Source organism: Squalius cephalus (genome assembly GCF_949319135.1).
Source record: "Squalius cephalus genome assembly, chromosome: 1".
NCBI classification, from domain to species: Eukaryota; Metazoa; Chordata; class Actinopteri; order Cypriniformes; family Leuciscidae; genus Squalius; species Squalius cephalus.
The window spans coordinates 16,840,422-16,912,510 of record NC_137122.1 but is presented as its reverse complement, the minus strand read 5'-3'; the positions used below and the strand labels follow the sequence as shown (position 1 = coordinate 16,912,510).

At 39.4% G+C, this 72,089-nt stretch overlaps 3 protein-coding genes across 6 annotated transcripts; 1 reads left to right on the top strand and 2 right to left on the bottom strand.

Annotated features, from left to right (window-relative positions):
* Positions 1-15,654: 15,654 nt before the first annotated feature.
* Positions 15,655-57,445, bottom strand: LOC307162562 (uncharacterized protein). The gene is made up of 4 exons (XM_079877971.1): positions 57,344-57,445; positions 36,335-36,623; positions 35,312-35,622; positions 15,655-17,459 (listed from the first exon to the last, which is right to left on the bottom strand). The coding sequence occupies exons 2-4, from the start codon at positions 36,450-36,452 to the stop codon at positions 16,131-16,133; spliced, it is 1,758 nt and encodes a 585-aa protein (XP_079734097.1). The 5' UTR covers positions 36,453-36,623; positions 57,344-57,445; the 3' UTR covers positions 15,655-16,130.
* LOC307162161 (uncharacterized protein) lies at positions 40,916-57,551 on the bottom strand. 4 transcript variants are annotated; one of them, XM_079877263.1, is made up of 12 exons: positions 57,339-57,518; positions 55,546-56,096; positions 55,272-55,404; positions 51,708-51,939; positions 51,301-51,580; positions 49,684-49,938; positions 49,365-49,551; positions 49,023-49,265; positions 48,754-48,925; positions 45,325-45,473; positions 44,827-45,089; positions 40,916-43,034 (listed from the first exon to the last, which is right to left on the bottom strand). In XM_079877263.1, exons 2-11 carry the CDS (start codon positions 55,888-55,890, stop codon positions 44,872-44,874), a joined length of 2,214 nt encoding a protein of 737 aa, XP_079733389.1. In that variant the 5' UTR covers positions 55,891-56,096; positions 57,339-57,518; the 3' UTR covers positions 40,916-43,034; positions 44,827-44,871. The 4 variants fall into 4 exon arrangements, with proteins under 4 accessions (XP_079733389.1, XP_079733390.1, XP_079733391.1 ...); XM_079877264.1 differs by having other exon boundaries at positions 55,272-55,401; positions 57,339-57,500; XM_079877265.1 differs by lacking the exon at positions 55,546-56,096 and having other exon boundaries at positions 57,339-57,528.
* Positions 56,900-69,894, top strand: LOC307163113 (uncharacterized protein). The gene is made up of 3 exons (XM_079878995.1): positions 56,900-56,960; positions 57,885-58,082; positions 67,447-69,894. Exon 3 carries the CDS (start codon positions 67,452-67,454, stop codon positions 68,739-68,741), a length of 1,290 nt encoding a protein of 429 aa, XP_079735121.1. The 5' UTR covers positions 56,900-56,960; positions 57,885-58,082; positions 67,447-67,451; the 3' UTR covers positions 68,742-69,894.
* The last annotated feature ends 2,195 nt before the right edge of the window (positions 69,895-72,089 follow it).

The window sequence follows — 72,089 nt, the reverse complement described above, 5'->3', positions numbered from 1 at the left end:
GAGTAACAACAAAGTCCTGTTTCATTGAATTAGCATGCTTTAGCACTTAGCTAAGTATTGCTAGCATGTTTTAATATGTTTCTAGCATGTTTAGAACTCAATGGCATTTTTAACATGTTGCTAGAACGGCATCAACGTGTTAAACATGTCACTTCCTGTTGCCAGTAGGTGGCGCTATTACTATAACTGAATTTGAGCATAGGCATGCGTTCAGGCCATGATTCTTATCAAACATGTGAAGTTTGGGGCAGATTGGACGTTCCATGCCTGAGTTACAGCAAATTCCTATTTAATTGCAGTAATAGCATTCTTTATCACTTAGCTAAGTGTTTGCTAGCATGTTTCTAGTATGTTGCTAACCTGTTTAGCACTTGCTGGCTCTTTTATATATGTTATTAGGAGACCACAACAGTGTTAAACATGTCACTTCCTGTTGACAGCAGGTGGCGCTATTACTATAACTGAATATTCTCATGTAGATGTGTTCAGGCCATGACTCTTATCAAACGTGTGAAGTTTGGGGCAGATTGGACATTCCATGCCTGTGTTACAGCAAATTCCTATTTAATTGCAGCAATAGCATGCTTTAGCACTTAGCTAAGTGTTTGCTAGCATGTTTTAGCATGTTTCTAGTATGTTGTTAGCATGTTTAGCACTTGCTGGCACTTTTTTTATATGTTTTTATATGTCCACAACAGTGTTTAACATGTCACTTCCTGTTGCCAGCAGGTGGCACTATGACTGTAACTGAATATGAGCATGGTCATGTGTTCAGGACAGAACGTTTATTAAAAGTGTGAAGTTTGGCGCATATTGGACATTGCCTTCTTGAGTAACAACAACATCCTGTTTCATTGAATTAGCATGCTTTAGCACTTAGCTAAGTATTGCTAGCATGTTTTAACATGTTTCTAGCATGTTTAGACCTCAATGGCATTTTTAACATGTTGCTAGAATGGCATCAACGTGTTAAACATGACACTTCCTGTTGCCAGTAGGTGGCGCTATTACTATAACTGAATATTATCATGTAGATGTGTTCAGGACAGAACGCTTATCAAAAGTGTGAAGTTTGGGGCAGATTGGACATTCCATGCCTGAGTTACAGCAAATTCCTATTTAATTGCAATAATAGCATGCTTTAGCACTTAGCTAAGAGTTTGCTAGCATGTTTTAGCATGCTTCTAGTATGTTGTTAGCATGTTTCGCACTTGCTGGCACTTTTTTATATGTTATTAGGAGTCCATAACAGTGTTAAACATGTCACTTCCTGTTGCCAGCAGGTGGCGCTATGACTATAACTGAATATGAGCATGGCCATGTGTTCAGGACAGAACTCTTATCAAACGTGTGAAGTTTGGGGGAGATTGGACATTCCATGCCTGAGTTACAGCAACTTCCTGTTTCATGGCGAAACATCGAAATTTGTAAGGCCGCCGAGGACCCGCCCTTCGACGAAAACTCAAGATCTTCGCAATTTAACGTCGCAAAGGCCTTAAGATTACACTCACCAAATTTGAAGATGATCAGATTAAAACTGTAGGAGGAGTTCGTTAAAGTACGAGGCCTGAAAATGGCAAAAACTGCACAAAAATCTGAGAGGAAGTTCAAAATGGCTGACTTCCTGTTGTGTTTAGGGCTATGCTCCAAGAGACTTTTTTGTAGGTATTAGGTCATTACACGTATGTACCGAATTTCGTGCACGTACGTGGAACGTTGCAGGAGGCGCACTCCGTTGAACTTTTATAGGTGGCGCTATCGAGCCATTTTGCCCCGTCCAATTCTGAAACCTATATCAGATGTAAATTTTCGCCAGTTCTGACGCGTGTGCAAAGTTTCGTGAGTTTTCGCGCATGTTTAGGCCCTCAAAAATGCAATTCAATGCGGAGAAGAATAATAATAATAATAATAAACAGAGCAATTCCAAGAGGGTCCTCACACCATCGGTGCTCGGGCCCTAAAAATAGAGAAACACAAGAACTACAACTGACTTCCAGACATTACACATTATTACACTTATTATTAACCAGTATGACTTTATTTCTGTCATATATCTACAGAAGTTGTTATTAAGATGTTTAATTGAAAATGTTTGGTTTGAAGTTACCATTATAGAGATCAGTGCTTGCTTTAGTTGGGTTGCTGATGCTATAACATTAGTGTTTCTTTTGCTGCTTGAGCTGTTTTTGTGCAAGTCACACTTGTGCACACACACAGTTTATGAATGATGGTGGTTATGTTGATTATGGTGATAAAATCATCATATAGCCTGTTCATTCACTAAGGAAATTCATTCTCACTCGTTCAGAGTTTAATCCTCAATCAAAAGTGTTTCATTAGCACCACTGTGAAACCACAGCAATACATTACAATGACTCTTTTTTTAACACATCATGCATAAACCAGAAAAAAAAAAAAAAAAAAAAACAGAGCTACTGTCTTAAAGAAACACAGAGATATCACAATTTAGTACATGAATCTCAACAGTGGTTGCAATATATATATATTTTTTTTTTATTCATGCAGCAGTGCATGCTGGGAGTTTATATTATCCTGGAACCCAGCATGCACTGCGACATGATACTTTTGATTGTCACCATTGTTGAGATTCATATGATGATTGTTGATGTCTGTGTGTGTCCAGGATAAGCAGGAGTTTAAAATGTTTTAGAGCACTATATGATTTTGATATTCTTCAGAAGACCTGATTACAGAAATATTTATTTCATGTTGTAGATTCACAGATATATGCTAATTATGAAATACCCATAAACTCAAATAATATATGCAGGAAAGATCAGAGAATCAGACATGTACGGAATAATTGTGACATCATCACAAAATCTAAAAACACCTGATCATCTTCTCTTGGCTCTTTCTTGCCATAACAAATGTGTTTTATAAACTCACTGTTACAGCAGCCAGAGAGAGATGAATGGTAAGAAGTCAAGGGACAAGAGACCAACTAAAGCAAATACTGATCTCCATCATGGTGACAACTATTTATTATTAACTAAATCTCTGTTAATTCTCAACAAGAACTTTTGTACATGTATGAAAGAAATAATCATAAACTGGTTTGTAAACTGGTTTCACACTCAGTGTTGCTGGAAGGCAGTTGTAGTTTCTGTGTTTCTCTTTTTTTCTGTTCTTGTTTCTCTGTCCTTCAGTGATTCTGCTTATCAGTGTTCATCAGTTTCTCAATTCACTCTCTTCTTTTCATTCAAGTGGACTATTAGTGAACTATTAGGGAAAAGTGAATGAGGGTATAGGGTGTGATTGGGAAAACAGCCTCTGAGTGTCGATTTTGAGCACTGTTAATTCACAGTATATTCCTGTAGGCTAGTTTTGTTTCCTACGCTATATTACTGTTTTAATGGAAAATGGTATGATATTGTCAGAATTTGGCCTTTTTTTACAGCAAGGGCTAACAGTGTATATCACAAAATTTCACAATTGTGTGCTGATTTCTATAAAAAGTTGAATAGTTGATTACGGAAAAGCTACAGGTTTATTCAATTCACTACCTTTGTAAAATTAATGGGGCAGACAGAAGCATGTGTGACCTACCACTTGGTTTGGAGGAAGTCACTGAAGCCATTCATTGTCTTAAACTTAATAAATCTCCAGGAGTGGATGGCTTGTCTTCAGAATTCTACAAATTATTTGCAAAACAATTAGCTCCTTTTCTTTTGCAAGTTTTCAGAGAAAGCATTTTAAAAGGCACTCTTACTCAGTACTTCCAAAACCCCCCAAAATATGTTCTTTTGCTTGATAATTGGCACCAAATATGTATTCTTAATAATGATTATACAATTATAGCCTTCATTTTTTTGCTAATGAAAAAGAAAGAAAGATAACAGTCAGATATTTTTTTTTTTATTTACTCAATCTAATTTTGTTTCTAGCCAAATATTTTTTACACAAGTATAAATATTATAAGTGTAAGCCTTTCTTTAACCTTTTTCTTGAAGTAGGGCCGTTTGAAGGAATTTGGGGGCCCCAAGCAAAATGGACATGGAGGCCCCCAATTACTTTTATGATAATAATAATAAAAAAATAAAATAAAAATAGACACCCCGCAGCCAATGAGGGCCACGCAGATTTGTCTATTACTAATAGCCTTCAATTATTATTTTAGAACTGAAGTGACTCCAGTTACTAAATGTAAAAGGAACTTTTTCAAGTGAAGCACAAAATAGGCAGAATAAGCAGAGGAGGATCACCTCCATCCACTCTGAAAAGTGTTTTCGCCTGTAAAGTCCGGCGCAGGATATTTTTTAACGTCCTAAGACAAAATGGTAATGCCATGTTGGTAGATATGCACCTGTAGAATTTCCTTTTGTTGAAACCCCAGATAAAAGTAAAAAGCTACTATTATGTTTAGATCCATGTCCGAGGCAGTTTGGACAGAAAAAAAAAAAACCTTCTATGGAAGACTGTATTCTTGTAATTTTCACTTTATTCTACTAAAAGCTACTAATTAAATCTTCAACAGTGTAATTAGATTACTGTGCTAACTCTTTAAGAGTAATTCCTTATTTTACTTTTTGAATAAAGTAATTAAATTACAGTAATTAATTTAGTTAGTATTGCATTACACCCAACACTGATTATGCAAGTATGCGGATAGAGCACATCCTGTATTTTATTGTATTTTAATGACTATTGAAACAACTGAGACAATCAGACACATAACTATTTGTTACATTTAACAACTAAGCTTCAAAGCCCACTCTTAGGAATGAAACATCCCCCCAAAAGAGACAAGAGAGCAGAAAGGTTTCAGTCGCCATGGCGACGATCAGATAAGATATCTTTATTGCTGTGAAAAATCATAGATTTTTCCCTAAACCTAGCAATCTGGGTTGTCTCCATTCAACATTCCCTTTCTATTCTACTGGGTTGTCTCCAATCGAAATTCCCTATATAGCTACCTAACTAACTTGTTCCCCTAACTAGCTTTCTTCCTGCGCAGGAATAATCGACAAACAGACTTTAGCAAATGTCATTTAAATGCTTTAATCAAGGCTGGAGGATCTCTCGAGCAGTTCTCAGAGAATCTCCCCCAAGAAGCAAGGCCGGAGGATCTCTGACAAATTCCATTGAGAATCCCACGATCAGCTAATACGAATATGTCACAGGTCGGGATGGGCCAAGCCGGACTGCGCCCACCCCTGAACCAGGACCACCCTGAGGAACGTGTCAGAGACGAGACGGAAACAGAATTAAAGGGAATAACAGTTCTTTTTATTAAAGTTAAAAGTAATTTGAATAACCCAAGCTAAAATCTTCCTTTCCTCTTCTTCCCCGGAATCGAGGCAATGCAGCAGTCTCCGGGGCCCACTCCCACGCCGGTACAAGGTTCGCAATGGCCTGTGATGGATCGATGGATTTCCACAGATGAGTATGCGGTCGGGGCTGTCCCTCTTCCCACCCTGATGCAGGGTCCGCAGGGACCTACGACGGACAGGTGAGTTTCCACAGGGGAGTAGACAGTCGGGGCTGTTCCTCTTCCCACACTGATGCAGGGTCCACAGGGGCCGACGACAGACAGGTGAGTTTCCACAGGTGAGTAGACAGTCGGGGCCCTTCCTCTTCCCACGCCGCTGTAGGGTTCACAATGGGATGCGGTAGGCAGGTGAGTTTCCACCAGTGAGTAGATGGTCAGGGCTCTTCCTCTTCTCACACCGAGGCAGAGTTCACAGGGACCAACGACGGACAGGTGAGTTTCCACAGGTGAGTATACAGTCAGGGCTGGTCCTCTTCTCACACTGATGCAGGGTTCACAATGGGATGCGATGGGCAGGTGAGTTTCCACCAGTGAGTAGATGGTCAGGGCTCTGGGGCTGCAGCAGACTCGAGTCGACAGGCTAAACGGAGCTTCTCTAGGACAGACAGTTAGGACAGAAAGAGTCAGCTTCAACAGCAGTACATAGGCCTCACGTGTGTTGCCGGGGACAGGTGACTTCACCCCATGCAGATGGGCCGGGGGCTATAGCAGACTCAAAGGCGCAGGCCGAGCGGAGCTTCTCCTGGACAAACAGAATCAACTTCAACAGCAATATACAACTCACGTGTGTTGCAGGGGACAGCTAACTTCACACCATGCAGATGGACTTGGGGTTGTAGCAGACTCAAAGTCGCAGCTGAGCAGAGCTGCTCTAAGACAGACAAAATCCACTTCACCACAGTATACAGTTCTTACATGTGTTGCAGGGGACAGATAACTTCACACCATGCAGATGGGCCTGGGGCTATAGCAGATTCAAGTCGCAGGCTGAGTGGAGCTTCTCTAGAACAGACAGAATCAACTTCAACAGCAGTATACAGTTCTCACGTGTGTTGCCGTGAACAGATAACTTCACACCATACAGATGGGCCGGGGGCTATAGCAGACTCAAAGTCGCAGGCTGAGCGGAGCTTCTCTAGAACAGACAGAATCAACTTCGACAGCAGTATACAGCTCTCACGTGTGTTGCAGGGGACGGATAACTTCACACCATGCAGATGGACTTGGGGCCGTAGCAGACTCAAAGTCGCAGGCTGAGCGGAGCTTCTCTAGAACAGACAGAATCAACTTCAACAGCAGTAAACAATTCTCACGTGCGTTGCAGGGAGCAGATAACTTCACACCGTGCAGGTGGGCTTAGTGCTGCAGCAGACTCAAAATCAACAGGCTGAGTGGAACTTCTACAAAGACAAACAGAATCCACTTCAACAGCAGTATACAATTCTCACGTGTGTTGCAGGGGGCAGATAACTTCACACCGTACAGGTGAGCTTAGGGCTGCAGCAGACTCCAAGTCAACAGGCTGAGCGGAGCTTCTTCCAAGACAGTCAGAACCACTACTTCAAAACAGAAAGGTTAGTTTGACTTACAGATGCTGTTCCTTCTAGTCCTCAACAGATGGAACCAATCGACATTATGAAGCTCCAGTTACTGACAGTAGACCAGCATGGCACGAGGAGAGTGCACGGCAAGAGAAAATAAATCTTCCACACACACCGGCAATTTCACTCCAAACATGCAACGTGAGGGAGGGGAACGTCAATTTAGGCACTGCAATCCACTTCAAATAAGTGCAGATAAGGCCAGCACTCACCCAGGGGTCTCCGTGCCACAAGCAACGAGCTTCAATGCTGGGGAAAAGAGGTTTCGGGGTTTTCCTCCACAGACATAGACAGGATTCACATCACCATTCCAACACGGGGGAAGAGGGTAAGAGATCGAACATGAATCAGTATAATTCACTCAGTGACGTATAGATAGCACAATCAAAGCACTCCAATCCACCTCAAATTCAGTGTTGAAACATGCAGGTACGAGATACGATGGTCGATTACTTATCTCTCTCCCTTCCAGGCAAACGGTGTGTTTTCACAACTCTTCCACACTCCTCGAGTCCCCTCCAGCAGCACTTCCCTTTGCACACCACAATTCTTCTCTGCAACACTCAAATAGAACGACTTCTCACGGGAGAGAACCACACAACAGTCTCTCTTCACTGGCTTTTTATATCCTTCTCAATGCCCACATGGCTTTGTCATGGCTCCAAATTAATTGCTCACACCTGGTGTCAATTTCCTCATCCCAGTTGGCAGGGCAACAGATATACACTTACACGGGGGGGTAGTGTTTCCTTATTATTGTACCGGAGGGGACACAATTGCGGCGAACTTTAGTTCCGCCCTCATTTGTCACACCGTGACAAATACAACAGTTTTTATGGAATAGGGAAGTATGGCAAAAATGTCATTCTGCATTACATAATTTCCCCACAATTTGATTGGTTTTCATTGACAAACCCTTCTGTTACCAGGTAAAGCAAACTTTGTTTTAATGATCATTGTTAATCACAAGGTTCAAATTTAGTCATCTGTCTAGTTTCAATTCCCAAATTTGTTATTTATACACTCACACAACCAAAGTAAAAGGGGTATGGCAACACAACATACAACATCCAAAAACACAGGACAGAACGTTTTAGTTCATTGTGTTTCGAAGTGTTATCATGTCAATATTAATTTTACTACGTTAAGTTAATTCTATTAACTGATCCAGATATTCATAATCAATTATAACTAGTTATGATTATTAATATTTCTTTGAGCTAACTTGTTACACTATTTAATATTACCTCTAAACTTTGACTAGGCTTGGCATGTTGCATATTAATTGTTCTAGGAACCTCAAAGCATATTTTAATTGTGTATTTTGTGCTACTCTATAATGATGTTCTAGTTAAGGTCATTTGCAGCATATGTAGGGCCCTAACATAAACTCAAGCCAGGGGCCCCAGACCCCTCAGTCCTGCCCTGCCCTGATTGTATTTATTTGTGCTATTGTTTGTAATTTGTTCTTTTTACTAGAACTGTTTACTTGTTAAATCCACCCATTCCATCCAGTCTTGTTCCAAGTGCTGATCTGTGTGAGAAGTTTTGTAGCTTCTTTATAGATAAAATAATTGGTATTAGGTCCCTGATTTCATCATCTTCATCCAAAAGTTGTTATAATTAGGGCTGGGTATCGTTCAAAAAATTTCGATACCAATACCGATACCGATACCTTGATTTCGATACCGATTCCTGAACGTTACTTTTTTCGATACCAATTTTAAGAAATCCATTTTAACAAAATTACACAACACATTATCTCAGAAAAAACTTTGGTTTTATTTATTCAGTTTGACAAAATGTAGCCAACAGGTTACAAAGGAACAAAATGTTTTGTGAGGCTCACTGCTGAGTGTAAGATATTTTTAATCACTCAGCAGTTCTTCTTCAAAAAAATTAGCATGTCTGCTTTTTCAGGAGACAGACAAGCCCGCTCCTGACTGATAATGTCCCCAGCAGTAGAAAATGTACGCTCTGAGGGTGTGGATGATGCTTGCACACAGAGATACCTTGTTGCCAAATCAGAAAGCATTGGCAGAGTGTACTTCATGTTCCACCACCAAGTTACTGGATTTACTGAGGATAGCGTAGATGGAAGTGATCTGTAGTTATTTAACTCTGCCTGTATCTTCTCTGTAATGCTCCTGACAGTGGTCTCTTTTCTTATTTCAATTGCCATGTCCTCCATAGCAAATAGCTCCTCAAGGGCAGAGAGCTTTGGCCTCTTCTGTGAACAAATAAGTAAAGAAATAAAGAATAATATAAAACACTATTGGGTACATGTAAACAAGATCATTTTCTTCCGAAGTTAATTTTCTTCTGAAAATTAAATAAGGAAAAATAGGATGTCTTTATATTTTCTTACCAGTGTTGCTACTGAAAGTGCACTATCTTCATCAGATGAGCTGTGAGCTTGGTCACCTGCTCCTGCTCTCTCTTCGAGCCCATGTTCCATCTGCTGGTACTGAATCTGTATTCAATAGAATCTGAGGGTCATATTTATATATACTGTATATTTTGATCTACAATTAAAGAGAAGTAGATTACCAATAAAAAATAGCACCTGTCCCGGGGTCCTTCTCATCAGCTCCTCCTCCAGTCTGGTCCACACTTCATCTGCCACTTTTGACTTGAATCTTGGATCCAAGGCTGTGCCCTCCTCCAAGAACTGTCTGATGCTGTCAACCTGAAAGGCAAAAACATACTGTAGTATGAGTCCCTGAATAATCCAAATGAAAACCAAGATCAATAGGAATCAATATGGATTACACTACACACCTGGTATCTTTGTGAGAGGTCATTCCAGATAGTGTTCTTGATGGTCTTTGTAAAGGAGGAGTCCTCATCATTAACTGTGAAGTGGTGCTGGAGTTTATCCAAGATTGGCAGAATCTGACCCAGTGTTGGGCTCCTTTCAGCAGAGACGCAGAGAGTTGAAGTGTAAAGTATCTTTGTAACTTTGACAAACTGTTCTGCTTTACTGAAATCCTCATCAGAAACTCTCTGCAGTCTGAAAATGAAAATATAATCAGTTTCATTAGCTGGACTATAGTTTTATGAGCACAGTGATTCACACTGAAAATTAAATTAAGCTAATGACAAATTGCTTTTACCTGTCCTTCTCCATTGATTTCTTAAGCCTAGGGTCCATTGAGGCGGCCTGGATGGCAGGGAACTGTTCCAGGAATCTTTCCACCATCAGGAACAGGCTATTCCACCTTGTCCTCACATCCAGGATGATAGCATGTTCTGCAAGGCCTAGAGTGTGTGTGTGTGTGTGTGTGAGAGAGAGAGAGAGAGAGAAAGAGAGAGAGAGAGAGAGAGAGAGAGAGAGAGAGAGAGAGAGAGAGAGAGAGAGAGAGAGAGGAAATTGGTGTGTGTGTTTGTGTTTGTGTATGTGTGGTTACCAAAGTGGTTGTTCATTTGCAGATTTTTTACTAAATGGTTTAGAGTTAGGTTTACCTATTTTGATTTCTACTTACCGAGAAGACGCTGCTTCTCTTTAAGGACAGGTTTAGCCAGGCTGGACCTTTTCAGCCACACCACCATTGCTCTGATCCTTCCGACCCACTGTGAGACTGATGGTATAGTGTAAAGCTTTTGTGCAGCAATATTTAGAGTGTGAGCAAAGCAGCCAATCTTTTTAATACTCATCTTTTTTATTGCTACATCCATGTTTGCTGCATTATCTACTGTGACAGCAACTACTCTGTCCTTTATATTGAATTCATCAAGAATATCTCCTATCTCTTCTGCAACAATTTCCCCTGTCTGGGATGTGTATACTGCCCTTGTATGTAGGACTTTCTCTTTCATGGAGCCCTCTCTCACATAGTGGACTGACACTGTCAGGTAGTGGTCTTGTGCAATGCTGGTCCAGCCATCAGCAGTCACAGCCACATCCCTCACATCTTGTAACTCTTTCTTGATGTTTTCTTTTTCTACTGCATACCATGCAGGTATGAAGGTATTAGAGAGCATGTCTCGGCTGGGGGACTGATATCTGGGGTTTAATGCCCTTATCATCTCCCTATAAATAATTGACATCATCAGAACACAAAACATAAAATAGCATTGTTTTATCAGTTTTGCTTACTATTATAAAAGGTTAAAATAATAATAATAATATAAAAAAAACCTTATCTAGGTTAAGAGATGACCTAAACACCTGGCCAACAACCTACAACAACACCACCACTTACAGCTTTCTTACCTCCACCATGGAGCCTCCACTGTAGAAAAAGGCAGCAAACCTTTCACAATGAAGTTTGTGACTGCCCTGTGGCACTCATTTTGCCTTTCCTTCGACATTTTCCCTTTTTCTGCCAGTGTGAACAGATTGACACTTGATGATGGTCTCCTCATGCCAGGGTCGGCAGGGGCAGAAGCTATAACATTAATGTGAAAAGGGGAAAAAAACAAGAAAGCTAACCTGTTAATGCAGCCAACCTTAAGGATAAGAACACTTTAATAGTATCAGTAAATTTTTATTTAATGCCATGTCAGCATCTGTGACTATTTTCATGGCAAAAAAACAATTACATATATAGAATAAAAATAAAAACCAAGCAAATAGAAAACAAATACAGCAATTAACATTGCACCCTTTAACAAGTTAAGTAGTTTAATGTGAGTTTAACTTGATCAGTTACTGTCAACCTTAAAGCATTTTTAGCATCGCTTTAGTTATATATCTATAGCCATACAGCCAAACAATATCTAACGTTACGTAGGTCCCAGTTATTAGAACTTATGCTGCCTTCACGTGCTATGAGAAATATCGTACTTCCCACTTCTGAAGTTGTGATTACAAGCTTATTGCATATCAAATGTTGACTTGAAAGGGCGTTCATGTCCATTTTTATTTAACTATGGAAAACTAGTATTTACGATAATTCCGAGAGCACCGGAAGGCAGCAAAATCACCATGTACAGAAACGTTAGTTTAAATAATACATAAGCATCTACTACTACAAGTAAGTTAGCCGATTTTGTTTGTTAAATGCTAATATTACCTGTCGTAGTCTCACTCTCACTCGTAGCGCTCCCTTCATCTGTAGTTTTGGAGGACTCGTCGTGTGGCTCCGTAGCAGGAGGACAGGATGACTGCACACTCACAGGTTCGGTCTTCATGCAGTCGAAGACGGAGCAACTTTCCGCTTTAAGATTTATTCCGTGCACTGTCAAGTGCTTTATCATATTGCTTGTGTTACCGGTCTTTGCAGAAATTGTTTTTCTGCATTTACTGCATCACGCGTGGTTGGCATCAAGCCTAGAGAAATGTATCCACACTTTTGACCGTGTTTTCCACATCTTTAGGTTGGGACGCTTAGACACTTAACGTGAGCCACGTCTCTGGGCGTCACTGCGTAAACTATTGTTTTTAATGCTTATTGGCTCACTGACATTGACGAGTTAACCCCTTGGGTATCAAAATCTGGTACCGAAAATCAAGTCATTTTTCGATACTCGATAGTATTGAAGCATTTCGGTCGGTACCAAAAAAGTAAATGTGTGGCAAACTCTGGCAAATGTGTAGTCCTTGTTTTGCTGGATTTAAGCGCAGCCTTTGACACCGTGGACCATGGCATTCTGCTGAAAAGGTTAAATCATGAGGTTGGCATCTGTGATACTACCTTACAGTGGTTTGAGTCTTATCTTTCAAACAGGAGTCTATCTGTCGAAATTGGAGAATTTTCCTCATCCTCAGTGCCAATAACTTGCAGAGTGCCACAGGGCTCAATCCTGGGTCCAGTTCTGTTCTCACTTTACATGCTTCCACTGTGTTTAATCTTTGAGTATCATAAGATTAACTATCACATCTATGCAGACGATACCCAACTCTATTTACCACTAGATTCTGGTAGCGATTCTGTTTTTTCAATGTTAGCATGTTTAAAGGATATTAGAGAATGAATGGTTGAAAGTTTTCTCCAATTAAATGAAAAAAAAAAACAACAACAACAGATTATCCTGTTAGGCTCTAAACCTCAAATGGACAGTGATTTCTTGGGCAATTTTCAGTTAAAAAATCACTCTTGTGTCAAAAATCTAGGGGTAATTTCTTTTAATGTGACATGAAGTTTGACAAACAGATAAATTATGTGGTGAGGGCGAGCTTTTTTCAATTATGCGTCTTCGTAAGTTAAAGCACATTCTGACTTTTAAGGATTTGGAGACTTGTTTTTAAAGACTTGACTACTGTAATGCCTTGTATGCTGGAATTAGTCAGTCATCACTTTCACGATTGCAGATCATCCAAAACGCGGCAGCCCGGTTCCTCACTGGGACAAAAAAGAGGGAACATATTTCACCTATCCAGGCCTCTTTCCATTGGCTTCCTGTGAAACAGAGAATTGATTTTAAGGTCTTTAACTGACATGTTCAAAGCTCTTCACGGATTGGCCCCTATCTATATATCTGAACTTTTAAGTTCATATTCTCCTCAAAAGATCACTTAGATCGTAATCACAATTATTATTGAACGTCCCGAAATCGCGTCTGAAAACTAAAGGTGATAGGTCGTTTTCAGTTTATGCTCCAAGACTTTGGAATACACTCGCATTATCTATTAGAGCTTCTCCAACAATAAATGTTTGTAAAACATCAATTAAAATGTATCTTTTTGATCAAGCATATTAAAACAACACGTTTAAATGCTGTATGCATTTTTGAAATATTAGATGGTTGCAGTCTTTGTGATGTTGCCAGGTTTTTAATCTTTCTACATATGGTTTTATCTTTGTTTTGAATTCTTTTTGATATGCTCTGTCTGTAATGTATGTGTTTTTGTGATGTAACTGTTAAGCAAACGTTCACGTCAACGTTTGTGTTGTTTAAAGGTGCTATAGAAATAAACTTGACCTTGACCTTGTCTTTATATTTATTAAAATACTTGTATATAAAAACTTCTCTTTTTTTTTTTTTGTGGTGGGTCCAGTTAATTTGTATTGAGCCCTGCAAATATCAAGACCTGCCTCTTTTGTTATGAAATACAAAATAAAGTTTTGTTATGGGATAAAAATCAATAATGTTAAAACTAGGAAATTCACTTGGTCCACCCTACATCTCAAAGCTGGAAGCCTGGTGTTGTTTTAAGTTAATAGTAATTGTTCTGACTTCATGAAGCCTCATGGTGTGAATGAAACATCAAACTGACTAGAACTAACTATGAAATAATTATATATGATACTGGATATCAAGGGTGAAACTGTTTATAATGTAGACAGACAGCAATCTCATTCAACGTCAGTCATGTGTGCGGTAAAATATAATTTACTAAAGCTCTATTGAGAAAATTAAAACATGGAAAGCTCAAAAAGCAATCATATCAGGATACTTCATGACTTTCAGAACTAAAATTATTCCTGATTCAAGCAGAATCAGTAGAAAATAAGAAAGTGGACAATAACAATGAGGTGTTGATAAAATGAGTCAATAGTTTAATTAATAATCAAACTCATAAGAGCCAAAGCATCTCAAGAGAAAAGAAGAAAAGTGTCTAAAGATCCATGAAAGTATATCTTGTGTTTCCATTTAAGAGTAGAAGTGGAAGAGAAACTAGATGTTCAAATAAAAAACAATGTAAGCGAGTTAATATCAGATTTATGTCCCTCTTAAAAATGTTATGGCTTCTTCTTCGGCTCCCTGAACTTTGCCTCCAAAGGTTTTTTCCAGTGTGAATTTTCTGGTGCTCTTTCAGTTCATCGTCTGTAGTAAAGGACTTCCTGCATTTCGCTTCTTCCCAGTGTGAACTCTCATGTGAATCTTACGACCTGATTTACATGTGAAGCGTTTTTTACACTGAGGGCAGGATTTTGTGGCTTCTGTTTAACCTTTCTTGTTCACGTCCATCAGGTCTAAAAAGAAACATCAAATCAAGTGAGTTTCAATGGTCTATTTTATCCAAATAACTTGCTAATCATGTTTTACTCATGTAGTTAAAGTAGTGATGGGCAATTTCGAAACACTTCTTCACAAAGCTCATACACCTTTATGAATCTTTTCAAATCAGTGGTTCGGAGTGTGTATCAAACTGCGAAGTAAACAAGGCTTCGTTGCCTCATAACGTTTCAAAATGTTTTAAATGTCAATGATCTCTGTGAACACATCATGCAGCGAACCATTGAACAAGTGTCTATGGGTTTTACCTGATCTCTGATCAGTTTGAAACATTAGAAGACATTTAAATGAGACATTTGTATAATTAAAAATAATTATAGTAGTGGATAGTCTCTTATTCGCCTGTTTAGCTGAGCAATCCATGGAACAAACAAAACAAGCTCTGAAAATGTATTAAAACCACATATTATACTTAATTATGATATTAGATGATTTGTTGATTGCATTTGAATGATTACCTTCAATAACACATTTGAAATGGTTTGTAAAAGTTCTTTTTATGCATGTTTGGCCTGAGTTTTTGTTGCATGTACACTGTTCTGACCAGCGTGTGGCGTTTCGAACGCCAACTAATTCGAACCTTTGAAAAGCGTAGTTTTTCCCATCACTACACACTAAAAAATCTTGGCCAATTTTTTCTACCCAAATCCCAGGTTAAGCCTTTTAGGTCCAATTTTTGGGTTGTTTTTATAGAGTTTGGGTAGATTTTGTGTAACCCAGATCCTGGGTCAGTCATAACAACCCAGTGTTTGGATCCCAAAAATGTCTTTTTATATTCTTGACCTGAAATAATGTAAATCTCGATGAATGAATGAGGAATCAAGAATAAACAGCAACCTCTTTGTTCTTCAGCAACGATGTTTAATTTTCTTAAATTGTTTTTGATGATCAAACAAACTTTGATTAACTAGGGCTGCAAGAACTAATTGATGAAATTGATCATGAAAATAATCCACAACCAAGCTAATTATATTTACAGCAGTGAAAAACATTCCTATGGACAAAACGCATCTGAAAAATAACATGGTTGGTGAGTACAGGAACCATGTTATTTCTTTTAATTTTATGATAAATTTGTGTTTGCATCACTCAAATTGCTTTTACGTCACTTAGACAGAGTGACCAATCCTGAGTGGCGATGTCACTACACACATTCTACCATCCCGGTTCGGCACGGTTAGCCAAGTGTGCTGAGAGTTCAGGGCTGAGAATGGTTTGTAATTGTGCCGTACCAGGCTCAAGTGGAAACACAACTGGAACCTTTTCCGAAGGTGAAAAAGTGGCTTTTTTTCCTCAGCACATAAAGATGAACTACTTGCCGTGATTTCTGACTATGGTGATGTGGAGACTGTCTCCACTGCATGGATCTTCATGTGTCGCTTCAGGCGACTTTTAATAGAGAAACTCTTCCCACACTGATCACACGTGTGTGGCTTCTCTTCAGTGTGGATCCTCTCATGTGTTTTCATATCTGCTGACTGACTGAATCTCTTGTCACAGTGTGAACACTTGTGAGGTTTTTCTCCAGTGTGGATCCTCTCATGTGTTTTCAGAGATGATGACTGACTGAATCTCTTGTCACAGTGTGAACACTTGTAAGGTTTCTCTCCAGTGTGGATCCTCTCATGTGTTTTCAGATGTGATGAACGACTGAATCTCTTGTCACATTGTGAACACTTGTATGGGGTTTCTCCAGTGTGGATCCTCTCATGTGATTTCAGATTTGCTGACTGACCGAATCTCTTGTCACATTGTGAACACTTGTAAGGTTTTTCTCCAGTGTGAATTCTCTGGTGCTGTTTTAAACAGTTCACTGTAGTAAAAGTCTTCTCACACTCAAAGCACACGTACACTCTCACATCAGTATGAATTTTCTGATGTTTTAGTAAATATTCCAGCAGTGAAAAACTCTTTCCACATACAGAACATGAATGTGGCTTCTCCTTCGTATGAACGGTCAGGTGTGACTTTAGTAATGATGCACTACAAAATGTTTTTCCACATTGATCACATGTGAACGGCTTCTCTCTTGTGTGGATCATTATGTGACTCTTAAGGTTTGCTAATTGACTGAAACTATTCCCACATTGATGGCACGTGAACGGCTTCTCTCCAGTGTGGATCCTCATGTGAACATTAAGGTATGATGATTGACTGAAACTTGTCCCACACTGATCACATGTGAACGGCTTCTCTCCTGTATGAACTCTCATGTGACGCTCAAGACTTTGTTTGGCTGTGTAACTCTTTCCACACTGAGCGCAGGTGAAATATTTATTGCCTCTTCTTTTCTTTAAAAATCTCTGTTTAGTCTTTGAGTGACTCAAGGGTTTTTCTCCAGGTTTGACATGTTTCTCCTTCACTTCACTCAGTTCTTCACTCTCCTCCTTCACTTCACTCAGTTCTTCACTCTCCTCCTTCACTTCACTCAGTTCTTCACTCTCCTCCTCCACTTCACTCAGTTCTTCACTCTCCTCCTTCACTTCACTCAGTTCTTCACTCTCCTTCTTCACTTCACTCAGTTCTTCACTCTCCTCCTCCACTTCACTCAGTTCTTCACTCTCCTCCTTCACTTCACTCAGTTCTTCTCTCTCCTCCTTCACTTCACTCAGTTCTTCACTCTCCTCCTTCACTTCACTCAGTTCTTCACTCTCCTCCTTCTCTTCCATCAGGTCTGAAATGAAAGAAAAACTTTAATTTTCAAATTTTAAATTTTCATCAAAATAATTCAAAGAGAGCGAGATGGAGGGAACAGTTTTTATGCCTTTTTATAAATTAATAATATGTCCCTGAAACTTTTCATGAATGAGGTACACTGATCTTATTATTTCTAAAACATTATAGACAGTCATTGTGTGCACATAACTTTCGGTAATGTTTAGTACATATAACTGTTAGGCATTACAGTGTGTTGATCATCTCATGTATTTCCGGATGTGACAACTGGCTGAATCTCTTGTCACAGTGTGAACACTTGTAAGCCAGACACAAATCCCATGATTCTGTAGTGAGAATTAAATATGTTTTATCAATGACACAACTATCTAACATGATTTTAATATTAAAATACACAATACTGTCACATTTTGACACCAACTTTTAGATTTGTATTTCATTTATGTTATTAAAAACATGGGTTAGATATTAATTATTGGGCTAATTATTGAGTACTGGTCAGACTAAACTACTTCTTCCATTGACTTCATACGCATGTGAACAAGCTCAAATGAAGTTTGCTTTGAGAAAGAACATAAATTATTTGCAGTAAAGTGAAGTATATTTTAAATTTGTACTTTTGGAATTATTATTTGTTATATACAAAATTCTGGCAAATTGTGAATGATATATAAAATAAATGTAAAATAAAACAGTTAAAATATTTAGATTTAGTTTGACCTGATGTTGACAATCAATATGAAACCTCCATTTACTGACCATTTGTAAAAAAAAAAAAAAAAAAAAGGGATCCACCGATTGGGAAATTCTGGGCCGATACCGATTACGATGTTAAACATAACAACTTGGCCGATGACCGATGCCGATGTTTTTTTTTGTTTTGTTATTTATTCCTTCTTTTGTGCCACGGAAACATAAAAGTCTTTCGTCTCTTGATCACACTATCCTAGAATGAGCACAAATTCAATCAGACCAATTTATGAAACAAAAAAACCCTTTAATATCACTTTCTGGTTGACATTAGTTATAACCTTATTTATGACAAGTTGTTTTTCAGTGGTTATGAGGAGCAATATGAGAGAGAAATTTGGTAATCATTGTCTGACCCAACAAAAAAACATTATAATATTCATTTTATTTTTCGTGAAAAAAATCGTGTCCGTTAGTCATCCGGATGCGTTCAAAAAATTGAACTCTTGCGAAAGGCTACGGACGGTTCCTATCCGACAATTCCAGCGGAAGTTAGCGTTGCTATGGTACTGATAAACAAACCTGAATTCTTAACTTTTAATAAAATAAATAATGATTTATAATGATAAGTTGTAATGTCATTTTTTTATTTTCATGATTTTCTAACGTTAGTAGGGCAGTTAATACAATTAAAAGCCATATACCACGATATCACATTTAGCCGACCTGACATGTCAACGTCCTGGGGAACTTTCCTCCACGCAGCAGCCTGTCTCTAACCCCCTCAACAGAGAGATCATACAGAATTGCACATTCTGACACTGACAAAATCAACTGTTAATCTCTCCGCCATTTTTGTTCTACTCGCTTCCGACGCTTTTCAACGGTGTAGTACGACGTCCGCTGGGGGCGTATTGCGTATTACGGAGCTGATTTCAACTGCCAGTGTGAAGGCGGCGTTAGTGAGATCAAATAATAAATTTAATAAATTTTAGATTTGCAGGATCTAGGAAAAATCTAAAGCTAGGTCTTCTAAACATTAGATCACTCACACCTAAGGCAGTTATTGTAAATGAAAGAGTCACAGATAATAGCTTCGATGTACTTTGCCTTACTGAAACCTGGCTTAAACCAAATGATTATTTCAGTCTAAATGAGTCTACTCCAGCAGGATACTCCTATAAGCATGATTGGTCGTGGCGGCGGTGTTGCAACAATCTATAGAGATATTCTCAATGTTACTCAGAAAACGGGTTATAAGTTTATTGAAGTACTTGTACTAAATGTTACGCTCTTAGATGTTAGAAAAACTTCCCTATTATCTCTAGCCTTGGCTACCGTGTATAGACCGCCTGGGCCTTACGCTGATTTCCTAAAAGAGTTTGCAGATTTTCTCTCAGACCTATTAGTCAATGTCGATAAAGCATTAATTGTTGGAGATTTTAACATACACATAGATAATCCAAATGAGGTGTTAGGGGCTGCATTTACAGATTTATTAAACTCCATTGGGGTCAAGCAAAACGTTACCGGACCAACTCATCGTTTTAATCATACACTTGATTTAATTATATCACATGGAACCGATCCAACCGATATAGATATCATTCCACAAAGTGATGATGTCACTGACCATTACATGGTAACTTGCATATTACGTACTCCTGTAATATAACATGCTGCGCCACGTTATCGATCAGGCAGAACAATCCTTCCATCCACCATAGAAAATTTTTCAAATTGCTTATCTAATCGGTCTCAGCTGCTGCCTGAACCCAAACAAAGAGATGAATTAGAGGAATTAACTAGCACAATGAGCACCATTGGATATTGTTGCACCCATTAGATTAAAAAAGGTCATAGAGAAAAGTAAAGCAAATCAAATCAAATCAAGTATATTTGTATAGCGCTTTTCACAATACAGATTGTATCAAAGCAGCTTCACAGTATTAAATTACAGTAAAAAAAACCTTGGGAGAACCCAGGTTCAGTCGGGACCAGTTCTCCTCTGGCATTTATGAACTAGTGGCCGGATTGTAGTTTGAACTGTAAGATTAAAAATATTATATGAATGCCTGGCCGAAAAGATGCGTCTTTAATCTAGTTTTAAACTGGGAGAGCGAGTCCGAGCAACGAACAGTATCAGGAAGACTATTCCAGAGTTTCGGAGCCAAATGTGAAAATGCTCTCCCTCCTTTGGTTGACCTGGATATCCTAGGTATGACCAAAAGCCTCGAATTTATTGATCTTAAAGAGCGCGATGGATTATAGGGCGATAGAAGATCCGTTAAATAGACTGGAGCTAAGCCGTTTAGGGCTTTATAAGTCAGTAGCAATACCTTGTAATTAATACGGAACTTTATAGGTAACCAATGCAGTGATGATAAAATCGGTGTTATATGATCATATTTTCTTGATCTAGTAAGAACTCTAGCGGCTGCATTTTGGACTAACTGTAGCTTGTTTATTGAGGATGCAGGACAACCAGCTAATAAAGCATTACAGTAATCTAGTCTCGAGGTCATGAATGCATGAACTAACTTTTCTGCATCAGAAACTGATAGCATATTACGTAGCTTAGCAATGTTTCTAAGGTGGAAAAAGGCTGTTTTTGTAACATACGAAATATGATTTTCAAAAGACAGGTTACAATCGAGTATAACACCCATGTCTTTTACTGTAGAGGATAAAGTAACAGGACATCCTACGATGTCAAAGTTGTAATGTGAGAGGTTCTGTGGGCGTTTTTTGAACCGATAAGTATTACCTCTGTCTTGTCTGGATTTAATAAAAGAAAATTACGCGTCATCCAATCTTTTATATCTTTAACACACTCTGTCAATTTGGATAATTTAGCGTTTTCATCCGGCCGTGATGAAATATATATTTGAGTGTCATCAGCATAACAATGGAAACTAATTCCATGTTTCCTTATAATATTTCCAAGTGGCATCATATATATTGAGAATAATAGAGGGCCCAACACAGATCCCTGCGGCACTCCATAGTTTACTGAAGTTATGATCGATTTTTCTCCATTCAAATAGACAAAATGGTAGCGGTCAAGTATGATCTAAACCAGCTTAATGCTTGTCCTTGAACACCAGTATAATTTTGTAGTCGATCTAAGAGTATTGTGTGATCTATAGTATCGAACGCAGCACTTAGATCAAGTAAAAGAAGCTAAAAGTAAATCATTTGTGATTTTAACGAGCGCAGTTTCAGTGCTATGATGCGGCCTGAATCCTGACTGAAACTTTTCATAGATATCATTTTCCTGCAAGAAAGAGCCCAGTTGAGCGGACACAACTTTTTCTAGTATTTTAGACATAAATGGAAGATTTGAAATGGGTCTATAATTTGCTAGATTATTATGATCTAATTGTGGTTTCTTAATGAGAGGTTTTATAACTGCCAGTTTAAATGTTCTTGGAACATGACCTAAAGATAAAGATGAGTTAATAATATTGAAGAGAGGCTCTTCCACTACAGGTAACACTTCTTTCAGTAGTTTAGTTGGTATAGGATCTAATAAACATGTTGTTGTTTTAGAGGAAGTGATAAGTTTATTTAACTCTATTTGTTCTATAGTTGTAAAGCACTGTAATTGTTCTTGCGGGGGGATAATTGAGGCTGAATTATAAGGCGCGATTGAGGATTGAACGTTTACAATTGTGGTTCTGATGTTTTCTATTTTCTCAGTGAAGAAGTTCATGAAATCATTACTACTAAACTGTAACGGGATATTTTGTTCGGGTGACGTCTGTTTTTTTGTTAGTCTAGCCACAGTGTTAAATAAAAACCTTGGATTGTTTTGGTTATTTTCTATTAGTTTGCGGAGGTGCTCAGCCCTGGCCGCTTTTAGGGCCTTTTTATAACGTGACATACTGTCTTTCCACGCGATTCTAAAGACCTCTAAATTAGTTTATGAACTTCTAAATTAGTCCATTTAGGCTCTAAATTACGGGTTTCTCTCTTTAGAACATGCATAGTATTATTGTACCATGGTGCTTTAATTTTCTCTCTGACCTTTTTTAATTTAATGGGTGCAACAACATCCAATGTTCTAGAGAGAGTGGTGCTCATAGTGCTAGTTAGTTATTCTAGTTCATCTGTTTGTTTGGGTTCAGGCAGCAGCTGAGACAGATTAGATAAGCAATTTGAGAAATTATCTATGATGGATGGAATGATTGATCTGCCTGATTGATAACGTGGCACAGCATGACATATTACAGCAGTACGTAATATGCAAGTTACCAAGTAATGGTCAGTGACATCATCAATTTGTGGAATAATATCTATATCGGTTGGATCGGTTCCATATGATATAATTAAATCGAGTGTATGATTAAGACGATGAGTTGGTCCGGTGACGTTTTGCTTGACCCCAAAGGAATTTAATAAATCTATAAACGCAGCCCCTAATGCATCATTTGAATTATTTACGTGTATGTTAAAATCTCCAACAATTAATGCTTTATCGACATTGACCAATAGATCTGAGAGAAAATCTGCAAACTATTTTAGGAAATCAGCGTAAGGCCCAGGCGGTCTATATACGGTAGCCAAGGCTAGAGATAATATGGATTTTTTTTCGAACATCTAAGAGCGTAACATTTAGTACAAGTACTTCAAACGAAATAAACTTATAACCCGTTTTCTGAGTAACATTGAGAATATCTCTATAGATTGTTGCAACACCGCCGCCACGACCAATCAGACGGGGCTCATGCTTATATCCAGATGGAGTAGACTCCACCATGGTACAACAATACTATGCATGTTCTAAAGAGAGAAACCCGTGATTTAGAGCGTAAATGGAAACAAACTAAGTTAGATGTCTTTAGAATCGCATGGAAAGACAGTATGTCACGTTATAAAAAGGCCCTAAAAGCGGCCAGGGCTGAGCACCTCCGCAAACTAATAGAAAACAACCAAAACAATCCTAGGTTTTTATTTAGCACCGTGGCTAGACTAACAAATAAACAGATGTCACCTGAACAAAATATTCTGTTACAGTTTAGTAGTAATTTCATGAAGTTCTTCACTGAGAAAATAGACAACATCAGAACCACAATTGTAAACGTTCAATTAGGGGTGGGCGATATCTCGATATTTAAAATATATCGAGATATTTTTTAAACACGATATGGATTTTGACATATCGTATATATCGATATATTGTTTATATTTATAAAAATGTTGTTATTTCAAATGTAGGCGCGTTGCTCGTGGCAAGCGCGCTCATAATGTAAGAGACGCCGGCGCGACCACAACATTGCCCAACATCAAATGGCAAACGTAATGCAAGCGGAACGAAACTGCTCGTTATTGTGTGGTTGAAGGACCGTTTATCAGTTTGGACCAAAGCAGCGCGAGCCAATCGTGATCATGCGACACTGTTACTACATGCTGCAAATAAGAGATCCAGTAAAGAAAGCATTTGAATTCGCCACAGAAGTAATAACATCGCTGCGAGATCTAGTGAGAAACATTCACATTTCTCCGTTATTAACAGATCAAACAGCGCTGACGTGGAAACCAGGAAGAAACATTGTGAATGAATGAACTATAGTGTCCACAGATCAGCAACATTCACCATGGATTTACTGTAGTAACACTTTTTGGCAGGAATAGTAGGCTATAATGCCTTCAAGTAACATTACGTCGGTTTTATTTTGACATTATGAATACAATTGCCTCAAATGTTAATCTGAACTAAAATAAACCTTTATTTATAACTACTACAATATTACATTAAATTTTTTCCAAGGAGCTGTTTTGTTTTATATGCTCCTAGAGTCAATTATAGCTCCAGAATTGCTCAAAGTCAAAAAATATCATACTTGATGATGTTAGTTTTAATTATAAAAAAAAAAGAATAAAAAAAATATATATTATTTAAAAATGTTGCAGAAGCACTTGTTCCTATGTGAACTGCCTACCTCTTTGCACTTCAATAAAAAAGACTTTGTGGTATTTGGCATATTTGTTTTTGCAGTAGTTTTTGGGGGGGTTCTTTTTCCTGTAAAGATATCGAGATATATATCGTATATCGAGATATAGCAAAATATATCGAGATATATTTTTTGCTCCATATCGCCCAGCCCTACGTTCAATCCTCAGTCACGCCTTATAATTCAGCCTCAATTATCACAACGCAAGAACAATTGCAGTGCTTTACAACTATAGAACAAAAAGAGTTAAATAAACTTATAACTTCATCTAAAACAACAACATGTTTATTAGATCCTATACCAACTAAACTACTTAAAGAAGTGTTACCTATAGTGGAAGAGCCTCTCCTCAATATTATTAACTCATCTTTATCTTTAGGTCATGTTCCAAGAACATTTAAACTGGCAGTTATAAAACCTCTCATTAAGAAACCACAATTAGACCCGCATAATCTAGCAAATTATAGACCCATTTCAAATCTTCCTTTTATGTCTAAAATACTAGAAAAAGTGGTGTCCGCTCAACTGGGCTCTTTCTTGCAAGAAAATGACATCTATGAAAAGTTTCAGTCTGGATTCAGACCGCATCATAGCACTGAAACTGCGCTCGTTAAAATTACAAATGATTTACTTTTAGCATCTGACCAAGGCTGTATCTCAATACTAGTTTTACTTGATCTTAGTGCTGCTTTCGATACTATAGATCACCCAATACTCTTAGATCGACTACAAAATTATACTGGTGTTCAAGGACAAGCATTAAGTTGGTTCAGATCATACTTATCTGACCGCTACCATTTTGTCTATTTAAATGGAGAAAAATCGATCATAACTCCAGTAAACTATGGAGTGCCGCAGGGATCTGTGTTAGGCCCTCTGTTATTCTCAATATATATGCTGCCACTTGGAAATATTATAAGGAAACGTGGAATTAGTTTCCATTGTTATGCTGATGACACTCAAATCTATATTTCATCACGGCCAGATGAAAACGCTAAATTATCCAAATTGACAGAGTGTGTTAAAGATATAAAAGATTGGATGATGCGCAATTTTCTTTTATTAAATCCAGACAAGACAGAGGTACTAATCATCGGTTCAAAAAACCGCCCACAAAACCTCTCACACTACAACTTTAACATAGTTGTAACGCAGGAGTTTCCTACATCACCTCCATTACATCCACGCAGGGAACCGTCTCCTGAGTATTAACAACTACAATTCCCATCATGCAGCCTTTCTGGATTAAACACACTCACCTGTTAACCACTGATTGCCCTCACACCTGTATCCCATTTGCTCTTGTATATAACCAGCTCTCTACCCTCATTCAGTGCGAAGTATTGTAATTGCCCTGGCGTTCTTACTGAGCATTATCTACGTGTTTTCTCTTGCTGGTTTAGATCTCGGACTGTTTGTGGATATCCCGATCACTCTCTGGCTACCTTGACCTTGGATTGTCTCCCGGCTTACGATTATACTCTGGCTCCCTCGATCCTGGACTGTTTAACGTGTTTGACGAATCTCTGCCTGGCCTGGACTTCTACGCCTGTGTATTTGAGTACTCTCAGCCTAGCCCCTTCTACTATTGTCTGCTTAAATCAAATAAAAGCTGCAAATGGATCTTACCGACTCTGAGCAATCCTTACAGAATACTTCGCCAGACCCAGGTCCAGCAGCCGTCTCACAGCTGACCACTGAAGTAACTGCGCAGGCTGCCGCGCTAGTACAGCACAAGCGTCAGTTGGAGCACCTTACAACGCTCACCGATGAGCTCGTGCACACCATACGAGGTCTGCAAGTATCAGCGAGCAGCGCCACCACCGATCAGCCCTCAGGGGTTTCCCCGTCAACTGCGAGCGCCACTGTCAATCCTCGTCTCGCTCTTCCAGAGAAGTTTGACGGTGCGTCGGCGAGATGTAAGGGTTTCCTACTCCAATGCCGTCTCTACTTTGATCAACAACCAACACTACATCCCACAGACTCCGGGAAAATAGCGTTTGTGTGTTCGCTCCTCACCGGGAAGGCACTGGAATGGGTGACTGCCATCTGGAGGACGGAGGGATTCCCCTTTACCACGTTTGCGTCATTCACCCGGGAATTCCGCAGCGTTTTTGAACACCCCACAGAACAGGGTAATCCCGGGGAACGCCTCCTCAGTCACACACAGGGGAGAAGAACCACCGCTGATTACGCCCTCACGTTTCGTACCCTTGCTGCACAGACCAATTGGGTTGAGGACACTCTAAAGACTCTGTTCAGGAAGGGCCTTACCAATGAACTACAATCTGAGCTGGCATGTCGCGACGAGGGGAGGTCGTTGAACGAATACATCAACCTGGCCATCGAAATCGACAACCTGATTCGCTCTCGACGCACTCCTCGAGCCTCCTACCGTGCACGTTCCGACGACACGCTCGGACCAGAGCCCATGCAGCTGGGATTCACTAGCCTCACTCCCGAGGAACGTGAGCGACGCATGCAGCAGCACCTTTGTCTCTACTGTGGTCAGTCTGGTCATCGTAGACTCACCTGCCCAGTTCGTCCGCCTTCTCAGGTTCAACCGGTGAGTGCATCGGGTATTTCAAACCATCAGTGGCCCGGTTTCATTCTACCTGTTCGTCTCTCCCTTCGTGGCAGAGAGATTGACACTACAGCATTGCTAGATTCAGGAGCTGCAGGAAATTTTATGTCTCATGAATTCATTGTTCAGCACAAACTCCGAACTAATCCTTGTGACTTTCCCCTCACAGTGGAGGCGCTAGACGGTCGGCCCTTAGGAGAGGGGAGGATTCACCGTCTCACAGAAGAGGTAATTCTACACATCGGAACACTTCACTCCGAGTCTATCAGGTTTTATGTTATCCAGGGCTCCAAACACCACATAGTCCTGGGTCTTACATGGCTGCGCACACACAATCCTCAAATCTCCTGGCGCGAGAATCAGATTGTCCAATGGGATCTTTCATGTCACAGAACATGCCTGACCAAGGTCAACCGCACTCTTAACCACACCCTCCAGGTTTCCACGCTCGGGTTCAGCGATCCTAATCTGCCTGCCGAATACTCCGATCTGGCCGACGCCTTCAGCAAACACAGGGCTGCACAGCTTCCGGAGCACCGTTCAAGTGATTGTGCCATCGAGCTGATACCCGGTGCCACACCGCCTAAGGGCAGAGTCTTTCCCCTGTCACAGCCTGAGTCTGAAGCCATGAGGAAGTACATCGAGGAGGAATTAGCCAAGGGGTTCATTCGACCTTCGACTTCACCAGCCTCTGCCGGATTCTTCTTTGTTAAGAAAAAGGATGGCACTCTGCGTCCATGCATCGACTACCGTGGGTTAAATGAAGTTACAGTCAAGTTCAGGTATCCACTGCCGTTGGTACCAGCCGCCCTCGAACAGCTTCGTCAGGCCAAGTATTATACCAAGTTGGATCTCCGTAATGCCTACAACCTGGTTCGAATACGCAAAGGAGACGAGTGGAAGACGGCCTTCTCCACCACAAGTGGCCACTATGAGTATCTCGTCATGCCGTTCGGGTTGTCCAACAGTCCTTCGGTCTTCCAAGCGTTCATGAACGACGTCTTTCGGGATATGCTGGAGAAGTGGGTGATCGTCTACATCGACGACATTTTGATCTATTCCTCAACCATGGAGGAGCACGTAAAGCACGTCAGATCCGTTCTCCAACGACTTCTCCGCTACCAGCTCTTTGCCAAAGCCGAAAAATGCGAATTCCATCGCACAAGCACGTCTTTCCTGGGATACGTCATCAGTTCAGAGGGTGTGGCAATGGACGAGAAGAAGGTTCAGGCAGTCCTGAATTGGCCAGTTCCTCAAACTGTCAAGCAATTGCAGCGGTTCCTGGGATTTGCAAACTTCTATCGTCGATTTATCAGGAATTACAGTACAGTTGCCTCTCCATTGACAGCCATGACGAAACGCCACAACCATCGCCTGAGCTGGTCACCCGAGTCCTCCAAAGCCTTTGATGATCTCCGAGCTCGCTTCACTTCTGCTCCCATCCTGCGGCACCCTGACCCCACGCGCCAGTTCATCGTCGAAGTGGATGCTTCCAACACTGGAGTAGGAGCAGTTCTGTCCCAGCGCCAGGGCATGCCTGAGAAAATGTATCCTTGTGCCTTTTTCTCCCGTAAGCTCACCTCCGCGGAGCGCAACTATGATGTGGGGAACCGTGAGTTATTGGCCATGAAATTAGCTTTAGAGGAGTGGCGGCACTGGCTAGAGGGAGCGCAGGAGCCATTCATCATCCTCACAGACCATAGAAACCTCGAGTTCCTCCGTTCGGCCAAACGCTTGAATCCTCGTCAGGCTCGGTGGGCTCTATTCTTTACCAGGTTCCAGTTCACCATCACATATCGACCGGGTTCCAAGAACACTAAGGCCGACGCTCTCTCTCGACAGACCGAGGAGACGACCCAAACAACGAGTACCGAGAATATCCTTCCCGAGAGTCTATTAATCGCCCCGGTGCAATGGGACATCACCACAGAAATCGAACTATTTAATCAGCAGGAACCTTCACCTACAAATTGCCCCCCGAATCGCCTGTTCGTGCCTGCTTCCCTACGCACTCGCCTCATAGACCAGGTTCACACGGCGCCCAGTTCCGGTCATCCTGGTATCACCGCCACCGTTCACCTGCTCCGCAACCGGTTCTGGTGGCCGACTTTACTCGCAGACACCACCAACCATATCCAAAGTTGTATCAGTTGCAACACTTCCAAGACACCTCGTCAACTACCCGCTGGCCTCCTGACTCCATTGCCCATTCCCTAACGACCATGGTCCCATATCGCCATAGATTTCATCACCGACCTCCCGGAATCCCAGGGTAACACCACCATACTGACCATCGTCGATCGCTTCTCCAAGGCATGCAGATTGGTGGCACTACCCAAACTGCCCACAGCACTCGCCACGGCCGAGATCCTGTGCAACCAGGTATTCCGATTCTACGGTCTGCCTGATGACATCGTGTCAGACCGAGGGCCGCAATTCACCTCTAGAGTTTGGGGAGCTTTCTTCAAACACCTCAATGTAAACGTCAGCCTGTCCTCCGGATATCATCCTCAATCCAATGGGCAGACAGAACGTCTGAACCAGGATATCATTCGGTTTCTACGCACATACTGCCAGCGACAACAAACCGAGTGGAGTCGATATCTGTTCTGGGCAGAGTATGCGCAGAACTCCCTGGTGAAACCCGCCACTGGTTTAACTCCATTTCGGTGCATTCTGGGCTTCCAGCCACCGCTCTTCCCTTGGTCTGGGGAACCCACTGAACTCCCTTCCGTTACCGAATGGCTCCAAAGGAGTGAAGAGGTCTGGGATCAGGCACATACCCACCTGTTACATGCGGTTCGGCGTCAGGAACGCCACGCCAACCGGCATCGTCGACCAGCCCCTCGGTACCGTCCAGGCCAATGGGTATGGTTGTCCACAAAGGATCTCAAGCTTCGGCTCCCCTGCCGCAAGCTCAGCCCCAGATATGTCGGTCCATTCCAGATCCTGAAACAGGTTACTCCAGTTTCGTTTCGCCTGAAACTTCCTGCTAACTATCGCATCGCTTCCACATTCCATGTTTCCCTGCTGAAACCTGCTGTCCATCCCGAGAGAGAGACAAGAGATGAACCCACAACACAAAACCCTCCTCCAGTCCTGGTAGACGGCGAGGAGGCGTATCGGGTAAAGGAACTGCTTGATTCCAGGCGCAGAGGTAGCGTCCTACAGTACCTAGTCGACTGGGAGGGGTTCGGTCCAGAGGAGCAGTGCTGGATCAGGGCTAAGGACATCTTGGACCCCACACTTACCGAGGAATTCCACCAAGCACATCCCAGCAAACCTGCTCCCCGACCTCGTGGAAGACCCCGTCGCCGATTACCTCCTCGCGCCAGGAGTCGCTCGCAGGGAGGGGGCTCTGTAACGCAGGAGTTTCCTACATCACCTCCATTACATCCACGCAGGGAACCGTCTCCTGAGTATTAACAACTACAATTCCCATCATGCAGCCTTTCTGGATTAAACACACTCACCTGTTAACCACTGATTGCCCTCACACCTGTATCCCATTTGCTCTTGTATATAACCAGCTCTCTACCCTCATTCAGTGCGAAGTATTGTAATTGCCCTGGCGTTCTTACTGAGCATTATCTACGTGTTTTCTCTTGCTGGTTTAGATCTCGGACTGTTTGTGGATATCCCGATCACTCTCTGGCTACCTTGACCTTGGATTGTCTCCCGGCTTACGATTATACTCTGGCTCCCTCGATCCTGGACTGTTTAACGTGTTTGACGAATCTCTGCCTGGCCTGGACTTCTACGCCTGTGTATTTGAGTACTCTCAGCCTAGCCCCTTCTACTATTGTCTGCTTAAATCAAATAAAAGCTGCAAATGGATCTTACCGACTCTGAGCAATCCTTACAATAGTAGGATGTCCTGTTACTTTATCCTCTACAGTAAAAGACCTGGGTGTTATACTAGACTGCAACCTGTCTTTTGAAAATCATATTTCATATGTTACAAGAACAGCCTTTTTCCACCTTAGAAACATTGCTAAGCTATGTAACATGCTATCAGTTTCTGATGCAGAAAAGTTAGTTCATGCATACATGACCTCAAGACTAGATTACTATAATGCTTTATTAGCCGGTTGTCCTGCATCCTCAATAAACAAGCTACAGTTAGTCCAAAATGCCGCCGCTAGAGTTCTTACTAGATCAAGAAAATATGATCATATAACACCAATTTTATCATCACTACATTGGTTACCTATAAAGTTCCGTATTAATTACAAGGTATTGCTACTGACTTATAAAGCCCTAAACGGCTTAGCTCCAGTCCATTTAATGGATCTTCTATCGCCATATAATCCATCGCGCTCTTTAAGATCACTCAATTCAAGGCTTTTTTGTTCATACCTAGGATATCCAGATCCACCAAAGGAGGGAGAGCATTTTCACATTTAGCTCCAAAACTCTGGAATAGTCTTCCTGATACTGTTCGTTGCTCAGACTCGTTCTCCCAGTTTAAAACTAGATTATAGATGCATCTCTTCAGCCAGGCATTCATATGATATTTTTAATCTTACAGTTAAATCCGACCTCTAGTTCATAAACGCCAGAGGAGAACTGGCCCCCGACTGAGCCTGGGTTCTCCCAAGGTTTTTTTTTTCTCCATTAGGTCACCTGATGGAGCTTTTCGGGTCCTTGCCACTGTTGCCTTTGGCTTGCTCAGTTGGGGATATTTGGGGATATTTAATTTAATTAATCAATCAACAATACTATTGATCAGCATTACCAAATGTGGACGTTTTCCACTAGAAACAAGCATTGATGTATTATTTTAATTTAATACAGTGAAGCTGCTTTGATACAATCTGTATTGTGAAAAGCGCTATATAAATAAACTTGACTTGACTTGATAACATATCACCAGCGTTGAGTCGTATTTTCACAGGCGTCGAGTCGTCTCCTCACGGTTGTTGGGGCATCTGACTAGCATCCCGAGATAACAACAGAAGCTGGGAAATAATTAGCATAGCTGCTGTTCATAATATTAATGCATTCGATCTGATTCAACTGTAGTATAAAAGGTAAGTATTATGTGAATGCTTGGCTAAAGAGATGCGTCTTTAATCTAGTTTTAAGCTGGGACAGCGAGTCGCCTCCAACAATTTCAGGAAAGCCATTCCAGAGTTTAGGAGCTAAATGTGGAAACGCCCTCCCTCCTTTAGTGGACTTAGATATCCTAGGAATGACCAGAAGCCTCGAATTTAGTGATCTTAAAGAGCGCAATGGATTGTAGGGCGATAGAAGTTCCGTTAAATACCCAGGAGCTAAACCCTTTAGGGCTTTATAGGTCAGTAGCAATACTTTGTAATTGATACCGAACTTAATAGCTAACCAGTGTAGAGATGATAGAATTGGTGTTATATGATCGTATTTCCTTGACCTAGTAAGAACTATTTTGGACTAACTGTAGTTTGTTTATTGAGGATGCAGGACAACCAGCTAATAAAGCATTACAGTAATCTAGTCTCGAGGTCATGAATGCATGAACTAACTTTTCTGCATCAGAAACAGATAGCATATTACGTAGCTTAGCAATGTTTCTAAGGTGGAAAAAGGCAGTTCTTGTAACATATGAAATATGATTTTCGAAAGACAAGTTGCGGTCTAGAATAACACCCAGGTCTTTTACTGTAGTGGACAAAGTAACAGGACATCCTAATAAGTAATTAGGGATGTCCCGATACCACTTTTTCACTTCTGAAACGATACCGATGCCGCAGCTTTGGCTATTTGCCGATACCGATATCAATCCGATATTTTTATTTTATTCTTGAACTAATACTAATAATAATAGAATATATGGAAGCACTTTACTCAATTAGCCACATAAAAACATCTCACTCAAATGGAGAACAAATACTTCTCCAGTATATAGTCCACAACAACAGTTGATAATGAAAGACTGCCACCCTTTATTCAGACCTTGAGATATGTTTGGTAATTGTACCTGAATGAATTTAAAATTAATTTGCTATATTTCAGATCAATGTATTTGTTTTCTTAAAATTTTAATAAACTTTAACTTAATTCTCATCTGAAATATAAATAATTTATTTCTGTATAAAATAATACTACCATTAAAAAAACATTTGATTTTCTTTTTTAATCAATGTAGAATGTGTAACTTAAAAATAAACAGATTATTGCTCTGTTTTAGGACAAGAAATGAAAACCAATACAATATGATGAATGTCGAGTGATGAGAGAATTTTTGCTTTTAAACAGCATGTGTGTGATTTTGGTTGGGTGACAGTTGTATGTTACAGTTTGACAAAAGCACAATGTTGTTTTACACAAATATAAGTAGGCTAAACACTGCAGTTTTAATGATGTCCTGTATGAACAAAATGACGGAGTATGTTTTTATGTTTCCATTGTTCGATCACGCTCGTGCTTCTCTCTCTCTCTCTCTAACACACACACACACACACACACACACACACACACACACACACACACACACACATTTCCAGCATTGCAATCTTCACATCGCAGCCTGTTCATTATGATGCGGTCAAATTCGCGTCTAGTTCGACTCTTGAACTGTTTGAATCCATTCACGTGTATAAAGCGAGCGTTTGAAGCGAAATAGACGCGCGTTCAGAGCTAAGGCGGGACTACAGATTAGGTGTCCCTAAAGAACCCGCATATGTCTATCTAACCACTCTGCAAACACCACTAACCATTCGGTGAGCTGTACAGTTTTGAAAACGAACGTTAAGGGTTGTTTTAAGGACATGTTTGTGCATGGCCATAGACTCCCATTCTAAAGCGGTCATGGGCAATTCTAAAATAGTAAAAAAAGTCTAGAAAGGAACCATTGTCAAAATGTCTTTGTCCACCACTCTAGTTCATCCAAAACAAACTACAAAATTGTGACAAAATAAACTACAACGTGTTAAATACCGGAATTATCCTTTAAGCCTTTTAGGTCCATTTTTTGGGTTGTTTTTATAGAGTCTGGGTAGATTTTGTGTAACCCAGATCCTGGGTCAGTCATAACAACCCAGTGTTTGGATCCCAAAAATGTCTTTTTATATTCTTGACCTGAAATAATGTAAATCTCGATGAATGAATGAGGAATCAAGAATAAACAGCAACCTCTTTGTTCTTCAGTAACGATGTTTAATTTTCTTAAATTGTTTTTGATGATCAAAACAAACTTTGATTAACTAGGGCTGCAAGAACTAATTGATGAAATTGATCATGAAAATAATCCACAACCAAGCTAATTATATTTACAGCAGTGAAAAACATTCCTATGGACAAAACGCATCTGAAAAATAACATGGTTGATGAGTACAGGAACCATGTTATTTCATTTAATTTTATGATAAATTTGTGTTTGCATCACTCAAATTGCTAGGTCACTACACACATTCTACCATCCGGTTCGGCACAGTTAGCCAAGTGTGCTGAGAGTTCAGGGCCGAGAACGGCTTGTAATTGTGCCGTACCGAACCAGGCTCAAGTGGAAACACAACTGGAACCTTTTCCGAAGGTGAAAAAGTGGCTTTTTTTTCTCAGCACATAAAGATGAACTACTTGCTGTGATTTCTGACTATGGTGATGTGGAGACTGTCTCCACTGCATGGATCTTCATGTGTATCTTCAGGCGACTTTTAATAGAGAAACTCTTTCCACACTGATCACACGTGTGCGGCTTCTCTCCAGTGTGGATCCTCTTATGTATTTTCAGACTTGCTGAACGACTGAATCTCTTGTTACACTGTGAACACTTGTGAGGTTTTTCTCCAGTGTGGATCCTCTCATGTGTTTTCAGATTTGCTGACAGACTGAATCTCTTGTCACAGTGTGAACACTTGTGAGGTTTTTCTCCAGTGTGGATCCTCTCATGTGTTTTCAGATGTGATGAACGACTGAATCTCTTGTCACACTGTGAACACTTGTGAGGTTTTTCTCCAGTGTGGATCCTCTCATGTGATTTCAGACTTGCTGACTGACCGAATCTCTTGTCACAGTGTGAACACTTGTAAGGTTTTTCTCCAGTGTGAATTCTCTGGTGCTGTTTTAAACAGTTCACTGTATTAAAAGTCTTCTCACACTCAAAGCACACATACTCTTTCACACCAGTGTGAATTTTCTGATGTCTTCGTAAATAATGCAGCAGTGAAAAACTCTTTCCACACACAGAACATGAATGTGGCTTCTCCTTCGTATGAACGGTCAGGTGTGACTTCAGGTCTGATGCACTACAAAATGTTTTTCCACATTGATCACATGTGAACGGCTTCTCTCTTGTGTGGATCATTATGTGACTCTTAAGGTTTGCTAATTGACTGAAACTATTCCCACATTGATGGCACGTGAACGGCTTCTCTCCAGTGTGGATCCTCATGTGAACATTAAGGTATGATGATTGACTGAAACGTGTCCCACACTGATCACATGTGAACGGCTTCTCTCCTGTATGAACTCTCATGTGACGTTCAAGACGTTGTTTGGTTGTGAAACTCTTTCCACACTGAGCGCAGGTGAAAGATTTCATGGCTCTTCTTTCCTTTAAAAATGTCTGTTTAATCTTTGAGAGACTCAAAGGTTTTTCTCCAGGTTTGACATGTTCCTCCTTCACTTCACTCAGTTCTTCACTTTCCTCCTTCACTTCACTCAGTTCTTCACTCTCCTCCTTCACTTCGCTCAGTTCATCACTCTCCTCCTTCACTTCGCTCAGTTCTTCACTCTCCTCTTTCACTTCACTCAGTTCTTCACTCTCCTCCTTCACTTCACTCAGTTCTTCACTCTCCTCCTTCACTTCACTCAGTTCTTCACTCTCCTCCTTCACTTCACTCAGTTCTTCTCTCTCCTCCTTCACTTCGCTCAGTTCTTCACTCTCCTCTTTCACTTCACTCAGTTCTTCACTCTCCTCCTTCACTTCCATCAGGTCTGAAATTAAAGAAAAACTTTCATTTTCAAATTTATTTTAATTTTTCATCAAAATAATTCAAAGAGAGCGAGATGGAGGGAATAGTTTTTTATGCCTTTTTATAAATTAATATTATGTCCCTGAAACTTTTTATGAATGAGGTACACTGATCTTTCAATTATTATTTCTAAAACATTATAGACAGTCATTGTGTGCACATAACATTCGGTAATGTTTTATTTAGTACATATAACTGTTAGGCATTACAGTGTGTTGATCATCTCATGTTTCCAGATGTGACGACTGACTGAATCTCTTGTCACAGTGTGAACACTTGTAAGCCAGACACAAATCTCATGATTCTGTAGTGAGAACTATTAAATATGTTTGATCAATGACACAACTATCTAAAATTATTAATATTAAAAATGCATTGTGCAGTAAAATGGAGTATATTGTAAATTTGTACTTTAGGAATTATTATTTGATACAAAATTCTGGCAAATTGTGAATGATATATAAAATAAATGTAAAATAAAATAGTTAAAATATTTAAATTTAGTTTGATGTGATGTTGACAATCAATATGTAACCTCCATTTACTGACCATTTGTAAAAAAAAAAAAAAAAAAATTTGCAGCCATTTCCTAGTTTAACTTGTTTATCTAAATGTGAATGTTTCTAACATGAATGTTTTTCAGCATCATGAATGAATGAAGAATAAACACCAACCTCTTTGTTCTTCAGTGTCTTCAGTGTGTTTCATTCTGCAGGGTTCTGGATCACTCATGTTCTCACTGTCCTCTTTAATAAACTCAGTCTTTACAGATATCAGCTCTTCCTGATGCATTGCTGCTCATCTTCACTTGTAGCTGATGGGAATATTCCAGGATTTGTTGGTAAACTGATGTGGGAGGAGCTTCACTGATGATGTAATTGCTGTGGGAGAAGCTTCACTGATGGTGTAATTGTTGTGGAAGGAGCTTCACTGATGAATAATTACAGTGTGGGAGGAGCTGATCTGCCAAAATCAAAATAATATAAGTTACAGTTTGTTTTTTATGCTCATGGACAATATAATATAAATAGTGTATATTCTTTCCAATATAAATAATGGTAAGCTCAGTCAGTTGACACCAATGAAATGAGCTTTAAATGTCAATTAACAGGAGATCTGAAGACATCAGCATAATAAATGAGGTGAAAACAGGAACTATTGTCATGAAATAAAATAGTTTTTTCAGCAGATCTGTTAATATTGATGAGCCTCAGACTATCAACACTCATTCAACAAGCCATTCAGGATCATCAGCAGATCATCTCACTATATTCTGAGTGCTTGCTGTTAGAAACAGAGTCAGGATATAAAAGCCTATAAAACAGCTCTATTGGAAGACAATACTGTTATTTCTCACAATTTTTTTGTGGAAAATAACTTTGGTCCCCATGAGGAAAACAGTTTATAAATCACACTAAATTATGTTTTTTGAAAATGTAAAAATGCAACAAAAAATTGTGTGATGGGAATGTTTAGTGTAAGGGGAGTTAATATACAGTTTGTACAGTATAAAAACCATTATGTATATGGAAAGCCCTCATAAAACATGAAAACACAAAGTGTGTGTACAAAAATAACATCACAATATCCAGAAATCAAATTTTTATTTATCGACATAGAACTTGTTAAATTCGATAGTTTTAGCCTCACATTTATGATAATAAAATATGTGGTTAGTCCTGTGATTCTTCATGTTAGTGAATAACAGTGTTGGGAACGTTACTTTAAAAAAGTAAGTAGTTATAGTTACTCACTACTTGTTCCAAAAAGTAACTGAGTTAGTAACTGAATTACTCTATAATAAAAGTAACTCGTTACCAGGGAAAGTAACTATTTGCGTTACTGTTAAAAAAAAAAAGTTGCTATATGTCAAAGAGTTTGGAAACACTTGTAACGATCGTTACTGTGTATTCATGTTTATCACATCATAGTGCAGTGTGCCCTTTAAGAGAGATGGTTACGTCAGTCATGACGTGTATTATGCGTGATGACGTTGTAGGAGACGAGTTGAGACCATTGTAGATGCTAGACGTGCTCTACCCTTTTCCTGTATATTTTATTTGTTGACTAAGTTTTGTGACACTAAGAAAGAGTAGCTCTCATGTATGAGAGGATTGCATTGCCTGTGCACTTATCATTAAATGTGCGTGATACAGCCTTTTCCGCCTTCAAGCTCTTTCTTCCCTCGATTTCTCTCGAGTTATCCGGTCCAAGCGTTACACACTTTGCAGTTTGAATGTCCTGTATAAACAAAATTACGGAATATTTTTATGTTTCCACTGTTCGATCGCGTCCGCGCCTCACACACACACCCTCACACACACACACAAACACTTTTCGATCGCGCCTGCGCCTCTCTCTCTCTCTCTCTTGCGTATCTAACAGTAGTTCCGCATTAAATTAATTAATTTGCACGCAAGTTTTTATTTATTTTTATACCGTGTATTCTCCGTGTAAATGTATGCACCGATCGAATATCGGTTTAGCTGGTGTGTGTGTGTGGCGCGTGTGCTGGCATGTGTGTAAAAACACTGGCTCTGATTGGCTACCATGAAACACATGACTATGCCTTAGCCAATCATAATCGCTTACCTCGTTATTAACCCACCTCCTCACTAGCTGTGCGAGGCTGCGAGCCAGGGGTGCGTTCGTGTTACACTGTTTATTCAATCAATGCATAGGAACGCACCGCATTTAACGTCCAGTAATGTTAACGGCGTTGTAACAACGGGAAAAGTAATTAGTTAGATTACCCCGTTACTGAAAAAAATAACGACGTTACCTAACGCCGTTTAAAATAACTATTTAATCTAACTATTTATTCCAAACACTGGTGAATAAATACATAGAGAGTGTGTGTGTGTGTGTTGTCACACAGGGTGTGTGTGATGCGTCAGTGCAGTAATACTGGGATAGTAATGCCTGTAGTTTAGTAGATATTGCATGCTGCATGCTACTTCTGCTTGCTACATTCTGCTTACAGCTACTGCCACTGACTAGCCCTTGTGCAAGGGCAAAAAGAGGAGCGGAGTGCATAAGCCTCTCCTCCGTCAAGACTCCTACAGTGCCTCCTTGTGGCCACACACGGTAACTGGGCCTTAGCGGACCCAGGCTGAACTGTAGGGGATCTCGGACCAGCAGTGGGTACCAGAGGCGCATTGAGCAGGCCCACCAAGCAGTGGACATGCCCTGGCACCCGCAAACCACAGCCCCAGCTATGGGTAAATAGTCCCACTGCCTTGTGGGGTAGCCTATAGTGGCAAAGGCTAAGGGAGCACACCCTGAAAAAAAAGACAAGACCTCAACGTTGGAACAGGCGGAGGATGATGGCTGACTTAAGTGGAGAATCACAACGACTGGAAAGGCGGATGAAGGCTGCAGCAGTGATGGGTCCCCAGTCGTCTTGGACTCCATGCCACTGGATCCTGACCCAGACCTGCCAAGGACTGTGTGGTGGTTGTCTATGCACCAGCCTCCACACATTAAACAACGCCACGCACAGGCGTCCTCCACAAAAGGAATCCACCCTACCACCCCGGATAAAGTCCTATGGCGACCAGCAAGTGGCGACAGGGGCAGGTTTGTGCAGTCTGGAAGCCCCTAGACATGAGTTGGCACATCAGGCGATGAGTGTCAGAATCAGTCGCTGGGCTCTTGGAACGAGGCAGAAGAGCTCTTCAGCAGCTACACCCATGACTAAGCAGTCCTATTCAGGATCCGCTCTGCTTACCCTACATGGGGAAGGGGCTAGAAAAGGTGCCCTAAAAATAGCCTGCCTCATACCCCCCGACTGGATTACCATGTCCAGAGGGAACACCCTCTGGAGCCCCTTGGAGCACCCCTTGGAGCCTGGAATGTGCGCACTCTAATGGACAACATCTCCAGTGACAGACCTGAGAGACGAACTGCCATCATAGCCAGAGAACTGCAAAGATGCCGGATTGATATAGCTGCTCTCTCTGAAACCTGACGGGCAGGTGAAGGGCAGCTGAAGGAGGAGAAAGGTGGTTACACTTTCTTCTGGAAAGGAAAGACAGCCGATGAGGCTAGAAACCATGGAGTTGGACTTGTCATCAAAAACCAGCTTGTTAACCACCACTCCGAACTTCTTGTGGGGATCATCGATTGCCTCATAACAATCCGTCTGGTGTTGGCCAACAACCAGACAGCGACAGTAGTGAGCGCCTATGCCCCTACCCTAGACTCCGATGTGGAAGAAAAAGAAGCCTTCTATGCCTGCCTGGAAGAAACACTGTCAATAATCCCCAGGGAGGACAATATCATCCTCCTTGGAGACTTCAATGCTAGGGTAGGCTGGGACCAACACCTCTGGAAGGGCACTATTGGCAAGGAGGGCATCGGTAACATCAACTCCAATGGAGTGCTGCTTCTGAGTAAGTGCGCTCAGCATATCCTGACCCCAGTTTCTACAGTAAATGGCCCAGATTCAGAGATGGACTGGGGAGTGTGCCATTGCAGCACACTCCCCTGAAGACCTCCAGGGCATCCTAAATGCCCTTGCCAAGGCATACAGAGCCCTGGGTTTGGCCTTGAATATCAAGAAAACTCAGGTTCTGTATCAACCACCACCCAACCAGCCATTACTCCAGCCCATCATCAAAGTGGATAACATCACTCTGGAAAACGTGGACCACTTCCCCTACCTTGGCAGCATTCTCTCTTCCAAAGCTGATATAGACTCTAAAGTTAACCATTGCCTGGGCTGTGCCAGTGGAGCCTATGCCAAACAGTGGAGCCTATGCCAAAGCCTATGCCAAAAAGACAAGAGTCTTTGATGGCCGAGACCTGAGGGCTCAAACCAAGGTCCTGGTTTACAGAGCTGTGATTCTCCCAGCTCTGCTGTATGGAGCGGAATCCTGGACCACCTACAGCAGACACCTGAGAGCACTGGAATGATTCCATCAAAGAGCCTTCAGAAAAATCTTGAGGATCAGCTGGGAAGACAGACGTACAAACTCCAGCATTTTGGAGGAAACAAATATGCCCAGCATCACTACCACCATAATGCAGCACCAACTCCGATGGACAGTACATGTCATCCACATGCCCAACAACCGTCTCCCAAAGCAGATCCTGCACTTCCAGCTAAAAGAAGGACAGCGTGCCCCTGGTGGGCCAAAGAAACGCTTTAAGGACAATATCAAGACCAGCCTGAAAAAGTTTAACATCACGTCCACGACTGGGAGAATCTCACGTTTAACAGGGACTACTGGAGAAAAGCAGTGCAGGAAGGTGCAGCACACCACGAAACAGAACTCCGCCGTGCCGCAGATGCAGAGCGACAACACCGCAAGGACAAAGAGAGAAAGGCTCTACCACCATACACCACCTCAACCTTTCAATGCCCACATTCCAGCAGAATCTGAGGATCACAGATCGGCCTTTACAGCCACATGAGGATCCACAAATAAGGCGACCCGACGGAGAGGACAGTCATACTTGTCTCGAGTGACCGCCGAAGAAGAAGAAGAAGAGATCTGTTATTAGTATTTGTGAGTTCTAATGGTTTGGTAGAACGTTTGTTATGCGTGCAAGAAGTTCTTGATCCTAAACCACCCTTTTTCTTTTCTTTTTTTCTCATTAAAGCCAAAGATGTTCATCAGTGACATATCAAGAGCAGAGATGCTCAAGGCTCAGGATTAATCAAACTAATTTAAACGATTCAGTAAAATGTCATTACATTCAACAACCCATCCCATACTTGAAGTCCCCCTGTGGTAGGGGTGTGCGAAATTGCGATTTTTGATCGTGGACAATTAAAATGTCTCTACGATCTGCTTTTGAAGAAATATCGTAGTATCGTGTTACAGTGCATTCCATCAGTTGCAGTTCTGGCGACTCCGTCTCAACATACTGTATACCGCGACATACATACACATCACACATTAATGCAGAGGTACGGGACACTGTAATTCACAAAAGTTCATTATTTGCATGTGCTTTAAAGCCTTACCGGTTAAACATTACATTTGCTTGCTGATGCGCTGTTCTAACGTGCGCCTTTCTGAGTACAAACACCCGAAGCTCAGGAACTAATAGCCTTTTAAACAGCACCTGGATACTGGACTAAGTTATCTTTCGAGTCTCGTTGCTCTAATTCTGTCAAATACACACAAGGTTTACATAAACAGAGTTGGTTATGTCTAAAGTGGAAGCAAACATTTTTAGAGGAAATATGGTGCGTCTGTCATATGCGTGTATATTAGATGCGTGCCAGTAAACATGCTTGTCCTTAAAAGGGATAGTTCAATTTGTTCAATAGTTCAATAATGACTATTTCCATTTTTTGGGGAACGATCCTCTTTAAAGTGGTGGTTGATACTGATTTCACTTTTTTAACTTTAGTGTGTAATGTTGATGTTTGAGCATAAACAACATCTGCCAAGTCACATGCTCAAAGTTTGGCAGCAATAAATAACATAGAATAAAACATTTTTACACTTTATAGTCACAGATCAAACTAACAGCCATCATGGTTGTTATATTAAGTATGAAAACACTGTGCATAAATGCATATGAGAGAATGGACTGCTGAATATCATTATTGCAACACACAAGCTGAAAAACAGAATATGGTCTAAATTGTTCAGATAACTTTTCTCTACGATTGTTCATAATATAGAATTGACAACTCAAATGTATGTGATAATCTTTAGTCACACTATGAATTAAACTGTAAATAAGATAAACAGATGTGTCTCCCACAATGATCATTAAAAGTATGAATACACAACTAGTAGATGAATGTGTAGAAATTACATTTGATCAAATTGTCACAGTTCGAAAAAGACAAGAGCGAAAGCTGGTTAATGATTTATTGAAATAAAAGAATGAAATGCAACACAGGCTGTCTGCCGATCTCCGTCCGTCTTGGCGGACGCAGAATAGGTAACCGTTATCCAGGACCAGGCAGTAACCAGGCAGGATGAAAGGCACAGGTAGAAGCGGTCAGGTAGTGTATGCTGGAAAAGACTGAAAACGGACATGAACGAACAAACAATAAACCGACAAAGAGGGGAAAAGAACACTAGATCTAAATAGCCAGAAAATTAGGGCAAATGGGAAACAGGTGTAAGAAGAGCAGGAGAGAGAACGCTGATTGAGAATGAGTTCAGCTGTGCGAAAGCGCACATGAAAGAGAGAGAAGAGAAACAAGCAGAGGAATCAAACTAGACTCCTGACACAAATGCCATGTGTGTTTTTCAAAAACTGGTAAGGACACAAGAACCAAGTCACATTATTTATGCAATCATATCACGAAATGATGTTTATTAATGTATACATGAATGATTTGAGGCAGACTGCAGGTTGATGAATCAAATGGTCATATTCTGGGGTCCCGTTTTGTTAGACCTGACCAAACAGGAGAGGAAAAATAAGCCCAAGGGTGTTTTTGTTGTACAAAGACACCAGATATTGATATCAACTTCACAATGTCAGTTTTTATTGCAATTATCAGACAGAAGACCACCGACCCAAAACAAACCTATAAATATAATAGTATCATGTGACCAGTGGTGGACGAAGTACACATGTAGCCTACTTGAGTTAAAGTAAAGATGCTCAAGGTAAAATATTACTCAAGTAAAAGTAGAAGTGCTGCCTTTAAACATTCACTTGAGTAAAAGTACAAAAGTATTTGCCTTCAAATGTACTTAAGTATCCAAGTACTATGATTTTTTATGGCTATAATGTCCTAATATTTGTTTTGTTACAAGACTCTTGCTTAACTCAGTCTACGTGAAGACTCTAATGTCACTCTTGGCACATCAATCTATTAACAAAATGACATAAGGGGACTGATCCCATAAGGTATAATACATTTACAGTATTTACTGTACATATCACTACATTATGGGAGCAGCCAATTTCCCTACAAAATTAAACACCAAAACGTATTAATGCAGTGTTTCTGCTACTCCTCAGAAAAAATTATATCCTATAATATTATATGCAAGTAATTTTAGTGTCAAGGTAATAAGCAATGTTCATTATGCGTCAGTATTTACCGATAATTGCTGCAATAATAGCTGCTGCTCTCTGCCCTGCTTAAAATTATTGGCAACACACAAATTGTTTGGAACTATTGAGAGCTACACGAATCACATGACCGCGCGGCGGCGAGATCACAGTAGGCTGTTCGACTTGAAACGGCACACTGCACAGACCAATCGGTGAATGACATTAAAATAAAAGAGCGATTAGAGAGTAGACGGCTCTGTATGCATTTTAATCGCTCTCGTGATTTCGCTCTATACTTTGATGTCATAAACTGATCGGTCTGTGCAGCGCCGGTTCAAGTCGAACAAGCCGTGTGTGTCGCAACCTCTTATATACTGTCTATGGTCGCAACTCTCATATTTAACGGCTCTGGTTCGCGCTTAATATATAACACAGAGGTAAGTTCAAAACGAAGCGCGCACGTTGTAGGCTACTGTGATTGGTGGCTCGTTTGACCAGTTAAGTTTTTATCCACTCATAAATAAAAAGGAACAACTGATTTTGAAAATGTAGTAGAGTAAAAAGTAAGATATTTGACTTTGAAATGTAGTGGAGTTAAAGTAAAAGTCTTCCCAAATTTAAATACTTCAGTAAAGTAGCCTACAGATACGCAAAAAAGCTACTTAAGTACAGTAACGAATTACATTTACTTCATTACTGTCCACCACTGCATGTGACATGACATTTTTTTTTTATCTTGTCATTACAGTCGTGCTCGCTACCTGGCCTACAGATGTTTTGTTTCCTGGTGCTGGGAATACTTGGGAAAGCACAACAGGGTAGTCATACCTTCGTGTGTTGTGCTCTGTATTCACCAGGAGTACCCGGATGAAGATGGGGAGTACGCAGGCTTTAAACCTCCCATTTAAATGTAAACAATCTTTATATTGTACTTGTTTGGTGATGTGCTATGTACACAATTATTCAATACACTTAATACATTTCATAGACATTTTGGACAGCTGTCAATCAGTTTTTGAGTAATACGTCACAACTTACTGTCAAACCTGGACTATCATGTCCATATATATTGTGCAACAAGTCAATAATGTAATTATTGTGACAGACCTAATGTACTGTATATATTACCAAAATAACAAAACTGAGTAAGGGCACGAATAGTATGGTGGAGATGGTGACTTACATGTTGGCAGAATACAGCTGATTGATTAAGAAAGGGATTGTAGACTTAGATGGGTGTTGGATCACTGTGTGTTAGAGCTGTTCCCTCACAACCTGGACAGCTGAACCTGGACACATGGCTAGGAATTGCGTTGGATTTTCCAAGTTGTTCATACTGTGAACACAGGAATCCAGGAACAGCCACTGCTTTCATATCAGCCACAAAGGGTGCAGGGTCCTGGATCACCTCGTTAAAGAAGATGTCCGTAAGCTCAGTCACATATTCTAAAACACAGGCGAGAACACAAAGCATATAGTTTGAGTCATTCATAGGGTCTCTGTTGACAATCTGTTGTAACTGCAATAGAAATTGTGTTTTTACTGCTTGTCACACTGGCAAATGTGATACACCTTGTCACTCAAGTGGTGCCAAAATCTTGCCAGCGGGGTAAATGCATTAATGCAGAATCATGTATATGTTAGTATGGAGATAGCAAAAGACAAATGAGAATTAACTAACCAGTAGAATATTTGATCTTCGGCATGGACACCACATGTTCCCTTCTTTTGGCCTTGGGAAATTTAATTTTGAACTGCAGTTCTCCGGCTGCAGTCCTCGCTTGGGTATGGCCAGACTTTTCATTGAAATGCAATGCAGCCAGGTAAAGTCTGAAATGAGGATTTGTATGGGATTACTCCAACATAATGACGCCATGGCCACAATGCCCCTCTCTCTACCTGTGTGGCTGCTCTAATAGTGTTTCTGCAGTTATCTTCAAATTAAATGTAATGCTTTTTAATGCCTTTTTTATTTTTTTAATGCCATACATGACCCAAGACTAACCACACACATATACATATATACACATACATATACATATACATATACATATATATACACAGTGCTCTGCATAAGTTTATACACCCATGCTAAAGTTGACTAAAAAGAGGAATAAAAAATCATATTTTGGAAATTGAACTTAATGCCTTAATTTAAAAAATTAGGAAAAATCCAACCTTTAAGGACACCAATTTTCTTTGTGAATGAATAATGTATCGTAAATAAATAAATGTTCTTCCTTAAAATACATGGTGCATAAGTGTGTACACCCCTATGTTAAATTCCCATAGAGGCAGGCAGATTTTTATTTTTAAAGGCCAGTTACTTCATGGATCCAGGATACTATGCATCCTGATAAAGTTCCCTTGGCCTTTGGAATTAAAATGGCCCCACATCATCACATAGCCTTCACCATACCTAGAGATTGGCATGGGGTACTTTCCATAAGATCATCTCTCAATGCAAATCAAACTAGCTTTTAGGCTAACTGAAATAAAACCATGCCAATCTCTAGGTATGGTGAAGGCTATGTGATGATGTGGGGCTATTTTAATTCCAAAGGCCAAGGGAACTTTATCAGGATGCATAGTATCCTAAATAAATAAAAAATAAAAAAAAACTTAAAAATAAAAATCTGCCTGCCTCTATGGGAATTTAACATAGGGGTGTACACACTTATGCACCATGTATTTTAAGGAAGAACATTTATTTATTTACGATACATTATTCATTCACAAAGAAAATTGGTGTCCTTAAAGGTTGGATTTTTCCTAATTTTTTTAATTAAGGCATTAAGTTCAATTTCCAAAATATAATTTTTTTATTCCTCTTTTTAGTCAACTTTAGCATGGGTGTATAAACTTATGCATTGCACTGTATATACATATATATATATATATATATATATAAAGAGTTGAGATGCAAAAGCCTCTAAGTGCCATCTGAAGTTTTCTTCTAGAATGATCATTTTTATCAAGCTTCACGTTCAATCTGACTCCTCCTTTGCAGAATGTGAAAGAACGTGTTATCGGTTTCAGGAAAATCTGTGATATTGATCTTGATCTCCTTAGGTTATACTATGGGTGATTTACCAGTTGCAGCCTCTATTGACCAGTATAATGTTACTCTTACATCTATTCTGGATGAGTTTGCTCCTCTGAAAAAAAAACGTGTTGTGTCTTTTAAGAGATCGTCTCCCTGGTACACATCTGAGTTGCGCAAATTGAAGGCGTTAGGCAGGCAGTTGGAGCGGAAATATAAAAATATCTGGTTTAACAGTTCATAGATTAATATTTTAATCAGCATCAGATTGAGTATCATAATGCTCTCAAAGCTGCAAAAGCGGCATATTATTCTACTATTATTAGTAGCAACATTCTGTTTAGAACAGTCAATAATCTAATCAAACCTCAGAGTGACTTTAACTGTTCCACCATTGAGCAGTGTAATGCATTTCTCAATTATTTTTCAATAAGAATATCCATAACGCTATTGCCTGTGAGGATGCTCCTGAGGTTGTTGAGTTGCATCCTCCTAATCTCTCTGGTCTTGTTTTTTCAAGTTTCAGTGCTGTTGACTCTGATTTTATTTCTAAACTTGTCTTGTCTATGAACTCTACTACTTGCATACCTGATCCACTCCCTACGACTGTTTTGAAAAAATGTCTGCCTGTCATTTTACCCCACATCACTACCATTGTAAAAGCCTCACTCATTACAGGGAATGTCTCTTCTGCTCTAAAAATGGCTGCAGTTATGCCAGTTCTTAAAAAAAGCTGGTAGCGATATCACTGACATGTCTAATTATCGACCCATTTCTAATTTACCTTTCCTGGCAAAAGTGCTTGAGCGTGTGGTTGTTGGGAAACTTCGTACTCATCTCCGTACGAATAGCCTATTAGTAGGGCTCGGCGATATATCGCATGACATTGTTAGGCGCATCTCATCAGTAAAGCCGGTTCCTTGATTAGTAGTAAATCGCCATCACCCGCTTTCAGATGGAACGGCATTTACTACAAAGAGCCGTAGTTAACTGACAAGCTGAGCCATATCGCATTAATTATCGCAGGCACGTCCGCGATATTCGATGAAAAAAATCAATGAAAAAATGTAAGTACAGTCGAAGTGATCTGAGGGCGTGGGCGCTTCCTGCTGTGTGACGTGTGTGCAGACTGGTGCATAGATGTATATACACTAGATGTCGCATTAAAGACATTCGTTCCAATGAACTGCCGTAGCCAAGGCGACATCTAGTATATATATATCTATGCACCAGTCTGCGCACACGTCACACAGCAGGAAGCGCCCGCGCCCTCAGATCACTTTGACGTGGTTGTGTTATAAGAGGTAAAAACGATATAAATACTGTTCGTTTTCTCACACAAACTGCTCGTTTCGTGTCTTAGGCCATCAATGTGTACTTACGATGGGGAATTGTTTAATGTGGACGATGGGGAATTGTTTTAATTTGGACTTGTGCATGCTATTTGAGACAGTGACCGCAGACCTGCATTATAGGACTGACAGACAAGAACGGTTTGACCTAAAAATATCAAAATTGAAACTACTGCGGAAAAAAAGACACCTACATCTTGGATGCCCTTCAGGTAAGCTAAAACATACCAAAATTTAATTTCAAAGTGAACTATCCCTTTAAATAAAAACTAAACTACTTTTGTAGGTTTATATTTAGTTTATATATTTCATAATGTATTCATTTCACAGTTAATCTCCAAATTAATGTATTTATATATTATATACATTTCAAATACTTGTTTAATTGCATCTTTATGTGAATGAAGGTCAGTATCACTGATACTAATACAGCTATTGATGTCTGGATACAATTTTTCAAAACTATAATACATTTTTAATGCCTGTAGGATTCAAATTTAATGCTTTTAAAGCCATTTAATTGCCTTAATTTTCGCAAAATCCATTTAAATGCCTTTTAATGCCCCCCGGAAACTCTGTCTAATCTGTTAACATGGACGCCAAAATGAAAAGCTTCTGCTTCGCACACATGCCGCTCATGTAGACAGTGTGGCTTGGCCGTTGGTAAAGTGCTGTTACTATACAATATTGACAACATGATTACTATACAATTTACCTGCAAAGCATCCCCAAGTATGAGAAGGCCACGTTTTTTGGTGCGAACCGCAGAATCACATTGTGGAACCCCTCCAAGGCAGATGTTTGGTGGAGAGGGCTCAGCTTTTTCACATCACCAAGAGCACGCTTGTTCATCAGCACCTTCTCCAGTTTGTAGATGGCCTTTGTTGCTAGAAGAGGACAGAAAACAACCAATACATAAATGAGTGCATAGCAGCTGAGAGTATACTACAGGATTAGCATAACTACTATTGAATAGTGGCGTACCGGGCTTCAGCCACTTGTTTTTGTCAGTGGAAGGAGGGTGGAGGCACTTGGGGAAGAGTGGATTTTCATGGACATGCACATTCTGGATGTGGTTAAGAAGAGAGGTCCATTTTGCCACTGTTTCCTCTCCATTTGATGAACCGGATGCGGACCAGTAGAGGTGATTTTTGATGCTCTTTCGCCACATTTTGACCTTGTTGCAGTCTTTCTCCTTGGACATGGCATCCATCTTCTTGGTGAGTGCTGAGAACAGTTTAAAGAGATGTAATACATTTGTTCTACAGTGGGTGTTAATGTAGCTGTACGAAAAATAATCAAACTACATTTTCAGAATTATCCTACCTTTACATAAATGCCATACATCACAAAAGTGGTCAATGTCTGGTTTCTGTTCCCGGACAAACTTTTGAACCTGGGTGTGTCGGTCTGTCACCAGGGAAGCTACTTTGACACCAGATTTTTCGAGAAATTCCAGACTCCGGATGAGCCCTTCCTTTTCCATACGTACACTGCTTCCCACTTCATTTCTCTGTGTATCATAAACAGACATAACATTTCTTTAAATACAGACTTCTTAAGTCTGAACTTTAATTAATTTCTCAAAATGCCCCAAGAGTTTCCCTGGCAAATACTGCCTACTTGGTTTTTATAATCTATTTACCTGTACGAGCTGGATATCAACAATTTTGTTTGTGCTGAGATCCATCATGGAGTATGAGCCATACTTTGCGCAATGGCCTGGACTGTCAACTCTCATATCACCACCAAGAGAAACAGTTTCGCTCTGTTTTAGTCCCTCAAGCAGGTCGCTCTGGTGTGATCGCCATTTATGCAGCACAGAAGGCAGAATGTAGTTGCGCACATGATTTCGATGTGTCATTCTGCTGATGGTTCTCACATGCATTGCATTGAGCATCTGTAAAGTAAAATGGGCGTCAGTTTGGTTTGAAATGTGCTGCGGACAGAGACTCATTCGGAAGTGCATTTTCAGAAGTGCTACAATGACGCATTCATTTTTTTTCTCTCTTTCACACAGATCGTGTTTTGAAAGACAATGTCCTGTAGCTTACTAATGTAAATAAATAAAAATGTATACAAAAATGTGACTCATTTCATTAAGAAGCCTTAAAGGAGAACTCCGGTCAATTTTAACATCCAAATTTAAATTTTTTTGTAAATTTGGAGTGCTGTCAATACAGAGAACAACGACAAGAACACAGTGTTATCCTCTTTTTAAAATTTGCACCCTGTTGACTTCAATGGGGCAAGTTTTAAACCTGCTTTTAGCCTCTTAACATCCTTGATGTGTCATTACAAGTGCTCAGCCATGTGAGTGATTCCTTCAGAGTGAACGCGGGTGAATCTGACTGCAGTAGATGTGAAAGATATGAAGAAAAACTATGTTAATTCAGCCAGCGCTCATACCTGTATTTACATCCTGTTTTTCGGTCGAAGTCCACAGTAGTCGATTGTCGAGTTAACGCGCATAGGTTTAGTATTGACAGCACTCCAAATTTACAAAAAAATTAGCTCAATGTTAAAATTGACCTGAGTTCTCCTTTTAAGTGTTCAAAAAGCATTAGACATGACCTTTCTGCTTCATGAGTACCATGTTGACAATATGACATGGCGTGGTTTAATGTTCCTAAACAATGATTACCAAATTTCTCTCTCATATTGCTCCTCATAACCACTGAAAACGGTCAAAAAATTTAACCAAAGGTCTAATTATGGACGTAATCTGACATTAAGCGTTTCTGCTTCATTAGAGCCTATTGTAAGGACAAAGCTTAACGTGGTTTAATGTACCTAAACAACGATCAATGATCCTCAAATATCTCTCTTATATTGCTCCTCATAACCACTGAAAATTGTCAAAAAAATCTAACCCAAAGTCCAATTATTATGGACGTTATCAGACATTAAGCGTTTCTGCTTCACATTTTCAGCAGGACAGCGGAGCGGCTCTGGGTTGTCTCCCAAACGGTTCTCATGGGCTTCATATATAAGTCCTAACGTGAAAAAGCTTTACGTGGTTTAATGTACCTAAACAACGATCACCAAATTTCTCTCTCATATTGCTCCTCATAACTACTGAAAACAGTCTTAAAAAAAATTAAAAAATCGAACCCAAAGTCCAATTATTATTATTAAAAAAGTGGTATTATTAAAACTGTCCCCACTGAAATCGACGCCTATGACTACATCCCACTGTAGCACTGTGCGATGCACTGGCCTTATAAACTTTTTACAAATAAATGTCACTATTTTTCCAAACCTTGTTAGTCTGGATGAAAGAAGAGCCAGTGAAGTAGACAGCGGCTGATAGGTGCAGATTCCCTGCTGGAGAGCTGCCTAGAAGTGGTTGACTCTTCCACTCTCTGGTGTATGAACAACTCTGGTGGAGGCACTTCTGGGTTACAGATAGGAATGTTCCTTTTACAAATTTGATCACCTTGCAGACTCTCGAGCAGGTGGGGCAGATTTTAAAAAGCTCAAGCAGGCACTCCTCATATATCAAGTATTTCACCATGTCCTGTGGTGGCTTGGTTGGTGCTCTATTCACACACACAAAAAAGACTTGTTACAACATTCACATCAGCATCATTTAAAATAATGTTGAGGAAGAGATTGTTCCTCTTATGTTAGATTAACAAAGATCTATAAGAAATAAAGTTAACTTACTGTTCACTGGTGGTGTCAACCGATTCAGACATGCTAGGGAGGTCATCAGGATCTGCCATGTTGAGACTGATTACAGACTCCTGAAAAGAAGGAAACTCCAAGAGAGAACGCTTTGGTGGTCTATCAGGTGATCCTGCTTTCCGCTTTAGTGTTGTTGAAGAGCAGAGCGGAAGAAGCTTGGATGTGGTGTTGCCCACAGCAACACTCTTCGTGGCTACCGTAGCTTGAGAATCTGGAATTCGGAATGAGAAGGAATTCTTTATGTATAGTGTAGGAATGGGACGGTATGAAAATTGAATATCACGATAATAGTGACCAAAATTATTGTGATTATCAATATTATCACGGTTTTGTTAAAACAAAAGTGTTAAAGGTCCCATTCTTCGTGATCCCATGTTTCAAACTTTAGTTAGTGTGTAATGTTGTTGTTAGAGTATAAATAATATCTGTAAAATTATAAAGCTCAAAGTTCAATGCCAAGCGAGATATTTTATTTAACAGAAGTTGACATCGAACGGCCCGTTTGGACTACATCCCTCTACTTCCTTCTTTAATGACGTCAGTAGAACCGTTTTTTGACTAACCTCCGCCCACAGGAATGCTCCCTCAACTCTACTGAAATTAGTTTATGTACCTGCGCACTTCTAATAACTTACTCTGTTTACTCAGCTCTTACAGTGATTTTCTAAAGTAAATCTGACGCTTCATCTTTTGTGTGATGTACAATAAACTTTATTAAACTCATCAGTACATGTTTGATCATCATTCAGACAGCAGACTTGTAACGTTAGGCTATTAATAATAATGGATACATAGCCTACAAGCAAATGACAAATACGTTATAATAACCGTAATTAAACTACTAAACTATACCTGTTTCATCTCTATACAGCACTCTGACTCTGTAGGCATTATTGTCCGACTCGAAATGAACACAGTTACTGAGAGTTTCTGATATTATCATCATTCCATGAGATGAATTTGTCCTGAGAGACTGAGCGCGAGCTCATGAAGCTCCGCCCCCTGGGTCGTCCAGCAGCACCTCATTTGCATTTAAAGGGCACACACTAAAACAGCGCGTTTTTCTGAGCCCCAAAAAATGACAATTTAAACATGCTGTAAAAAATGATCTGTTGGGTATTTTGAGCTGAAACTTCACATACACACTCTGGGGACATCAGAGACTTATTTTACATCTTGTGAAAAGGGGCATAATACGGGACCTTTAAACAATATAACTGATGCTCACACTGAAAACATTTCAACAACTTTTATATTTGAAAATCAACAAACAACATATAAAACAAGCAGCTCTATGCACTTTTTTTAAGCAAGATTATATTCTAATTCTGTGGTATTTCCTTCCTTATAATGACCGTCGTCAATAACACTGCATTATAACACAGCGCACATTCATGTATCACAACGGACGCGCTCCCTTGTTTCATTCAAATACAACTTGCCGTCTTGCGTCTCCGTTTTTGATTGTATTGAAAAATAAATGAGTTGATTTATTGTTTACAAAGTTTGATAATATTGTTGTGATCATCTTGTCTGGACGATTGTTTTGTATCGGTGTTTTGTATTGTCTTCTTAAAAATCAGTGTAATAAGTGTACAACATACATTATTATCCCTTAAATGTCACTCTTGTTTGAACTTGTTCGTTTGTCTGTGGATCAAAGCCACTTGCTGCAAACTTTTCTTTGCGGAAGCTTCACGTTTGAGTGAGTGAGATCAAATATTTCAACTCAAAACAACATTTTATGGCCAAATATTTTCCAGACGTAGTTTTGGTATTGAGGTCAAAGTTAACTTGCCTTGCGTTCGCTATACAACAGTGGGTGATGGTCACACAAGACGACTCTTCAGATTTGAAGTGTTTCGCGCTATTGAAGCGACTTTTTTTGTGCATGTTCTGCAGACAGGGTGACCATCCTTGATTAAAGGGATAGTTCACCCAAAAATGAAAATGCTGTAATAATTTACTCTTCCTCAAGTTGTTCCAAACCTGTATGACTTTCTTTCTTCTGCTGAACACAAAAGAAGATATTTTGAAGGAAGTCGGTAACCAAACGACTGATGGACCTCATTGACTTCCATAGTAGGAAAAAAAATACTATGGAAGTCAATGGGGACCAGCAACTGTTTAATTACCAACCTTCTTTAAAATATCTTTTGTGTTCAGCAGAAGTAAGTAAGTCACACAGGTTTGGAACAACTTGAGGAAGAGTAAATGATGACAGCATTTTCATTTTTGGGTGAACTATCCCTTTAAGTTTCACTCAGGACTTTTGTAAAAGCTAAAATATGACCACACCTCAGATTTGGTCCTCTTAAAAGGCTGAAAAAAATCTCCCGAGCACGGTCACTGCCTTCCGCTGTTCCTTCTCGAATAAAAAAACAACAATAACATTGCGCGCTGTGCTTGTGTCAGACTGTTGCTGGCTGGACAGGATTTACAGCGAGTTATTAAAATCACAATAATCAAACATGGTTTAAATAATTCAATTGTAAATGATAATAATAACCGTCAGTACATTTTATCGTGGTTTATAGTGAAACAGATAATCGTCCCATACCTAGTATAGTGTTTATATTTGTGAGAGAGGTGGAGCTATGTAAGTAGAACAGATTTTTTAAAAACATTTCTGTCCTTGCAATTGATTTCATACAGGACGCATGACATTCATCAGAATGTTACTGGAAGTAAAAAAATAAAAAATACGAAAACCTTACTGTCTGTGTTCATTAGTGTGAGATAGTGGTTCAACGGATTTGAGCCACAAATTATAATTTTTCGGATCAGCAAGAAAAAAAAATGTCATACTTAAAGCCCAATTGTGACCCTGGATCACAAAACCAGTCATAAGTCGCACAGGAATATTTGTGGCAATAGCCAACAATACATTGTATGGGTCAAAATTATGGATTTTTCTTTTATGCCAAAAATCATTAGGATATTAAGTAAAGATCATGTTCCATGAAGATATTTTGAAAATTTCCTACTGTAAATATATAAAACACTTATTTTTGTGAGTGAATGAAGCACAATCGCGAACATAAATGCACAACTTTAAAGAAGATTTTCTCAATGTTTCGATTTTTTTGCACCCTCAGAGTCCAGATTTTCAAATAGTCGTATCTCGGCCAAATATTGTCATATCCTAACAAACCATACATCAATGGAAAGCTTATTTATTCAGATTTCAGGTGATGCATACATCTCAATTTAAGAAAATTGACCCATGTGACTGGTTTTGTGGTCCAGGAGGATCACAATTTACTCTGATACAGCAGCAAAAACTACGAAGTTACAAATAAAGTAAGATTTAACTATTCATTTCAGGTACAAAAAATGTAATAATTAAATGTAAAAATAAATAAAATAAATATTGAGTATTCAATTCAATCTGAAACGCGCCTCTCTGTGTGTGTGTGTGTGGCAGTGCGCACCCTCTTTTAGCGATGTTATGGTTTAAAATCTATTGAATATGAAAACAAGCAAGACAAAACACGTGCAAATTTCAAAAAAACAAACTAGGCACTCGACCTCTCAACATACCTGTATTTTTAGACAGTTGTGTGGCCACAGTCGTTTTCCCCACAAAGAGATCTGTCTGACATCCAACTTCTCGGGTGACTTTCTGCATGTTGTCACACTGGCACTCTGTCTCTCTTGTGGATGGAAGGGACTGCTTTGTGAAAAGATAATAGTTGAAATTACTTGTCTAAGGAATCATAGTGATGCACATAAACAACAAAAAAATCATGTTAGAGGGTTGCAGAATTTAGTAGAGTTACTGTGGACTACTATAATTATATAACAGGCAACTTACACTCATTGGTGGGCACGCACTGCCGATGATGGCTCCAGTTGTTGGCGGGACGGGAGGATGAAGGCCGAGGCGGTAGATAGTCGGTTCGGCCCCATTCACCAGTAACAGCGGATTATCAGTGAATCCCAGTTGTCTCCGACGAAAGTTTATAAAACTATCCTGTGTAAAATGATCACTACAGAGGCGGGTGTTGGAGGTGATCCTCAGCTCTCCATCGAGGTGGCTCTTCACAAAATTAATCCACCTCTTCTTGATATGATGGTTTTTCGGAAATTTAAATAAGGACACCGATCTGTTTTGTACGTGATCGCATCCAGGTAATACGCATTTCCGTGACGAAGGCATAGCTAGCTAGCAAACTGTAGGCTGTAGTAAATAATAGTACTGACTGTAACCCGCGTTTGAGCGGCGAACTGATGCGAATGTGCTCTAGTTATATTATACGGGGAGGGGCCAGCCTCAGCGGCTCCAGTGCGTCATCAACAGTAGGGGCAGGGCCAGGACCTCAGTGGCTCCAGTGCGTCAGAACCACCGTTTTAGCCCAAAAAATCCTGAAAACAACAATGGTGAAAAACTGTTTAACAGTCTAACTCCACAATTAAGTAGCCTGGATGCCAGCCGAACTTAGCCCTGCCCACAACATTTGAGGTCAGGAAGTTCGGTCTGGACTTGGTCCGAGCTGTTCAGAGTCAGACCAATCAAATATTCAGGGCAGGCTTTATACGATGATGGACAGATGATCATCAACAGTAATGTAATCATCCATGTCACCAAAGAGTGCTTGGGTTGAATTCGTTTACGACAAAGAAAGACTGCCGCTGGAGAATTGAGATGTGTAGGCTAGATTCCACCATCGCATCTGTTCTGTTATAGAAGATATCGACGACAACGCATTCATTTTAAAAGAGGAACAGAGAACCGCGATCAAGGCATTCGTAGATCGGAAAGATGAATGAAGAACATACGTCACTTACTCCGTTGCTCTGATTGGTTGTAGGTCTATCCAATTGAGTAGAGAGGCATTTTCATTCCTGGTTCGGTTGAAACACGCCTCTTAATCACAGCCCAATGGAGCAGTATCAGTCTCACATTCTGACTAGAATCTGAGTATGACGACGTCAGGCTAACAATTAAGTACTTCACAGTCTTTATAATGTGTTTTAGCAATACATTTCTATCATTTATTTATAATGCGTTTAGATTTTTTTTTTTTTTTTTTTTTGAGAATTGCTTTTACAGTGACTAAAAATAAAATGAACTCATTTGTCACAATAAAACAGTGCAAATAGTTGTACACTAGATAGCATCATGACGTGGTTCATTCTAACCAATGAGACTGCTAGAACTTTAATGCGCTGTCATTCCAGAATCAACTTGATTTCAATTTCCAGATTTGACAGCTCAGCTCCAAACAAGTAAGCTTTTTAAATATTTGTAGTAATATCTGAGTTTTCCATTTAAGATTATTGAAACAGGTCAAAATGGTAATGAATTAATTAATTGGAATTAATTTACACCCACTTTAGTGGTTTATGATTATGTGCATATTATTCTGCTTCTGTTTAAATGCATGTACAACCATTTTGGTGTTAATTTGATTTATTATTGTTTTTACGTTGCTATTTACTCTGTGACTACGACTAAACTAGGCATGCTGAAAAGAAAAGAATGTTAAGATGAGAAAATTCGAATTTTGTTAAGAGTGACCTAACGTTAGCTGTCTCTGTTGTTGGTTAGCGCAGCACTCACTTACTTACTTACTTACTTACACACACACACACAACTTATCTTACCTTACCTCGTTCCCTGCTGGGTCGATTGGCACGCTGGTTTTCACACACCCAAACACTCCATTTCCATCGCTGACAGAAATAAAACAACACACTCATCTAAGTTGTCTTTTGTTTCTTTTGATTTTCGTTTTGTTTGTTACATTAATACTCTTCTTCTTCTTTATATGGCGGTTGGCAACCAGCTTTCGGTGCATTACCGCCACCATCTGGACTGATCAAGGGTCGACCTACACTTCGTTAAATTCTAACCCAGTTATCTTCAAAAAAGAAAACAAAAAAGAAAAACAAATTTCACCAGATCCTCTTTGCAATATATCATGCAAATTTAATGTCATCTGATTGATTCTCACCAAGTTGTGAAATTAATCTTTGTCTGGCTTGATGATATTTAGGACAACATAATTACATGCTCTATACCTTTCTGAAACGTCCTGTAACAGCCGTTCGTGCACAAGCTCTGCTCGATTCCTCTCCAATAATATTCTCTAAATCTGATTCGGGCTGAAATTGATAAGGCAAAATTGACATGTGTTTACAAATACACAGGAGCACATGCATCTGCTGTTATGGTAACGGCGTGACGATTCCGGACAGCGTGAACTAGGCGGTTAGCGAATCACAACACAGACTGGGCCAAGCTGACCAATCAGAGCCCGTCGTGTATTTCTGAGGGAGAGGCTTCTTATAACCAGGAAATCATCATCAGATCGGTTTACGAGGAGGGACACGCGGTGCAGAATAAAGGTAAATTATATGATTTTTTTTTTTCAAGCCTTCGAAAAAAAAGCTGATCAACCCTTTAACAGCTGCATCTGAACACTATATTTTGTAAGTCTTGAAGGATTACAGTGCTAATTTGAACCAATAGATTAAAAAGCAGAAGGAGAATGAGCATTTATCTGACTCTGTTGTTAGTAATCTGATCCCTTTAAAGTTTTTATTGTTCTTTAACATATGTTTCCGTATCTAGATTGTATGGAAGCTTGTTTCCGCCACTAAATAATTTGCGACTTTTCATCTCACAATTCGGACTTTGTTTCTCACAATTGCGATATATCAAGTCAGAATTGTGACTTTTTCCCTCAGAATGGCAAGATATGAAGTCAGAATTGTGAGAAATAAAGTCGCAGTTCTGAGAAATAAAGTCGCAATTGCGAGATATAAAGTCGCAATTCTGAGAAATAAAGTTGCAATTGGGGGATATAAAGTCAGAATTGCATGATGTCGCAATTGCGTGTTATAAAGTCAGAATTGTGAGATATAGGGCTAAACTATTCTGATGTAAAAAAAAAAAAAAAAACTTTATTTTACGCAATTCTGACTTTATATCTCGCAATTCTGAGAAATAAAGTCAGAATTGCGAGATATAAAATCGCAATTGTGAGATAAAAAAATCGCAATTATCTTTAAAAATGTTTTATTCTGTGGTGGAAACAAGCTTCCATTTCATAAGCTGTCAGAAGAGACAAAACATGTTAAAACACACTGGTAGATCAGTATGTAGTGGGAATAAGCGTTTCAAGTAGAGGAAAAAACAAAAAGTAAGTTTTTTTCTGTTAAACTTTTTTATTTTCAAAGAATGCACTTTAAATTCAACATTTTCAATATTTGCTGATCTTAAACTTGTAAAATGTAAAATATTAATACTGAACATCAGTGTACTAACGGAAAAATCTGTCAACTCTGTTATAGACAAATTAGGTTGACGATAACAGAGTTAACATTTTCCACCATTTTGTACTTTAGTTAAAAAAAACTAACCTCAAACCAGATACCACATGGCATGTCTAAAAACAGAATTGTATGGGGTTTTTCATATTATCGTTTTTTTTTTTAAATGAATGAGAGATTACATTTACATTACATTTACATTTATTCATTTAGCTGACGCTTTTATCCAAAGCGACTTACAATTGCTATATATGTCAGAGGTCGCACGCCTCTGGAGCAACTAGGGGTTAAGTGTCTTGCTCAGGGACACATTGGTGTCTCACAGTGGATTCGAACCCGGGTCTCTCACACCAAAGGCATGTGTCTTATCCACTGCGCCACACCACCAAGATTCACTGCAATATCACGATAATAGATTTGACAAATAATTAATCTACTATTGGTGTATCCTAAACATTTTTTACAAATGAATGAGAGAATAATAGTGACATCACTGCTTTCCAGAATTTCCCGCCAGAGGAAGTGATATCCCTTGGTGCAAGTCACATACTTTTTCTACAAATGCTTTGGAGTTTTTTTGTTTTATAACAGATTTGACCAGAAAATTAGACTTAATTGTTTCATCATAATTCAAGTTGAATGTATGAATCAGGAGGCAGAGACAGTCAATAATAGTTGGTGTGGGAGTCATTTAGCCTAGTTAATATTTCCCATTATTATTTTTTCCTAAATATAGATAAAGCATTATTTTTAGTGATAGTGTGATATATTTTGTGTTATTATTCAAAACTGATTCAAAAAAGTTCCTTTTGCAAGTCACATGCTTTTTTTTTTTACAAATGCTTTGGAGGTTATATATATGTGTGTGTAACATAGTTGACCAGAACGTATGAACAGACACAAAATCTATTTTTTTTATTAATTAAATTACAGTGCTATGCATAAGTTTAGACACCCATGCTAAAGTTGACTAAAAAGAGGAATAAAAAATCATCTTTTGGAAATTGAACTTAATGCCTTAATTAAAAAAATTAGGAAAAACCCAACCTTTAAGGACACCAATTTTCTTTGTGAATGAATAATGTATCGTAAATAAATAAATGTTCTACCTTAAAATACAGGGTGCATAAGTCTGGACACCCCTATGTTAAATTCCCATAGAGGGACATCATCACATAGCCTTCACCATGCCTAGAGATTGGCATGGTTTTATTTCAGTTAGCCTAATAGCTGGTTTGATTTGCATTGAGAGATGATCTTATGGAAAGTACCCCATGCCAATCTCTAGGTATGGTGAAGGCTATGTGATTATGTGGGGCTATTTTAATTCCAAAGGCCAAGGGAACTTTATCAGGATGCATAGTATCCTGGATCCATGAAGTAACTGGCCTTTAAAAATAATAATCTGCCTGCCTCTATGGGAATTTAACATAGGGGTGTCCAGACTTATGCACCCTGTATTTTAAGGAAGAACATTTATTTATTTACGATACATTATTCATCCACAAAGAAAATTGGTGTCCTTAAAGGTTGGATTTTTCCTATTTTTTTTTTAATTAAGGCGTTAAGTTAAATTTCCAAAAGATGATTTTTTTATTCCTCTTTTTAGTCAACTTTAGCATGGGTGTCTAAACTTATGCATAGCACTGTACAAATTATACAGAAAATATATATTCTGTTTATATAACTTAATAGAGTAAACATAAAACATGTTTGAAAATTAGACTTAATTGATAATTCAAGTTGAATGTATGAATCAGGAGGCAGAGACAGTCAATAATAGTTGGAGTGGGAGTCATTTAGTTAATATTTCTATTAAATATTTGATAATAAATAATAATCAAGTCAAGTCAACTTTATATAGCGCTTTTCACAATACAGATTGTATCAAAGCAGCTTCACAGTATTAAATTAAAATAGTACATCAATGCTTGTTTCTAGTGTAAAACGTCCACGTTTGGTAATGCTGATCAATAGTATTGTTGATTGATTAATTAAATTAAGTATCCCCAACTGAGCAAGCCAAAGGCAACAGTGGCAAGGAACCGAAAAACTCCATCAGGTGACCTAATGGAGAAAAAAAAAATCCTTGGGAGAACCCAGGCTCAGTCGGGGGCCAGTTCTCCTCTGGCGTTTATGAAGTAGAGACCGGAATTAACTGTAAGATTAAAAGTATTATATGAATGCCTGGCTGAAGAGATGCGTCTTTAATCTAGTTTTAAACTGGGAACAGTATCAGGAAGGCTATTCCAGAGTTTTGGAGCTAAATGTGAAAATGCTCTCCCTCCTTTGGTGGATCTTTTATTGGTGGATCTTTTATCTTTTAATAATAATAATAATAATAAATTAATATTTAGTTCATATTAATATTTTTTTTCCTAAATATACATAAATCATTATTTTTAGTGATTTTTTTAGTGTTTTATTATTCAAAACTGATTCAAAAAAGTTTTTTTTATTATTTTTTTTAAATTAAAGAGGGTTTATCTGGTAGACTCGAAATGAACCCCCAATTCTAGAATGACTCGTATTTGTCCTGTGAAGCAAATGGCACAGATGTGTGTTAGAGGTGTAACGCCCGTTTCACACATACTCCGTTTGCAGTGCGTATGCGGTGCGTATTTTTTTCCGTACCCATGTTAACAGGTTAGAGCTTTCACACTGCACACGGATGCAGTCCGGCGATCCGTTCCAGTTGCGGTGCGTATACAGCAGTGCAGCGATCGTTTCCGCACCGAGTCTATTTTTGCTGTGCTGCACGCGCTGAATTAAAGTGACAGTGCATGTTTCGTGGTCAAAATGAACACAGATTGAACTAAAAATGTAGCAATTTCACCATAAATGCGATTAATTAAATAAAATGTAGTAATCTCAACATAAATGTATTTAAATACTTTTTTTTTTTTCACTTTAAGACCGGGGTAAAGCAAGGAAAGCTACAATTTACCTCAACAAGGTGACATAATGAACAACACTTGTCTCATTCGTGGAGGTGGAAAAACAAGTTCTTTGTGATATGCAAGATTTATTGTATTCAAATTTAAATGAAAAAGAAAAGGCATGAGAGTCGGCTGTTTTTGTCAATTTTAAGTTTTAATTTAAAATGTTTGCGATTTAATATAAAGTGCATGGTTAAATATTTGCCCACTTGCTTGAGCAACTTAATATAAGTAAAAGTAATCCATTGAATAATAGGCTGACGTTGTTTAAATTGTGTTTAAACGTGCGTCTGTTAAAGAGTGTATATGCGTACAAAGACAATCGGAATGCTGAGACAAGACGGGGTAAATCAAGGGAAAATACCATTTACTTCAATAAGACAACATAATGAACAACACTCGTCTCATTCGTGGAGGTGGAAAAACAAGTTATTAGTGACATGCAAGATTTATTGTATAAAGATTTAAATTATGCAAAAGAAAGGCAAGGGTATGAGTCTGCTGTTTTTGTCAATTTTAAGTTTTAATTTAAAATCTAGGCTATGCGATTTTAATAGTATAGCCTACATGGTAAAATATTTTTACCACTTGCTTGAGCAACTTAATATATAATTATATAGAAGTAATGCTTTTAATAATATGTTGTTTAAATTGTGTTTAAACGTGAATACGTCTATTAAACAGTGTATATGTGTACAAAGAGAATCGCAATGCTGACAAAAAAAACTTTTTTAAAATAAGAGTTGCTGATAACTTCTGGATTTGAAATACAAATAGTGAGTATGTATTTGTGGTATAACAGCAGCGAATCAGTTACGCACTGCAAACGCAGCATATGTGAAAGCACTATTGCGTGTGCTGCTCCTGCACTGCATACGCACTGCAACACGCACCGCATATGCACTGCACACGGAGTATGTGTGAAACGGGCGTAAGAGACACATCAGTCCTCAATCTGCATAATGACGATTCCCTGCATACATTAGCATACTGTGATGATGAAGGCCATTGTCCCACGTTTAATTCACATGAATACTTCTAAACTGATAACTGTTGTACTAGGGCAGTAAATAGTTCTACCCATTTCACGCCAATAGTTCCTCATTTCACCTCATTTATTATGCTGATGTCTTCAGATCTCCTGTAAATTGACACTTTAAGCTCATTTCACTGGTCTAAGACTAAAGGCCTGTTTGCAGACGTTTAATGCCTTGTGACTAAACAAAGGGCGTCAATGTGAGTGTGCACACCGATGCGAAAAACGCTTTGCATAAAAGCGTAATAAAAAAAAAAAAAAACGCCTCGGGTTCGTTTTTTTGGTTTGACGCCGCGTTAAAAACTATCCAACCAATGAGATTGGCGCTTTTGCTCACGTGTCTGGAGCTTCTGAAGTTACAGTAAAACACAACTTGGGGGGCGCTCAAACACAAAACGGTCTTGCCGAGCACACATACGTAAACACAACATTGTGTTAATAATAATAATAATTTCGAGCAATCCGCCCCCCCCAAAAGGCGCTAATTTTAAAATTAAACTAAAATGCTCACGGCTGCATGGGCATTCATAACGGTGCGCGTCCACGGCGAGGAACGGGCAGAACAGAGTCAACGTTTTTTAGTTCATTCCTGCTTCCATAGGAATTCATTGAAAACGCTCGCTCTGCTCCGCACCATTATCAATGTATGTGCAGACGAACATATTTTACTTTCGTTTTTAAGTTAGCGATTCAAAAGCCCCAAGCAGTGTCACACATTGATTAACCCGATGGTAAAATATTCTCACCGTCACATACCTAGTATACCTGATTTTGAACACGAGAGGGCAGTATAGCACTATGAATGACATGATTTATTTATTTTTTGGACTAGAAAAACATTCTGGCTGTTTTTAAACTTAAACAATTATTAAATTGAAAAAAAAAAGAATAAAATGGGTTTAGTTCTGATATTTGTAAAATTTTATGTAGAAACAATTGGTGTATAATTAAATTTTTAGAACATATGAGGCTTTTAGTGTTTCCTTTTGTGACATTACTTTAAAGGGGGGGTGAAATGCTATTTCATGCATACTGAGTTTTTTTGCACTGTTAAAGAGTTGGATTCCCATGCTAAACATGGACAAAGTTTCAAAAATTAAGTTGTACGTTTGAAGGAGCATTTCTGTGCGAAAAATACTCCTTCCGGTTTGTCACAAGTTTCGGAAAGTTTTTTTCGAGTATGGGTCTGTGTGATGTCAGCTGGAGCGGAATTTCCTTATAAGGGTCCTAAAGGCACTCGACCAGAGCGACGAGCAGAGAGCAAAAGCAGTACGCCCATCAAAGCGCTTTGCTCGCGATGTCAAAGAAAGAAGTGTGTTTTTGGTTGCCAGGGCAAGACAATCTTGCGCAGATTCCCGAAGAACCCAGCGTTAAGGGACCAGTGGATGGAGTTTGTTTTTCCGGAGCATCAATGGAGTTCCCTGTTCCCTGCATTTCGACGATGATTGTTTTATAAACAAGGCCCAGTTCGACGCCGGATTTGCAGATCGTCTAATGTTTAAGGCTACGTTTACACGGAAACGATCTGAAGAGAAAACGCAAAAGTGATCACTTTTTATTCTGCGTTTAGACGAGCGTTATCGGGGGGAAATCTGCGTGCATGTGGTGACGCAAAAGTGTGTGAAATTCAATGTAGTATGCACTCCAGGCGGCTAGGTGGCAATGTGAAGCACTGATCGGTGCCTTCACTGTCTAGCAAACTTTTGCGTTTTTACCATTTAGACGGAAACGCGACGGTGGAGCGTTTTTAAGATTTCCACTCTGGAGGGTGGTTTCACTTTTTTGCGTTTTTAGGCCCCGAAAACGCCGTCGCCGTCTAAACGAAAGGCACATCTGGTAAAATATTTTTACGTTTTCACCCGCGAGCGTTCTCGTGTAAACAGGGCTTAAGAATGGAGCAGTCCCAACGATAAAGGTTCACGGTCGTGCGTTGGAACCGCAGGCGGTGAGTAAAACTGCTTCAAAATGTCTGTGTGGTGTTAGCTATCAGCGCGTAAGCACAGCACGTAAACAGTGAATAGCGCTCGTGATTCTTTAGCTCCGCCGACACGGCACGCCTCCAGCCACTCGTTTTTTTTTTTCGGAAAGACTCGGTACTGCCTATCTTTCTTTTATAAATATAATAAAACTAAAGGCTTTTTGGAGATATGAAGGATGCAATTCTACTCTATAGGTACTCAAGTTAAACATGAGATTGACTGAAACTGAGTGTTTCACCCCCCCCTTTAATCCCTCACCATAGCAAAACAAAGATATTTATTATCCGTTCACAATTTAGCATCTTTAATGTATTTTCATCATGTTGAAAAAGTTTGGAGGGAATAAAATAAACCACTTAAGAGGAGTGGGTAAAAATTCAGAGGCTGATTTTGCAAAGAAATCCACATTCAAACCAAAATATCTGACTTCCTGTTGCTCAGAGCTAATGACTGTAAATTAGAAAAGTTGTCCGGCTCGGTGAGACCAGTATATTTCAGTTATTTATTTTTGTAACTGTATATAAAACTAACCCCCCCCCCCACTTTTGTCAAAAACATTTTGAAAGTGACACACTTCCTGCTGCCAGTTGGTGGCACTATAACTTTGACTCACAATAGTTGCATCCATCTGATCGGCCTCTTAACACAAACACACTGCTGAAGTTTCATCAAGATCAGTTAATGTATGCAGAAGTTATAACACTTTGTGTTTCTCTTTTCTTGCCATAAATTCGTTTCCTCGCCACGGCCAAACCATTCGAGATATTCAAAAATCCGTCTGCAATTTAGCATCCTCAATGTCTTGACTTCATGCACACCGAGTTTGAAGGGGATCGGATGAATTCTCTAGGAGGAGTATTTCAAATTCCACAGCAAGCGTTTTCCAAACAACCCATAATTCCAAACAACCCGACTTCCTGTTGGGCTGGCGTAAAACTTAGAGCACGAAAGTTGATCTATATGTGTACTGAGTTTTACAATTACAAGCAGAGATGAATACTAAATAACAAAGTTTACAAAGTCTAACAGTATATTTAGGTACAGAAAATAATAATTAAGCCTAAATGTAAAATAACATTATTTGTCACTGTTTAAAATTAAATATAGTTTAATCTTTGTTAAAGCTGTATTTTGTTGTTTTGTTAATATCAGTGACACAGAAAACAGTATATATATATATTATATTAAGTGTGTGCTGTCACTTCAAGACTGTTCACATATGACATAAACAAGAGAATACTTGCTGAGATGGTCATTTAGACCAGTATTTTGACAATTTTGTGTTTGTGACCGTTCAAGGGCAAGGAGAAGATGAATCAATTCTGCTAAAACACGCCCCTCTCTCTCTCTCTGCGCTTAATTAAGCATGAAAATAACTGAAATAAATTAGCAGGCTTAATTAAGCATGAAAATAACTGAAATAAATATATATTTAATGAACAAATTAAGCCAACTAATATGATTTATATTCTTTTGGTTTATCTACTAATGCATTTAAAAATTACAAATGCAGTGACAATTGGCTTTATGCACAGCTGCACTACTTCCTGAACTTAAGCCAGCTTCTTTGTTTCCTGTCTGCCATTATTGGACAAACTGATTAATCCAGGTGTGTCTGATTATTGTTGTTGTGACTACTGAGGTCAGGCACACCTGGATTAATCAGTTTGTCCAAGAATGGCAGACAGGAAACAAAAGAGCTGGCTGAAGTTCAGGAAGTAGTGCAGCTGTGCATAAAGCCAATTCAGGTATCGGTATCAGTACTTGGTATCGGCGAGTACCAAAAATTAAAGTATGGGTATCGGACTCATTCTACAAAAAGTGGTATCGGTGCATCCCTAATTGAAAAAAATTGTTGTTGAAAAAATACAATTGTTTCACACTAAATTAACGCTGCAGCTTGTCTGAGATATAGTGCTATTTCACATGGCTATGAGCATGATATTACTGCAAGTATATGATACAACTTTTATTCTTCAGGTCAATCATATATTCATAGGAAAAAAATCAGTTTCATTATCCTTTCAATGGTTAAGGGGATTTCCCATGCCTGACAGCGCTGGTCAATGGATTGATCTCTATGATATGAAACATTAGATATCGTATATCTGTAATTTGAGTAAAAAATTAAATAAATATATAGTTTGATAAGTGCAGATTGAAGTCCTTGAAATCCAAAAAAGTAGTGCTTAAAGTCCTTGAAGTCCTGGAATTTCTTTTTACAGAATCTGTACGAACCCTGGTTCCACCCCTAGCGCGTTATCTCGTTGAATATCATTGGGCAGCATTGTAGAAATGTAGGGTTAAGATGGCGTGGGGGGTTGAATCGAGATCGCAATCTTTTAATGATTAACCGTGCAGCTCTAGTTTCAGGGACATATAATTAATTTATAAAACGACTTATTGTATTATTTTATAGAAGTTGTCTGTTACATCAGGATTATTTAGAAAATTTGATAATGAAAGTTTTTCTTTAATTTCAGACCTGATGGAAGTGGAGGAGGAGAGTGAAGAACTGAGTGAAGTGAAGGAGGAGAGTGAAGAACTGATGGAAGTGAAGGAGGAGAGTGAAGAACTGAGTGAAGTGAAGGAGGAGAGTGAAGAACTGAGTGAAGTGAAGGAGGAGAGTGAAGAACTGAGTGAAGTGGAGGAGGAACATCATGTCAAACCTGGAGAAAAACCTTTGAGTCGCTCAAAGACTAAAAATACATTTTTAAAGTACAGAGCCAAGAAATCTTTCACCTGCACTCAGTGTGGAAAGAGTTTCACACGCAAACAAAGTCTTGAGATTCACATGAGAGTTCATACAGGAGAGAAGCTGTTCACATGCAATCAATGTGGGAATAGTTTCAGTCAATTAGCACACCTTAATGTTCACATGAGGATCCACACAGGAGAGAAGCCATTCACATGCAATCAATGTGGGAATAGTTTCAGTCAATCATCATCCCTTAATGTTCACATGAGGATCCACACAGGAGAGAAGCCATTCACATGCAATCAATGTGGGAATAGTTTCAGTCAATTAGCACACCTTAATGATCACATGAGGATCCACACAGGAGAGAAGCCATTCACATGCAATCAATGTGGGAATAGTTTCAGTCAATCATCATCCCTTAATGTTCACATGAGGATCCACGCCGGAGAGAAGCCGTTCACATGTGATCAATGCGGGAAAACATTTCTTAGGGCATCAAACTTGAAGACACACCTGACAGTTCATACGAAGGAGAAGCCACATTCATGTTCTGAATGTGGAAAGAGTTTTTCACTGCTGTATAATTTACAAGTACATCAAAGAATTCATACTGGTGTAGGAGTTCATATGTGCTTTGAGTGTGAGAAGACTTTTACTACAGCACAATGTTTAAAACTGCACCAGAGAATTCACACTGGAGAAAAACCTTACAAGTGTTCACACTGTGACAAGAGATTCAATCAGTCATCATCTCTAAAAATACATGAAAGGATCCACACTATATCAGCACATCTGAAAACACATGAGAAGATCCACACTGGAGAAAACCCTTACAAGTGTTCACACTGTGACAAGAGATTCATTCAGTCATCACATCTGAAATTACATGAGAGGATCCACACTGGAGAAAAACCTTACAAGTGTTCACACTGCGACAAGAGATTCAGTCAGTCAGCAAATCTTAAAACACATGAGAGGATCCACAGCAGAGAGAAGCCGCACACGTGTGATCAGTGTGGAAAGAGTTTCTCTTTTAATATTCACCTGAAGATACACATGAAGATCCATGCAGTGTAGAAACCACATCACCGCAATCTGAGACGACCACTAGGATTGCGCTAATACAGTTGCTTTGTCTGGTGATACTACGGTGAAATGTTGTGAAATATAATATAAGGAGCAGGCAAAACCTTATTTTATTTGTGGGGAATCAACCATCAGGGTGTCTTTTCTTAGCTATTAAAACATGGTTTGACATTCAGTCCTTATTCTCCTGTTCAAGAGGATATTCAAGCTCTCATGAAGATGCTAAGGCACAAAGAGCTGGTCTCATTTTTCAGCTCCACTCCTGCACATCAGTTTAGTCCAGCCCTGTGCTTCAATTGTGTCTTTTGAAGGGGGTGGATTGGAATCCACTGCTGCTTCAATGTATATGTAATGAGTGATTAAAATCAAGGCATTAATCAGTTTTTTTACGTCTAAATATCAAATGAGCTGAATGACTTCTCTGGAGATTTTACTTTGTTATAGAGCTTACGAGTGTGATTACTGAAATGTTCTTTTCATGTATTCTTTAACGTCTGTATTTGATATTTGAATGCAATAACAATGCTTGCTTATTTATCCCAGCTTCCAGAAATGAAATAGGGACTGGTTTTGTGTTTTGAGAAAGGTCTTCAACATGTTAAAACACATAGGGGTCATTGAAGTCTATAGTTTAAGGGACCATTTCTCAGTTAAAGCCTATATTTTCCATTTAGACTAAAATGTCCTATCCTGAGAGAAATAACTTATCTTGATGTTTTGAGACGAGACTCCTGTTTATAGTTAGAGCCTGGCCAAATCCAACCTTGGAAAAGATGTGTGTCGGTGTGTGTGTGTGTTAGTCTTCTTGCTTACAGGTTAAGGAACCACTATAGCATTGTTGGAGATTGACTGAGTTGTTGTTTGAGACATGCTGGCACCCAGCAACCCAAATCTGCAACCCAAATCTGTGCTTCAGTCTATCTGTATATGTGTGGGAAATTACTATGTTTATCTATTTTTTAGCCAATGAGAATTATTCAACCTGTAAGCAATGACCTAGCTTAGACCTTGGAAATGGTATAACTGCTGTGATCTTTGTTACTGTAAGCGGGGCGGCCTACGAACTCCTGTGTGAGTCTTGAAGCTGACTTCTGCTGATGAAACTGCAAACTATCTTCAGTAAAACTTTTCTTCAATTTTTTATAATTCTGACTCCGGGTCTTCTTTCAAACATCTGGTCCTTCGGTCCTAAACTGTTAACCCCTAAAGGCCTGTTCATCCGCCGACGTTTAACGCCTCGTGACTAAACAAAGGGCGTCAATGTGAGTGTGCACACCGGCCCGAAAATCGCCACGCGCGTAAAAGCGTCATTTTAAAAAAAAACGCCTCGGGTTCATTATTTTGGTTTGAAGCACTGCGTCAAAAACTATCCAACCAATGAGATTGGCGCTTTTGTTCACGTGTCTGGAGCTTCTGAAGTTACAGTAAAACACAACTTGGGGGCGCTCAAACACAAAACGGTCTTGCATACATCTCGGAACATAAAGAACTATATGAAACTGCTGAGAGAAACCCGTAATTTAGAGCGTAAATGGAAACAAACTAATTTAGAGGTTTTTAGAATCGCTTGGAAAGACAGTATGTCACGTTATAAAAAAGCCCTAAAAGCAGCCAGGGCTGAGCACCTCCGCAAACTAATAGAAAATAACCAAAACAATCCTAGGTTTTTATTTAACACCGTGGCTAGACTAACAAGCGTCACCTGAACAAAATATTCCTTTACAGTTTAGTAGTAATGATTTCATAAATTTTTTCACTGAGAAAATAGAAAACATCAGAACCTCAATTATGAACGTTCAATCCTCAATCGCGCCTTATAACTTAGCCTCAATTATCACCCCGCAAGAACGATTACAGTGCTTTACAACTATAGAACAAACAGAGTTAAATAAACGTATCACTTCATCGAAAACAACAACATGTTTATTAGATCCTATACCCACTAAACTACTGAAAGAAGTGTTACCTGTAGTGGAAGAACCTCTTCTCAATATTATTAACTTATCTTTATCTTTAGGTCATGTTCCAAAAACATTTAAACTGGCAGTTATAAAACCACTCATTAAGAAACCACAATTAGACCCAAATAGCCTAGCAAATTATAGACCCATTTCAAATCTTCCTTTTATGTCTAAAATACTAGAAAAAGTTGTGTCCGCCCAAATGGGCTCTTTCTTGCAAAAAAATGACATCTATGAAAAGTTTCAGTCTGGTTTCAGGCCACACCATAGCACTGAAACTGCCCTTGTTAAAGGGGTCATGACATGTTTTTTTCTTTTCTTTTATTATGTTCCCTTAGGTGCAATTATAGTATTACTATAGTTTTTTGGACAAAAAACGTTTAAAATTTAGTGATTTATGACCTTTTCCCACCCTGTTTCTCATCATCTGATTCAAACAGTCTGTTTTGGGGGTGTTTCCCCTTTAAGAGTTCAGTGTTAACGCCCACTGTTATGATTGGCTAACGTCAGTGCCTATGCATCAATTGTTAATGCCCCCTTGTCAAAATGTAAGGATTTTGCGGAGCTGTGTTTACCGTTACCATAGTAACGGGTGATGAGTGCGAGGCGATTGCAATGATGTTTGAGTCTGAATCTATTTTTTACAGTCTATGGTCTGAATCAGAGTAAATGAACCACGTTTTGACAACTGAGAATGCATCAGCCCGTCCACATAGAAAGTGTGAAACTATTTTGTCAGTTTGACAGCCTACATCAGACGACAAGTGGCGGCCCGCGGGCCAAAACTGGCCCGCCAGCAATATTTTCTGGCCCGCCGGAACATTTTGGAAGTCCTAAATGCTGCACAAAACTCTTCCACTACTTGATAAAAGCCGCAGGCGCGCGGCGATTTCACCAGCCGCATACTGTGTGAAACGCCCATAGGGAATAATGCGGCGCGGGATTACATTTTAAAGTATACCACCGGATGCGAATAGCGCGTCAAATTCGCGCCTGCCGCGTCTAGTTATACGCTTTACCACTTTGTGTTCATTCGCGCGTCAAAAGACGGTAGCGGTCAGAACTCTGGTGTACTTTGGACGGAGCGGGCGGTCTGACTAACAATAGCCAACTCCTGACATCTTTTGACAGCGTATCCACACTTCATTCTGACCGCCTGTAGGCTACACAGCTCTGATGAGCTGTTTGGAAACCATTGTCAGTTAACAACATCCTTTTTTTGCAAGGATGTTTGAAATAGTTCGACAGAAAATAGCCTACTTCATTTGTCAGTAGGGCAATATGATTTTTGTTTATGTTGCTTAGAAATTTGAGTGATAGGCTTTGTCCTATTTAATTTGTTATTTATATTTCAAAAAAAATTTCTGTGGCATTTTTT

Bases quoted from the DNA above. Each gene is read 5' to 3' on its own strand.
- LOC307162562 (XM_079877971.1), bottom strand. From the start codon at position 36,452: ATGCATCAGGAAGAGCTGATATCTGTAAAGACTGAGTTTATTAAAGAG. The intron at 35,623-36,334 runs GTTGGTGTTTAT...CTTTAATTTCAG, and splicing joins AGACACTGAAGAACAAAGAG to ACCTGATGGAAGTGAAGGAG. The intron at 17,460-35,311 runs GTGAAGGAGGAA...CTGATGGAAGAG, and splicing joins AAAGTGAAGAACTGAGTGAA to AAGGAGGAGAGTGAAGAACT.
- LOC307162161 (XM_079877263.1), bottom strand. From the start codon at position 55,890: ATGCCTTCGTCACGGAAATGCGTATTACCTGGATGCGATCACGTACAA. The intron at 49,939-51,300 runs GTTTGGAAAAAT...TTTACTTTACAG, and splicing joins CTTTCATCCAGACTAACAAG to ATGCTCAATGCAATGCATGT. The intron at 45,090-45,324 runs GTTAGTTAATTC...CCTGTGTTTTAG, and splicing joins GAAGATCAAATATTCTACTG to AATATGTGACTGAGCTTACG.
- LOC307163113 (XM_079878995.1), top strand. From the start codon at position 67,452: ATGGAAGTGGAGGAGGAGAGTGAAGAACTGAGTGAAGTGAAGGAGGAG.